General features: G+C 44.2%; 2 protein-coding genes across 4 annotated transcripts in view; one reads left to right on the top strand and one right to left on the bottom strand.

Moving 5' to 3' along the window:
• Positions 1–11,829: 11,829 nt before the first annotated feature.
• On the bottom strand, positions 11,830–31,497 carry aqp4 (aquaporin 4). 3 transcript variants are annotated; one of them, XM_029750644.1, is made up of 5 exons: positions 31,419–31,497; positions 17,061–17,541; positions 16,373–16,537; positions 12,997–13,077; positions 11,830–12,743 (listed from the first exon to the last, which is right to left on the bottom strand). In XM_029750644.1, the coding sequence occupies exons 1-5, from the start codon at positions 31,451–31,453 to the stop codon at positions 12,471–12,473; spliced, it is 1,035 nt and encodes a 344-aa protein (XP_029606504.1). In that variant the 5' UTR covers positions 31,454–31,497; the 3' UTR covers positions 11,830–12,470. The 3 variants fall into 3 exon arrangements, with proteins under 3 accessions (XP_029606504.1, XP_029606505.1, XP_029606506.1); XM_029750645.1 differs by lacking the exon at positions 31,419–31,497 and adding an exon at positions 18,587–18,647; XM_029750646.1 differs by lacking the exon at positions 31,419–31,497 and adding an exon at positions 17,771–18,007.
• A 38,558-nt stretch (positions 31,498–70,055) lies between these two features.
• The window catches only part of LOC115193019 (uncharacterized), a 33,091-nt gene continuing 31,057 nt past the window's right edge, over positions 70,056–72,089 (top strand). The window contains exon 1 of the mRNA XM_029752017.1: positions 70,056–70,243. Within this exon, the coding sequence (XP_029607877.1) occupies positions 70,056–70,243 (188 nt within the window). The remainder of the gene's footprint in view (positions 70,244–72,089) is intronic.

The following is a 72,089-nucleotide window of genomic DNA, read 5'->3' as shown; positions in this document are numbered from 1 at the left end:
GCTGTACGGTTTGAAGAATGCTCCATCAGTCTTCCAATCTTTTGTAGACGAGATTTTCAGGGACCTGCACGGGCAGGGTGTAGTGGTGTATATCGATGACATTCTGATTTACTCCGCTACACATGCCAAGCATGTGTCCCTGGTGCGCAAATTGCTTGGTCGCCTGTTGGAGCATGACCTGTATGTCAAGGCTGAGAAATGCCTGTTCTTTCAACAGTCCGTGTCCTTCTTAGGATATCGCCTATCCACGTCAGGAGTGGAGATGGAGAGTGACCACATTGCAGCCGTGCGTAATTGGCCGACTCCCACCACGGTGAAGGAGGTGCAGCGATTTTTAGGGTTTGCCAATTACTACCGGAGGTTTATCCGGTGTTTTGGTCAGGTAGCTGCTCCCATTACCTCACTGCTGAAGGGGGGTCCAGTGCGCTTGCAGTGGTCGACTGGGGCGGACAGGTCTTTTAGGAAACTGAAGGCTCTGTTTACCTCGGTTCCTGTGTTGGCTCATCCGGATCCGTCTTTGCAATTCATAGTGGAGGTGGACGCGTCTGAGGCTGGGATAGGAGCTGTGCTCTCTCAGCGCTCGGGTACGCCACCAAAGCTCCGCCCCTGTGCCTTCTTCTCTAAGAAGCTCAGCCCGGCGGAGCAAAACTATGATGTGGGGGGGCGGGAGCTGTTGGCTGTCGTCAAGGCTTTGAAGGTGTGGAGACATTGGCTTGAGGGGGCTAAACACCCCTTTCTCATCTGGACTGACCACCACAATCTGGAGTACATCTGGGAGGCGAGGAGACTGCATCCTCGCCAGGCAAGGTGGGCCATGTTTTTCACCCGTTTTGTGTTTACCCTCTCTTACAGACCAGGCTCCCAGAACGTTAAGGCAGATGCACTGTCCCGGCTGTATGACAGAGGAGTGGTCCATGGATCCCACTCCCATAATCCCAGCCTCTTGTTTGGTGGCACCGGTTGTGTGGGAGCTGGACGCGGACATTGAGCGGGCATCACGTGCAGATCCCGTTCCCCCTCAGTGTCCAGCTGGGCGTCTGTACATTCCGTCTGTTGTCCGCGACCAATTGATCTACCGGGCTCACACGTTACCCTCCTCTGGTCATCCTGGGATTGGTCGGACGATGCGCTGTCTTAGTGGGAGGTACTGATGGCCCACCTTAGCTAAGGACGTGAGGGTTTATGTTTCCTCCTGCTCGGTGTGCGCCCAGTGCAAGGCTCCTAGACACCTACCCAGAGGTAAGTTACAACCCTTACCCGTTCCATAACGGCCGTGGTCGCACTTGGCGGTGGATTTTATAACCGATCTTCCACCTTCACAAGGTAACATCACAATCCTGGTCGTTGTGGATCGTTTTTCTAAGTCCTGTCGTCTCCTCCCTTTGCCCGGTCTCCTTACGGCCCTACAAACTGCAGAGGCTCTGTTTACACACGTCTTTCAGCACTACGGGGTGCCTGAGGAAATAGTGTCTGATCGGGGTCCCCAGTTCACGTCAAGGGTCTGGAAGGCGTTCATGGAGCGTTTGGGGGTCTCGGTCAGCCTTGCTTCTGGTTTTCACCCTGAGAGTAACGGGCAGGTGGAGAGAGTTAACCAGGATGTGGGTAGGTTTCTGAGGTCTTATTGCCAGGACCGGCTGGGGGAGTGGGCAGTGTTCGTGCCCTGGGCAGAGATGGCTCAGAACTCGCTCCGCCACTCCTCCACTAACCTCTCTCCTTTTCAGTGCGTGTTGAGGTATCAGCCGGTTCTGGCCCCTTGGCATCAGAGTCAGACCGAGGCTCCTGCGGTGGACCACTGGTTCCGGCATGCGGAGGAGACCTGGGACGCCGCTCACGTCCACCTTCAGCGCGCCGTGCGATGCCAGAAAGTTGGCGCAGACTGTCACGGCAGTGTGTCCCCGTTGTTCGCCAGGGGGACAGGGTCTGGCTCTCGACCAGAAACCTGCCCCTCTGTCTGCCCTGCCGGAAGCTGAGTCCGCGGTTTGTGGGGCCATTTAAAGTCCTAAGGAGAGTGAACGAGGTATGTTATAGGTTAAAGCTTCCCCCAAATTACCGCATTAACCCCTCGTTCCATGTGTCTCTCCTCAGGCCGGTGGTGGCTGGCCCGCTCCAGGAGGATGTGTTAGATCCTTCCCTGCTGCGAGAGTTCCATCATCTCCATCCGGATCGCCCTGCACCTCGTCGGGGGGAGCCGCGCGTCGGTGGGGGGGGACTTCTGCCGAAGTCGATGCCCCTCCTTGTTCAGCTGGTGCTCGGCGGTCGACCTCACCGGTCTTCGAGCCATTTTTCATTTTCTATTGGTTTTGTCTTGTTTTCAATCCCATTCATTACATGTTGTGTATTTAACCCTCTGTTTTCCCTCATGTCCTTGTCCGAGATTGTTTGTTATTGATTTTGTATTTGGTGAGCTACGGGTATTTTTACCCATGTTATTTTTATGTACATTGGGTTTGGAGTTCGTGTTTGTTTATTATTTATTAAACAACTCCAGTTATCCCAAGTTGGTTTCTCCTGCGCCTGACTTCCTTGCCACCTACACACACATCGATGACAATTTGTGTCACCACTGCTGTAGGGGGTCCAGATTTGAGTTGCATCAGCTTCAAAATGTTCAGTAACACCTCCAGTAAGCCACGCCTCCAATATAATTTCCCAGTGTGCCTTGCCTTTTCGAGTGAATTGTAGAGTTACCACTCATGACTGTATTTGTAAGTGATATAGATATGGTTGTTGAATTTATTCATTTTCAGTCCTGTGGCCTTCACCAAGTGAGTTCCTTGGTGAATATTATCATTATAACTAAACTCTTTATGTCAATACATTACATATCTCATAAAGCCTTGTTCTGAGGACTAGCTTAATTCTAATACAGTGGCCTGAAACTCATGGTTTACAGGCCACATCAGGCTTACATGTAGAGTTACTAAATCCTGGCAACTTTCCCAAAATTCTGATTGGAGTATTTCCAGGAATCTTCCAACTGGGGTTTCTGGAAAACCTGGGAACTTTACCAGAATTTTTCAACCCTACCTGCAAGTAACATTATGCTGGCTTGCAAAGTGATGCGTAATTACTATTGGAATCCATCCAGAGTTAGGATATCCAGTTGCCATCCTCTCCTGATCCTTTTGGAGGTTACCTTGTTCATTCTAGTGTTCCCTCTTCTGCGTCCCGACAGGTTACCATGCCGACGATGTACCACAGGTGGTCCAATTGCTGTTTTTTCCCACCCAGAAGGATATGGTCCCTATTGACCAAATGGATAGTGTTGACTTTGTGATACCATAGCAGTGTTGTGGTGATGTGTTGAATATTGTGCCACAGACAGTCAGGGAGACAGATGGCATGTGGGCAGAGCCACCCTTCAGGCATGTCTCCTTTGATTGGTCTCCTGTGATAACCACCATGGTGGTTAATATTAAACACAAGTCAGTCAGACATCTTTTAATATTTAAATTGTCTACTTCCTCACTGGAAGAACAATGGCTGCACATGGCTGGCTGTGTGTGTGTGTGTGTGTGTGTGTGTGTGTGTGTGTGTGTGTGTGTGTGTGTGTGTGTGTGTGTGTGTGTGTGTGTGTGTGTGTGTGTGTGTGTGTGTGTGTGTGTGTGTGTGTGTGTGTGTGTGTGTGTGTGTGTGTGTGTGTGTGTGTGTGTGTGTGCGCGCGCGAGCTCAGTGTTTTGTTTAGCCTGTAACTAAGTGAGTTTTAATCTCATTTTTAGGTAATCATCCTCCTGCCCTCTTTCATTCTCCTTCAGTCTTGTCATATGGTGCCTCCCATTCACTGTACAAGGAGGCTGTATGATTTCAGACACAACTCCCAATATCTCCATTGCCAGAATTTCCAGCAAAATAACAATGTATTGACATAGAGACAGGGACACACAGAAAGGGCTATGTCCTCGTGGTATTTATGTGCAACTACAGTATGTCTGTGTCTTGCTTCTCTGGTCATTTAACTTTTAATGAGAATGTGTTTTTTCTCCCTCCAATTAATTTAAATGGAGCAATTATATAAACACATTTAATAAATAGAAATTGCCACATGATAGAACACAGCTCTGTGAGGAGAGAGGGGCTTCACTGTACCAACAGCACAGTTTACTAAGCACTTTCCTGGGAATGGCCTACTGTACACACACACATGCACGCACAAGACATGGTCTAACCCCTTATAGAAAAAAACACATTTTCACTCGATCACATATGATTTAGGTGGGGGCAAAATACAGGTGGGTTCATCGTAAGGTGTAATAAATATGTAAATTAATCATGTAACAATTAACTCATTAGTAATTTGTGGCACCATGGAAAAAGTTTGTTTAAAAGAGTTAACGTTTCCCGAATTAACTCAAGAATATATCAGAATATATCGTTATCATACCAGTCATCCATTAATAATTTCCTCATATCAGTCTCATTCTGAACGTCACTGACCTCGTAAATCGCACAAACCCTAGCCTAAAAATGATGATCCAGCAATACACAAATTGTCTTAATCATTGGGGGGCTATCTGTTTGCCCTGTGCCAAGTTGATCTGGTGCCTATGATCCTCACCCAAGAGAGAGAGTCATGACAATGGTTATGCTGATGCAAGTTGAGCACCTTCTTCAACACTGTCTGTTCTGCAAACTTTGTAAAAGCAAGTGTCACTAATGAGCTGCAATGTAAAAAGGTTATTGTGCATTTTCCAGTAATTTAACTTGAAACCATTTGTCAGTAAATTATTGTAAAACTCACAATAACACACACCAGTATCCTACTGTGCCTTAACTGACTCTTCTGTTGATAAACATTACTTGCTAATTGGCAGCATACTGTAGCAATGGCAGCCTCTCAGAATATTGCAGGTGTGGCTTATTGGAGGCACCTTGCAATTAGCTCTTTTTGGTCTCCCATGAGAGGTAATGTCATCCCAATTAATTAGCTCTGTTGAATTCTGTACTGAGACGATAAGCTTGAAAATGTTCCGTTTTCCAGCCTTGTGAATACCTGGCATAAGTGCACGTGATACAGGTCATTGTAATGCTAACTTTCCTGCCATACCATCAAGTCAGTGAGTGTGGCACATAAGCTACACTAAGTTCCTTTGATATGTACAGTAACTGACTTGCAGCTAGTTGTCAGTGACTTATTGAAAGTTTAAAATTAACTTTATGAAACAGCTGTCATTAAACTGCTGGAAAATGCACAGTAATTTCGTCACAGTGCAGCTCTTGATTGCCACAAGATCTTACCAAGATCACAGAACTGACAGTGTCAGAAAAGGTGCTCAACCTTCAACATAATGATAAACCACTTTAACTCTGTCACGGTCGTCGTATAAAGGAGACCAAGGCGCAGTGTGCGTATCGCTCCACATCTTTATTCATATGTGAATCTATGCAAGACAACTATAAACAAAAAAACGCGATGAAGAGGTGCAACATGCATAAACCCAAAATAATCTCCCACAAACACTAGTGGGAAAAACAACAACTTAAATATGATCCCCAATTAGAGACAACGATGACCAGCTGCCTCTAATTGGGAATCATACAAAAACCCCAACATAGAAAAAAGAACCTAGAACACATAGAAAATGTAAACTAGACAAAAATTCCAACATAGAAAAAATAAACTAGAACCAAACACAGAAATAAATAAACTAGACAAAACCCCCCAGTCACGCCCTGACCTACTCTGCCATAGAAAAATACGAGCTCTCTATGGTCAGGGCGTGACAAACTCGTACAACATTTCTATTGACAGTTGGCACAAATACAACATGAGCCCGAGCCAGCACATTGCCACCAGTTACATTTCAAAGTGTGTTAATGAGTGTACCTTATATTGAATACATTGTGTACAAAAATGTACCATTGTACTAGATAATCCACACATGTCACCTAAAAGGTATCGACCAGTACCATATGAATTCCTATGTGTATCTCTGAATGTACCGTATGTGTACATTTGGCCTTTTTTTAAACCAGGGAAAAACATTGTACCGTAACCATACTCTTATTTTTGAGAGTGTGTGGATATATGTTTTGACACTGCCACCAGTGCTGAGACATTAATAAAATGGTGGATTTAAAGTTAGTGGTACACAGTTCAGCATAAGTATAAGCATAAGTATAAGTATAAGCCACCTGTGGTTTGAACTCACAACCTCTGGATTGGAGGTGCACTAATCTTTCTGCTGCGCCACAAAATCTCGTGTTCTTACACACATTCATTACCTATAATACATCTCTGCACTCAGTGAAAGAGAGCCATCTCCACTGCTATTTTAGTCATCAGTTAATCTTGACTATTCTCTTATCATTGATTTAATTGACTTAGTTCAGCAATTTGAGGGTTTTCTGTATAGTTGTCTAATGTTGGTGGGATGTATTTTATTCTGTTTTAATGTTACTCCTGAATCACTGTGATATGAGTATATTTTTAACAAAGCTGAGATTCACTGTGTAAGTGTAAAAATACAGGTGAAATCAGTTATTAACACAGGTGTGGTGGTGTAGCAGAAAGATTGGAATACTGCCATTCTAAGGTCTTCGAAAGCCAAGTCAACAAACAGATTACCGACCATTTCGATTCCCACCGCACCTTCTCCGCTATGCAATCTGGTTTCAGAACTGGTCATGGGTGCACCTCAGCCACGCACAAGGTCCTAAACGATATCTTAACCGCCATCGATAAGAAACAATACTGTTCAGCCGTATTCATTGACCTGGCCAAGGCTTTTGACTCTGTCAATCACCACATCCTCATCGGCAGACTCAACAGCCTTGTTTCTCAAATGATTGTCTCGCCTGGTTATCCAACTACTTCTCTGATAGAGTTCAGTGTGTCAAATCGGAGGGCCTGTTGTCCGGACCTCTGGCAGTCTCTATGGGGGTGCCACAGGGTTCAATTCCTGGTCCAACTCTCTTGGTCCGACTCTCTGTATACATCAATGATGTCGCTCAGGCTGCTGGTGAGTCTCTGATCCACCTCTTCGCAGACGACACCATTCTGTATACTTCTGGCCCCTCTTTGGACACTGTGTTAACAACCCTCCAGACGAGCTTCAATGCCATACAACTCTCCTTCCGTGGCCTCCAACTGCTCTTAAATACAAGTTAAACTAAATGCATGCTCTTCAACCGATTGCTGCCTGCACCTGCCCGCCCGTCCAGCATCACTGCTCTGGACGGTTCTGAATATGTGGACAACTACAAACACCTAGGTGTCTGGTTAGACTGTAAACTCTCCTTCCAGACTCACATCAAACATCTCCAATCCAAAGTTAAATCTAGAATTGACTTCCTATTTCGCAACAAAGCATCCTTCACTCATGCTGCTAAACATACCCCCGTAAAACTGACCATCCTACCGATCCTCGACTTCGGTGATGTAATTTACAAAATAACCTCCAACACTCTACTCAATAAATTGGATGCACAGTGCCATCCGTTTTGTCACCAAAGCCCCATATACTACCCACCACTACGACCTGTACGCTCTCGTTGGCTGGCCCTCGCTTCATACTCGTCGCCAAACCCACTGCCTCCAGGTCATCTACAAGACCCTGCTAGATAAAGTCCCCCCTTATCTCAGCTCGCTGGTCACCATCGCAGCACCCACCTGTAGCATGCGCTCCAGCAGGTATATCTCACTGGTCACCCCCAAAGCCAATTCCTCCTTTGGCCGCCTTTCCTTCCAGTTCTCTGCTGCCAATGACTGGAACGAACTACAAAAATCTCTGAAAATGGAAACACTTATCTCCCTCACTAGTTTTAAGCACCAGCTGTCAGAGCAGCTCACATACTACTGCACCTGTACACAGCCCACCTATAATTTAGCCCAAACAACTACCTCTTCCCCTACCGTATTTATTTACTTTGCTCCTTTGCACCCCAGTATTTCTATATCTACTTTGCACTTTCTTCCACTGCAAATCTACCATTCCAGTGTTTTACTTGCTATATTGTATGTACTTCGCCACCATGGCCTTTTTTTTACCTTTACCTCCCTTATCTCACCTCATTTGCTCATTGTATATAGACTTATTTTTCTACTGTATTATTGACTGTATGTTTGTTTTACTCCATGTGTAACTCTGTGTTGTTGTATGTGTCAAACTGCTTTGCTTTATCTTGGCCAGGTCGCAATTGTAAATGAGAACTTGTTCTCAACTTGCCTACCTGGTTAAATAAAGGTCAAATAAATAAAAAATAAATAAATAAAAAACTGGGAACTAAGAGATTGTGAGTTCAATAGTCCTGAATGATTAATTATTTTTGAGGTCAGTTCCGTTTCGGTTCGATTATAAAAACGTTATGTTTTTTTCCATTTTAGTTTTCGATTATTATATACATTTTTTTACATCAAATCAAATTGTATTTGTCACAGACGCCGATACAACAGTTATAGACCTTACCGTGAAATACTTACTTACAAACCCTTAACCAACAATGCAGTTTTAAGAAAACAGAGTTAAGAAAATATTGACTAAATAAACTAAAGTAAAAAAAGTAACACAATAAAATAAAATGCACTATGCATTATGCAGATTGAATGTTATAACAACACACAATAAAATCATGAATAAAAGTCCAATGATGATAGTGACTGCCCATTACTGCTTATTTGTCATTAACCATAATTTATTCACATGACTTTACTTTAATAAAATACATAATTTGTGTATATTACATTTGTTTTATTTGATAACTATTATTTAATTCAAAGTCATCATCTCATCTATATAGAGCTACTTCCTATGCTGCCTGACAAAATCCCTATTTAATTAGTTTTGCTGAATATCAACTATCAATCAATATTTTCAGGTAGAGGTACCTCACGACTGCTCTCTATCCCTCTAGAGATCATGCATTCTTCTCTCTCGTCTCTCTCTCCGTGTCTGGCCCACACTAACCTGAGGTAGCATATACGAAACACACAGACCGTACAAGTAGGTGTGTAACGGATTATGGTCATTGTAGTTAATTACAATGTTTTCTGCGCTGAACTATGTAGCATATTGTTGGAAACTAAATATCCCTACTACATCGCACAGTTCTGGCTTGATCTGCTTTATCTCTAGAGAAAATGTTCAATGTGTGCATTGAGTTCACAAAAAAAAAGAATAATAATAAACGGAATTCAAATAAATTAACCAAAGTCGGTCAATTAGTTGTCACAAAAAAATCCACACTTTTTGGTTAATGGCTCAGCACTAGAGTTCAAATCCCATGTGCTTTTCATGTTGTTTTTCGGTAAGGGGCACATACCTATGCGCTCACAAACGAACATCACACAGATACTGCCTTTCCTGAAGTCGTTAGTGCCCTCTGCTGTTAGACAGCGGTAAATACACCAGTTTAACTTTGGGGAAAGCGGATACAAGTAATTTGTACAACTGAATGCATTCAACTGAAATGTGTCTTCCGCATTTAACTCAACCCCTCTGAATCAGAGAGCTGCGGGGGGCTTCCATAATCGACATCCACGTCTTCAGCCCCCGGGGAACTGTGGGTTAACTGCCTTGCTTAGGGGCAGAACAACCGATTTTTACATTCTCAGCTCGGGGGTTTAATCCAGCAACCTTTCGGTTACTGGCCCAACGCTTTAACCATTTCTAGCCTCAAACATGCAGGGGATTTGTTTTGGAAAACATTGTATCCCATAGTGCTGGGAAATGCAAAAAATGCTCTACATCATAAATCATGTTGCTAAATCAACCAGTCAATTAATCAATCAATTTATCAACCAATCCATCGGCCAGTTAACTTTATTAGTTATGAGGTACCTCAGTATACTGCAGCACAGCTCAAGGGTGAGACAATTGATATTCAATTTAAGAGATATGTCCAACATATTAACAGTAGAAAAACAACATGAAACAGCTACATTATCTGCTTTTTATGCAATCACTCTATAGATTATAGTACTTACCTAAAACAGAGGAAGACCAGTCTGAGAGTGTATGTAAGTGTGTGTGTCTGTGATTAAGGGCTTGAATTCTTCATATCGCTGAAGCTATAGTGTGATTGCAATTTAAAGGTAATTTCCGATCGAGCTCAGTTATGCAGTCTCCACTAACGTGGGGGAATTGCCTTTAAATTCCTATGCCCTGTAGCGCAGCTCTTCGCGCTACGGATTGAATCGAGCCCAAAATATGAGAGGGATAGGAGGGGAGGACATATTAACAAAAGCAAAAATCATAAGGAAGGGAGACAGTAAAAGAGTAAAAATGAATACAGTATATAGAATAAATCTCTCCAACCCACCTCCAATAATCTTTATTCATGAACATTGTTCATCCCTGCCACATCTTCTATACACATGTAAGCAGTGTGAATTGGCTAGCTAGTTAGCGGTGCGCGTTAGTGGCATTTCAATCGATGACATCACTTGCTCTGAGACCTTGAAGTAGTTGTTCCCCTTGCTCTGCAAGGACTGTGGCTTTTGTGGAGTGATACAGTTAAAGTCAGAAGTTTACATACACCTTAGCCAAATACATTTAAACTCAGTTTTTCACAATTCCTGACATTTAATCCTAGTTAAAAGTCCCTCTCTTAGGTCAGTTAGGATAACCACTTTATTTTAAGAATGTGAAATGTCAGAATAATAGTAGAGAGAATGATTTATTTCAGCTTTTATTTCTTTCATCACATTCCCAGTGGGTCAGAAGTTTACATACACTCAATTAGTATTTGGTAGCATTGCCTTTAAATTGTTTAACTTGGGTCAAACGTTTCGGGTAGCCTTCCACAAGCTTCCCACAATAAGTTGGGTGAATTTTGGCCCGTTCCTCATGGCAGAGCTGGTGTAACTGAGTCAGGTTTGTAGGCCTCCTTACTCGCACACGCTTTTTCAGTTCTGCCCACAAATTTTCTGTAAGATTGAGGTCAGGACTTTGTGAAGGCCACTCAAATACCTTGACTTTGTTGTCCTTAGGTCATTTTGACACAACTTTAGAAGTATGCTTGGGGTCATTGTCCATTTGGAAGACCCATTTGCGACCAAGCTTTAACTTCCTGACTAATGTCTTGAGATGTTGCTTCAATATATCCACATAATTTTCCTCCTTCATGATGCCATCTATTTTGTGAAGTGCACCAGACCCTCCTGCAGCAAAGCACCCCCACAACATGATGCTGCCACCCCCGTGCATCACGGTTGGGGTGGTGTTCTACGGCTTGCAAGCCTCCTCCTTTTTCCTCCAAACATAACGATGGTCATTATGGCCAAACAGTTCTATTTTTGTTTCATCAGACCAGAGGGCATTTCTCCAAAAAGTACAATATTTGTCACCATGTGCAGTTGCAAACCGTAGTTTGGCTTTTTTTATGGCGGGTTTGGAGCAGTGGCTTCTTTCTTGCTGAGCAGCCTTTGAGGTTATGTCGATATAGGACTCGATTTACTGTGGATAAAGATACTTTTGTACCTGTTTCCTCCAGCATCTTCACAAGGTCCTTTGCAGTTGTTCTGTGATTGATTTGCACTTTTTGCACCAAAGTACGTTCATCTCTAGGAGACAGAACGCGTCTCGTTCCTAAGCGGTATGAGGGCTGCGTGGTCCCATGGTGTTTATACTTGCGTACTATTGCTTGTACAGATTAACGTGGTACCTTCAGGCGTTTGGAGGTCTACAATCTTTTTTCTGAGGTCTTGGCTGATTTCTTTTGATATTCCCATGATGTCAAGCAAAGAGGCACTGAGTTTGAAGGTAGGCCTTGAAATAACATTCACAGGTACACCTCCAATTGACTCAAATGATGTCAATTAGCCTATCAGAAGCTTCTAAAGCCATGACAACATTTTCTGGAATTTTCCAAGTTGTTTAAAGGCACAGTCAACTTAGTGTATGTAAACTTCTGACCCACTGGAATTGTGATACAGTGAATTATAAGTGAAATAATCTTCAATGTGTACAGAGAGTCCATGGTTCAAGCTCAGGTTGGGGTGAGGAGAGGGATGAAAGCAACACTGTTACATACATATGAACTCATAAAACTCATAGTAAATCAATATCTTTTAGCTATTGGAGAAACATCTCATATAGATCATTCAGGCCATAAAGGATAAGAAGAGAAAGAGAGGAGCACCCAGTAGAAAGGGTGGAGATTTGAACACGTGCACTGAGAAAGGAGGACCGCTGCTGTATGTTATCTAGGGGTTGGTCTGTGTTTGTGCCTATATTGCAAGTGCCTACATACAAAGTATGCTGTATGTGTTAAGTCTGTCTGTATCTCTACAGAAGGCAAGTCTATTGTTGTGTCTATAGTCAGTCTGCAGTATTTGACTGTCAGTTTGCGTAGCAAGTCAGTCTCTCTAAGAGGTCAGGTCAGTCATAAGAGAAAGTCTTTAGGTCGGTCAGTATTTAAGACGTCAGTCCATCAGAGATCAGTCTCTATAAGAGGTCAGTCTCTTTGAGGGAAGGGTATAGGTTAGGGGACTGTACAGTGGTCTGGTCTTCTCTCCCAGTGCACCTCACTAGTCATACAGAGGAGAGCACCTCCCCTGACGTCTCCCTCTCCCTCTCCTTCTGTTCGGCTCTCTCCACATCCATCACGGTGAAGGGGTGTTCTTTCGCCAGTTGGTCACGGTCTGCCCTTAAGCTGCTCTGGACCTCACGATATTTGGTGGAGGTGAAGCCAGTCTTGGAAAGGACCTCAGTATAACGTCTCTTCAGCTCAGGGTCGGGACAGAACAAGTACTCATACAGAGTTGCAGCTGTCACACCGCCCAGCACTGGGCCTACCCAGTACACCTGAGATGAGACAGAGGGAGAACTATTAGTATACTGTATTTACCCATGTGGGTATGTATGTGTCCATGTGTGTGTCTATGGGTACGTCATTGTGAGAGCATTGTGATGTATATGATGTATATAAGTTAAGTTGTGAGAGAGGATGTATTTGGCTTTGTTTGAGGGATTGCACGTGGTTGTATATTATTGTGTGTAGTTTGTATATGGTTGCATGTGGTTGTATGTGCATTGTGTATCATTTCTTCTCTCTTACCCAGTGGTTCTCCCAGCTCCAGGTGACCATGGCAGGTCCAAATGATCGAGCAGGGTTCATACTGGCACCAGTGAAGGGGATCTAAACAGAAGAGTATAGAGATACTACTTAGTGTAGTTTCCCTGGTTAATTTGGCCCCATGTAGCAACATGGCCAGTTTGGCAACCCATCATGGATATAGGATGACCAGACTCCTACACTGGCTATGGCTAGGGTTGCAATGGAACATTCAGTAATTTTGGTAATTAACAGGTCATCTATGGCAATCTATGGTAACTTTCATAATTTATATTTGAACAACTTGTGTTATTCAAAATGTTTTCATATATACAGTAATATTCCGGTTTTATATCTGTGTCCATATCGTCCATGAGTTTCTAGTGGATGGATAGACCATATAGTTCAAGAGGAAATCGCCATAGCAGGGCTCTAAAGTGCGACAAAATATTTTGATGTGCGACCAGAAGTTTTATTTTGGGAGCACTGGGACTATGAAAAAATAACCAAGATAATAGTTATTGTAATCATCAGGCTACCCTGTACCATTATTTCTGAGTGCTTTAGAGAAACAAGCGAGTGCAGATTTGTTTGTGTGAATGTTGCATCATTACTACAGTGAAAACGGCTTGCTTCTAGCCCAACCAGGTCAAAAGATCTGACCCATTTAACAGGTGTTGTGCCGAAAATCTCACCCCTGCCAGAATCCCCCCCTTCTAATTTCCTTAATTTTGTGGCTAGAGTCAAATACTTTCTGTGACACACATCAGAATCAAATACTTTTTATAGAACAAACTTCACGTCAGGATAGGCAACCAAAATGAATAATTAATGTATGTGTGTTATATTAAATAGAGGAGGGAGTAAAATTTTGGCAAGCAATAAAGATTTCAGAACAACTATGGCTGAATTATTATCCTTACCCCTTCAAAAATGCTAGTCGAATAAGACATGGGAGAGATGACAAATTTTAGCAAAGAGATTTATTTATAGACTAATGCAAAATCAGTTGCGGATTTAGGTACGGGCGACATGGCCAGCCGTGGGGGCGGGCGCTGAATAGGGGGTTCGCCCAGGGCGCCACATCCACTTGAAACAAATAGCCAAACCGAAAACTGCAGACAAAAATGCTTTCTGCTACTAAGATCAGTGAAATGTAGGCTAAACTGACAACGGGGTGAAGAGCAGAAATCTCAACTAGCAAGCAAGTCGCAGCAAAGAAGAACGCGAAGGGGGGGGGGAATTCTGGCAGGGGGGAGATTTTCGGCACAACACCGGCGCGACATTTCTATCTTGCTATCGCAGGGACCACATTTTACGCTAAAAACCATGTCCCAGTCTGTTCTAAAACTACTCGCGTGTCGAAGTTGTTAACCATTTGTTTATACTTTGTTCAGTCATGTTACCTCATTGGCTAGCTAGCTCACAACCTGGTAACTTTAACCAGTATATTTAAACATTTGGGGGCACAGAAATAAAGGAAAAGGAGATCAAAAAAGGGGTCATCACTAGTTACCACAGCCACAAAGTCATAATTATACCTAAACCTGTCAATTTCTGCTATTTCTCTTCTTAAGATCCGGTGTTAAATTTAACCATCAATGTAACCCTAACCTTAACCACACTGCTAACCGTATACCTAACCCTAACCTTAAATTAATACCAAAAAGCGTTTGTTTTCATGCATTTTTATAATATAGCAATTTTTGAATTTGTGGCTGTGGTAACTAGTGACAACAATATAGAAACCTAATACTCCACAAATGAATTTGTAATTTCAATAAAAAATATTCCTATCAACATTTTAGCTTTTATAATTAACAGTGTTACATATTAGTTTCCATGACACAACATGTGCTTCAAAAATAGCTAGAAACTTTCCTTGAGCTCCAGAATATCATGTGGTGCTCAAAACTTTTTGAATTTGGGAGCTCCAGTGCTACCAATTAAAAAAAAAACATTTAGAGCCCTGGCCATACATCAGACCTACCTCTTCAAAGAGCATATTTAATAATCCTACAGTACCCACTGTCACATCTGCTCTTGCCACACCCCCTAGTGGACATCCGGTGTCTCCTTGACCTGCAGCCATTCCCCTAGTTCTCTCTCTCTCTCTCTCTGTATGGTTGGAGACAGGTGTGCTGGAGTAAGAGCAGTTCCCCACCAGCTGCAACCCATTCCCATAATCAAGACCTCAACAAATACTCAGTCCTGCCACTTCCACTCTGCCAGATTATAATCTCTGTTCAGTCAGTCATGCTGCTAGCTATTTGTTATTTAAGATCCTGTATCCTGCTGTGCCTTTTTCCTTGCCTGACGCTGTTTCTCCTCTCACTACAGTTTTGCCGCTCTGACTCTAGTTCCTGTCTCATGTTCAACATCTCATCACCCTGCTACCCTGTTCTGGATTCAACTCACCATCACTTCCTTGGATTACCCTACGGACCTGTTTACCCTGTCCCAACGCAGCTCACTCCAACCTCAGTCTCCACATCTGATTTCCTACAACTCATCCGAACTTCCCTGGATCTGCACTTCATCTCTCCCTTACAATAAATATCTTGGGTAATTCATCCCTGTTTTCTGGTCTGAGTCTGCTCTTGGGTTCCCCTGTGCTGCTCCGCCTAACACCCACACCCAAAAATAAAAATAACTCCCTTGCCATCTGTGAACTAACACTTACACTTGACTTTTTCCTACTACCACTGCCTTTGCTGATAGCTAATTTATTTTGGAAAAATGTATAACTGAGATGTGTCTCACCTAGGCATCTTAAAATGAATGCACTAACTGTAAGTCACTCAGGATAAGAGTGTCTGCTAAATTACAAAAAAATGTAATTTAAAATGTAGCCTAATGAGAAAACACTCCAACTACTGTCTGTTTTGGTGCCAAAACATTTACCACAAAGACAAATTGACATAGTAAAATAAATACAAGTGTGTAAAAAATATATATAACATATTTCAAGCTGAAACACTCATGAATGGTATTCATTAAGTTGATGTTTTATACTTATGATTTACAGCTTTGTCATTACATGTTTTAATCATACTTGATGATTTTATATATTTTACATGTAATAAGGCCACACAGAGGGCCAGAGATAGACGCTTGTGATAATCTGAAGTAGCTACCCAAAATGGCCACTAGATGTCATGCGATAAAATTCCCCTAAACCTTGAAAATTACCTAAATTCTGATAGTTTACAGGTAAACTTTAACCCTCCCTTTGCAACACTAGCTATGGCTGAAAACAGGTTAGGGTTGAGAGTAGGGCTAGAGTTAGGTTTAGGGGTAGGGGTAGTGTTAGGGTTAGTGTTCCTTGTTGACTGATGAAGTGTTGCTAACTATTTTGGCTACCTGAGGTACTACTCACAGCAAACAGGTGTCCAATGCAGACAGAGAAGCCGATGGCCAGGGCAGCCGAGCCCTTCAGGTCGCTGCGTTTGGAGTCACAGGTGGCGAACACGGTGAAGACGAGCTCAAAGGTGATGAAGAATTCTACCACCAGAGCGTGGCCCACGGAGATACTGGTGTTCACCTGAGTAGAGTCACATGACCTTGGTTAGCCAACAGGACAGGATGTAAACCCATGCAGAAGACATGAGGACAAGGTCTGACTCTCAAATGGCATCCTATTTCCTAAACTTTCTGTGGAAAGGGTTCTACATGGAACCAAAAAGGGTTCAAGGATTCCCACTGTGCACACACTAGTTGAATCAACGTTGTTTCCAGGTAATTTCAATGAAACTACGTTGCACCAACGTGAAATAGACGTTGAATTGACGTCTGTGCCAACTGGGTTAGCTTATGGGGCCAGCCAAATAACATATTTAAGCTCTAGATATAGCACCTTTTAATTCTAAGTGTGTAGTTTCTCTTCAATGATGATGAAAACAGCTAACATACCCTATAATCAGTTTAAATAAGTCAACAGAATTGGCTTTCAGACAAAAGACTCCACGCACTCAACTTATATTAATTCTACACTTAAGACAACTATTTCAGTCACATCCAGATTATCAATGTTAAAGTCCAGAGTCAGTCTCCCCCCTCCTCCTTACTGATGTGACGCCCATCTCGCCCCTGACGGAGCCTGGAGTAACCCCGTAGAGCACAGCCGCCCCCACCACGGCCCCCAGACACTGGGCCAGGAGGTAAAACACAGCCTTTGCCAGGCTGAGTCTCCGGGTCACCACCATGGCAGTGGTCACCGCAGGGTTAATATGGGCACCGCTGATGTGTCCGAAGCACTGGACCAGGGTGGCGATACTGAGTCCGAAGCAAAGGGAGATGAGGACCAGGTCAGGGTGGGGTGGATGCTCCTCCTCAACCGCCCAGTTGATGGTGGAACCCAGGCTGAGGAGCACGAAGATCATCATTGCCAGGAACTCTGCCCCGACGCAACGCCAAAACTCCTGCGTCCAGATCCCCTTGAAGGCAGCCATGATCCTGTCACTAGTGCAACACGCAGGCCAGGAAGGAGAAGAGATGGGTAGGCACTGTTCGGCACAGAAAGGAATCACACACCGGGACCAACACGTCCTGCAGAGAGGGAGAGAGAGAGAGGAAAGAGGATGAGGGAGATAATGAAAAAGAGGAGTGAGAGAGGGTAAGGTGGAGGAGAGAGAGAGAGAGGGAGAGAGAGAGAGAGAGAGAGAGCGAGAGAGAGAGAGAGAGAGAGAGAGAGAGAGAAGGAAGGAAGGAAGGGTAGAACAAAAACAGTGTGAGAAAAGAGACAAGGGGAAATCAGGTGCCCTCCTGCTTCACTCACTTGGAGCTTAAAAATATCCATCAACATCCCCTCACTGCGGATATAGGCTGCACTGCTCAGTTTGGATAGGGAACAGACAGATCATCGCTGTCCATCATGAAGTCTTTCGAGTTCCTCTGCCATTCTAGCTCTAATTAGCGCGTAATTCCTATCGAAATGTGTTCCATTTGAGTGGCTCGCTCTGCGCACTCAACATTCCGGGAAGCAAAAGATGGGAGAGAAGCAAGGGGGCAGAAGAGAGACGATGGGACAACAGAGATCGTAAACAACCACCACACCGAATAAGAATGAGAGGTGCAGACCAAAGCCTACCAAAATGGGCAGGACAGAGAACACAACAGAAAAAACAACTAAATAATACAATGCCATTTTCGTTATAAAAATAACCAAGGTTATATATTAGGCTGCAGAAGGGACACGTGTTCTTTTATATTCATGCATGTGGTGAGAATAACTAACAATGCAGGTAGGCTGAAAATACATCCATATCACCAAGGAATAAATAGGTTAACCTATCATACAAAATTAACGGAAAATATATCAATAAACCAATAGTACAGGCCATGAAAGACAAACTAACCGACAACTTTCACTCCTTACATTTTCTGAAATATTAACGCGGGTATAATCTCCACTCAAACGTAAGCCTATTTGTGATGGCATATTACCCACGAACTATAAACTAGGCTACATATAAAAACAAGTACATCTAAAACTTTAACATTCCAAAGCACTCATGAACCTGCCACAGACGCAAGTCGGAGACATAACTATTGTAATCAAGACAGTCATTGTACTCCCTTTGTAACTACTTACGTGGGAATGGTCTGTCTGGAGCTGTGGAGAAGTGCGTGTGAGTGAGTTTGGAAAGTTTGGAAGCGACCTTGAAGGCAGTGGTGGAAAAAGTACCCAATTGTCATACTTGAGTAAAAGTAAATATATCTTAATAGAAAATGATTCAATTGAAAGGCAAAGGAGTAAAATTCTACTTGAGTAAAAGTAAACAAATATTTGGTTTTAAATATACTTAAGTATCACAAGTAAATGTAATTGCTCAAATATACTTAAGTATCAAAAGAAAAAAGTAAAAATCAAAATAATTTCAAATTCCTTATATTAATCAAACCAGATGTCACGAATTGTATTTATTGTATTTACTGTTAGCCAGGGGCACACTCCAACACTCAGACATAATTTACAATGAAGCGTTTGTGTTTAGTGAGTCAGCCAGATCAGAGGGAGTAGGTATGACCAGGGATGTTCTCCTGATAAGTGTGCGAATTTGGCAATTTTCCTGTCCTGTTAAGCATTCAAAAGGTAACACGTACTTTTGGGTGTCCGAGAAAATGTATGGAGTAAAAAGTACATTCTTTTCTTTTGTAATGTAGCGGAGTAAAAGTAAAAGTTGTTAAAAAATATATAAATAAAAAAGTAAAGTACAGATACCCACAAAAACTACTTAAATAGTATTTTTACTTAAGTACTTTACACAACTGCTTTAAGTATTTCAATAAAGGTCTAACCACACATTTCCAACCCAGTCAGCCCTCGAGGTAGCCCTTGATCATGACTCTGTTCCATTACATTACACACGAAGGCATCTTCTATACAGGGGAGTTATGTTACGAGCCCAGACGCTAGGTCTGAACAACCGCCTAGAGTCGATTGATGCACTTATACGTCATAAGGTAAATTGATTTCTAATATTGAATAGCTCCCTCTGTGTTTACGCTAGAGACTTACCGTTTCTTACCCTTTGCTCCTATTCCATATCATGGGGCTTGAGAAAGCCTTTTTCTACACGAGAGCATCCGGACAAGACAATTATAACGAAATAGTCTGTAAGTTGTTCTGCTCTACAATGCACACAAGCTTCTGAAGGTAACCTAGTACCAGGCTGTAACGTTTGCTAAAAGTCCATTGGGGGTCAAATGTGTCATGAATAAGGTGACCAAACATGGGTTTAAAAATATATATATTCCTCCTGTTTTCTTATATCTCTCAGATACACTACAAAACCTTGTTCAATATGATTTGTTTTTTGACTGTCTGTGTACAAATGTGTTATTCATTGTATTTTTATGGGTTATAGCATTTGAGGCCAAATTCTATGTTTCATCAAATAATTATTTCAAATATTGTTTTTATACCTAACTAAATTTATGCAAATGTTTTAGTTTTAGAGTTCATTTCGTGCAAGTACATTAATTTTGCCATGGGGAAGGTAGGAAAATTAGCAGTTTTACAGCTAATTTCCTGCAGTTCTACACATTTTGCCATAGGGTGGAAAGAAATGTTTGCAGTTTTTTGTATGATATCTGAGTGAGACTAACTAACAAAATCAGTGGACTTGATTACTACAAGTTTAGATAGCTGGCTGGTAGACTAACTTACCAACCTAAAACATTTTAGCTGGCATGGGCTAATTGTGTGACTATCAGTGAATTGACACAACAAGAGAAAACCTATTGATGCACAATAGTATTCTACTGTTCGACCTCGTAAGTTGAGACCCCGACAAAACAAAGTATTTTAAATTGGTCCGAGGGCCTTCAAAAGCTGGTCCATGGGCCATCGTTTGCCCATCCCTGGCTTAGACCTACTGTACAGGGGTTTAACACGCATCCCTTGCAGGACGGTTTTGGAAGCATTAGGACTTTATCTTTCATATCAGCGAGAAACCATTTTCAAAGAACAAAACGTTAAATTGATACACACCTTTATGGGGTCAGGGTTAGTGTTACCACACGGCCATATCTCCTTGTTAAAGCGCATGTTTACAGAAGACAGAGGGAAGACAGAGGGACCACCTGTGCTATTAGCTATCTAGCATGCTCCCAACACCTGTGTGTAATGACAGAAGGCCCCCAGAAATGTGTTGTCGCAGAAAAATACTGTTGGCTGCAACTGTGATAAAACATACACAGTATGTGCAAATGAGGTAGGATAAGGGAGGTAAGGCAATAAATAGGCCATGGTGGCGAAGTAATTACAATATAGCAATTAAACACTGGAATGGTAGATGTGCAGAAGATGAATGTGCAAGTAGAGATACTGGGGTGCAAAGGAGCAAGATAAATAAATAAATACAGTATTGGGATGAGGTAGTTGGATGGGCTATTTACAGATGGGCTATGTACAGGTGCAGTGATCTATGAGCTGCTCTGACAGCTGGTGCTTAAAGCTAGTGAGGGAGATATGAGTCTCCTGCTTCAGTGATTTTTGAAGTTCGTTCCAGTCATTGGCAGCAGAGAACTGGAAGGAAAGGCGGCCAAAGGAAAAAATGGCTTTGGGGGTGACCAGTGAGATATACCTGCTGGAGCGCGTGCTACGGGTGGATGCTGCTATGGTGATCAGTGAGCTGAGATAAGGCGGGACTTTACCTAGCAGAGACTTGTAGATGACCTGGAGCCAGTGGGTTTGGCGACGAGTATGAAGCGAGGGCCAGCCAACGAGAGCGTACAGGTCGCAGTGGTGGGTAGTATATGGGGCTTTGGTGACAAAACGGATGGCACTGTGATAGATTGCATCCAATTTGTTGAGTAGAGTGTTGGAGGCTATTTTGTAAACGACATCGCCGAAGTCAAGGATCGGTAGGATAGTCAGTTTTACGAGGGTATGTTTGGCAGCATGAGTGAAGGATGCTTTGTTGCGAAATAGGAAGTCAATTCTAGGTTTAATTTTGGATTGGAGATGCTTAATGTGAGTCTGGAAGGAGAGTTTACAGTCTAACCAGACACCTAGGTATTTGTAGTTGTCCACATATTCTAAGTCAGAACTGTCCAGAGTAGTGATGCTGGACGGGCAGGCAGGTGCGGGCAGTGATTGGTTGAGGAGCATGCATTTAGTTTTACTTGCAATTAAGAGCAGTTGGAGGCCACGAGTTGTATGAGTTGTATGGCATTGAAGCTCGTCTGGAGGTTAGTTAACATAGTGTCCAAAGAGGGGCCAGAGGTATACAGAATGGTGTCTGCGTAGAGGTGGATCAGAGAATCACCAGCAGCAAGAGCGACATCATTGATGTATACAGAGAAGAGAGTCGGCCCGAGAATTGAACACTGTGGCACCCCCATTTGGCACCCCCACCCCCATTTTACAGTGTCCCAGAACTTTTTGGAGTTTGTGCTACAGGATGCAAATTTCTGCTTGAAAAAGCTAACCTTAGCTTTCCTAACTGCTTGTCTATATTGGTTCCTAACTTCCCTGAAAAGTTGCATATCACGGGGGCTATTCGATGCTAATGCAAAACGCCACAGAATGTTTTTGTGCTGGTCAAGGGTAGTCAGATTTGGAGAGAACCAAGGGCTATATCTGTTCCTGGTTCTACATTTTTTTGAATGGGGCATGCTTATTTTAGATGATGAGGCAGGCACTTTTAAAGAATAACCAGGCATCCTCTACTGACGGGATGAGGTCAATATCCTTCCAGGATACCTGGGCCAGGTCGATTATAAAGGCCTGCTCTCTGAAGTGTTTTAGGAAGCGTTTGACAGTGATGAGGGGTGGTCGTTTGACCGCAGACCCATTACGGATGCAGGCAGCGAGGCAGTGATCGCTGAGATCTTGGTTGAAAACAGCAGAGGTGTATTTGGAGGGCAAGTTGGTTAGGATGATATCTATGAGGGTGCCCATGATTACGGATTTGGGGTTGTACCTTGTGGGTTCATTGATCATTTGTGTGAGATTGAGGGCATCAAGCTTAGATTGTAGGATGGCCGGGGTGTTAAGCATGTCCCAGTTTAGGTCACCTAGCAGCACGAGCTCTGAAGATAGATGGCGGGCAATCAATTCACATATGGTGTCCAGGGCACAGCTAGGGCAGAGGGTGGTCTATAACTAAAGAAACAACCGGCCTAATTAAACAACAGTGACAACCATACAATACACCAATTGTTTCTAAACACTTACATTTGGGTCATTTAGCAGATGCTCTTATCCAGAGTAACTTACAGTAGTGAGTAACTTACAGTATTTTCATACTGTAAGTTCCCTGTAGGAATTGAACCCACAGCCCTAAGTTCCCTGGTTCCCTGTAGGAATTGAACCCACAGCCCTGGTGTTGCCAGTGGCATGCTCTTTTAACTGAGCTAAACAGGACTAGAATGTTTGTAAACTAATTCGACTGTCTTTACACACGCAGCTCAATTCTGATATTTTTTTAAACACTAATTGGTCTTAATAAAAACATTTATTTAACTAGGCAAGTAAGTTAAGAACAAATTCTTATTTACAATGACAGCCTACCAAAAGGCAAAAGGCTTCCTGCGCGTATGTGGGCTGGGATTAACTATCTTAATAAATTAAATAAACATATAAGACAAAACACACATCATGACAAGAGAGACAGCACAACAATACATAAAGAGAGACCTAAGACAACAACATAGCATGGCAGTAACACAGCATGGTAGCAACACAACATGACAACAACATGGTAGCAACACAACATGGCAGCAGCACAACATGGTAGCAGCATAAAACAGGGTACGAACATTATTGGGCACAGAAAACAGCACAAAGGGCAAGAAGGTAGAGACAACAATACAACACGCAAAGCAGACACAACTGTCAGTAAGAGTGTCCATGATTGAGTCTTTTAATTAAGCTGTCCAGTTTGAGTGTTTGTTGCAGCTCGTTCCAGTCGCTAGCTGCAGCGAACTGAAAAGACGAGCGACCCAGGGATGTGTGTGCTTTGGGGACCTTAAACAGAATGTGACTGGCAGAACGGTGTTGTATGTGGAGGATGAGGGCTGCAGTAAATATCTCAGATAGGGGGGAATGAGGCCTAAGAGGGTTTAATAAATAAGCATCAATCAGTGGGTCTTGCGATGGGTATACAGAGATGACCAGTTCACATGGGAGTATAGAGTGCAGTGATGTGTCCTATAAGGAGCATTGGTGGCTAATCTGATGGCCTAATTGCAAAGAACATCTCGCCGCTCGAGAGCACCCTTACCTGCCGATCTATAAATTACGTCTCCGAAATCTAGCATGGGTAGGATGGTCATCTGACTCAGTATAGTTTGGCAGCTGGGGTGAAAGAGGAGCGATTACGATAAAGTAAACCAAGTCCAGATTTAACTTTAGCCTGCAGCTTTGATATGTGCTGAGAGAAGGACAGTCTAGCCATACTCCCAAGTACTTGTATGAGGTGACTACTTCAAGCTCTAAACCCTCAGAGGTAGTAATCAAACCTGTGGGGAGAGGGGCATTCTTCTTACCAAACGACATGACCTTTGTTTTGGAGGTGTTCAGAACAACGTTAAGGGCAGAGAAAGATTTCTTGTAGAGCATTTAACACAACATCTGGGGAGGGGCCACCTGAGTATAAGACTGTATCATCTGCATATAAATGGATGAGAGAGCTTCCTACTGCCTGAGCTATGTTGTTGATGTAAATTGAGAAGAGCGTGGGGCCTAGGATTGAGCGTTGGGGTACACCCTTGGTGACAGGCAGTGGCTGAGACAGCAGATGTTCTGACTTTATACACCGCACTCTTTGAGAGAGGTAGTTAGCAAATCAGGCCAAAGACCCTTCAGAGACACCGATACTCCTTAGCCGGTCCACAAGAATGGAATGGTCTACCATATCAAAAGCTTTGTCCAAGCCGATAAAAATAGCAGCACAACATTGCTTAGATTCAAGGGCAAAGATGATTACATTGAGGACCTTTAAGGTTGCAGTGACACAGCCATAACATGAGCAGAAACCAGATTGCATATCAGAGAGAATACTATAGATATCAAGAAAGCCAGTCAGTTTATTATTGACAAGTTTTTCCAACACTTTTGATAAACAGGGCAAAATAGAAATATGTCTATAACAGTTAGGATGAGCTTGATCTCCCCCTTTAAAGAAAGGACGAACCGTGGCTGCCTTCCAAGCAATAGGAACCTCCCCAGAGAGGAGAGACAGGTTAAAAAGGTCTGAGATAGGCTTGGCGATGATAGGGGCAGCAAATTTGAAGAAGGAAGGGTCTAAACCATCTGATCCAGATGTTTTTGGGGGTCAAGTTTAAGGAGCTCCTTTTGCACCTCGGAGTCAGTGACTGCCTGCAGGGAGAAACTTTGTAGCGGGGTAGGGGAAAAACAGGGAGAAGCATCGAGGCTAGTCGCATTAGCAGGGTTGGGAGATGAGGAAATGTTGGACGGGCAAGCAGGCATGGCTGAGTCAAATAGGAATCCAACTTTATGAAGTGGTGATTAAAGAGCTCAGCCATGTGCTTCTTGTCAGTAACAACCCCATCATCAACTTTAAAGAACATGTGCAGCTGTGAGGAGGAGGGTTTATTCTCCAGGTCTTTAACCGTTTTCCAGAACTTTTTGGGGTTAGACCCAGAGAGCGAGAGCTGCTCCTTAAAGTAACTAACTTTGGCCTTCTGGATAGCTTGAGCGCACTAATTTGTCATTTGCATGAACGAGAGCCAGCCAGCCTGAGTATGCGTGTGCCGAGCCTTTCGCCGAATGCAATTCTTGAGGTGGAGTAACTCTGCAAGATCACGGTCAAACCTGTGGCTGAACCTGTTTTTAATTCTCATTTTCTTTATGTGGGCGTGTTTGTTAACAATATTACTGAAAATTTTAAAAAGAAGGTCCAAGCGTCTTCGTCAGAGGGGTCAAGCTGATTCTATACCAATTCATAGAGGTCAGGTCATGAAGGAAGGCTTGCTCATGAACGTTTTTTCCCAAGCGTCAATGACAAATCAGGACAGGTCATTTCACTGAGCAGCCATTACAAACACAAGCTGTAAAACAGTGATCATTAAGGTAATTACAGAAAACACCAGACTGATACCTATGAGGATTATTTGTTATCAGATTAGCCCTGTAAAAAAGCTGATGTGAAAAGATTTGATGTGATTGTTCAAAAGACCAATTAGTGGAAACAATGTTAGAATTGGGCTGCCTGTGTAAACGCAGGCAAATGGTTGCCATTTGTGATGCAAGGTAACAACCTAAAACCACCACAATAAGCCTAATGAAACAACAAATAAAGGTGACAATTATAGGGTAGGCTAATTAGGGTTGCCATTGCTATGGCAGCAGGATGGCAGCAGGTAAAGGATAACTCGAAGTGATAGGGCTACATTAGGCTACATGTCATAAAGATTGCGATAGGTGGCATATTTGTCCATATTCAATATGTACTCATATATTGTTTTTTTTAAATAATTAACCCTAACCATAAATCCTTCAATCAAATTAATATAATTAATGTTGATTTTTAATTGCAAGACACTATTTCGATTGAGGGACACATAGGCTTCTTCTCAAGAAATGTGCATTGTACCAAGAGATCAGAATTGTACATAATTGACTAACATTGAGCAACCATACATTGTCCTTTGTAGTAACTTGACAAGGAATGCCCACACGCATTTCGATATTACTTTCCTTTACTTTCAACCCAAACCTAAAGGTGTATTGCCAGGTACAAACAGTACAAATATAGCAGAACTATATAGCCCACTCAACCGGTGGTAGAATCACATTGCAGAGAATTCACTCTTAGTGATGACATCAACAAAAGGGAAAGGTCACGGTCAATACCAATAATAACCATGTCATTATTTATATAGTGTCCACACTATAATACTTCTCCCCCCTCAATTTAAATCCCCCCTGTAAGGAAAACATAAGGTTAACAAGTAAACCACATCAGTGTTTTCTTTTCTTTACTACACCACACTTTAGAACTTCTGCTGGTGTTACCGTAAATGTAAACAAAACAACAACAACAAAATGACAGTCCTTATTTCTTTTCAACTAGGTCTGCTGCTCCAAACAAACACTAACACCACGAGTCTCTCAGTCTCAACTACAGAGTTAGTCTTTCAGGAGGCTTGTGACTACGCTGTGATCTGCGCAGTACTCCTGGTGTGCTACGAGACACAGGTAAGGCGTGTCCCAGTGGAGCTGGGTCTGTGGGCACAGGAGCGGGTTGGGTGTTTGTGAGAGAATGTCCATCACCCTCTGCTAGAACCACTGAATGCCCCTGTTCCTCAGATGCTGTTTCCTGTGGGATTTGAACTTGTATACTACCACCCACAGCTGTTCCGTCTGAAAACATGGTCTTGTCTTTGTCATAGCGCAGGCGGAGATGGTCCTGGTGTCTGCGCATGACTCGCCCATCAGTCAGTTTGACCACAAAGGAGACGGGACCACTCTGACTCAGAATGATACCTGGCAACCAGCGTTGGCTGCTTGTGAAGTTGCGGATGTAGACAGTGTCATTGGGTTTTAACTGTCTCTCCCTTGCGTGGTGGTCATGTCTCTCTTTTTGTTTCTCCTGCTTCCGTTCCACTCGTGCTCTGATGTTCGGACGCAGTAGATCCAGGTGAGCTTTTGGCTTTCTGCCCATTAACATCACCGCTGGAGCCTGTCCTGTTGTTGTTTGTGGCGTGATGCGGTACTGGAACAAGAACCGAGAGAGCTTAGTTGTGATGGTTCCCCCAGTCATCCTTTTGAGCCCCTCTTTCAGTGTCTGCACAGCCCGCTCCGCTAAGCCGTTTGAGGCCGGTGAAACGAGGCGCTGCGGATATGGCGGATCCCGTTTCTCCGCATGAATTCTTGGAACAAGTCACAGGTAAATGTTGTTGCGTTGTCGGACACCAGAGAGTCCGGCAGACCATGGGTTGAAAACACCTGCCGAAGCTTTTCGATGGTTGTGGTCGCTGTGATGTTGCTCATGATGTGCGCCTCCAGCCACTTGGAGTGTGCGTCTACCATGACAAGGAACATGTGACCAATGAAAGGGCCTGCAAAATCTATATGCAGCCTGGACCATGGGCGGTCAGGCCACTCCCACAGATGTAGTGGCGTGGGCGGCGCCATCTTCTGGTTGATCTGGCACTCAGAACATGATTTAACTTTGTCTTCTACCTCCTGATCCATGTTAGGCCACCAGATGTAAGATATGGCTAAACTTTTCATCCGGGAGGCACCCGGGTGAGCCTCATGGACCTCATCCATGACTTGTGCACGGCCAGGGGGTGGAACAATCACTCTGGACCCCCAGAGTATGCAGCCATCCTGCACACTCAGCTCAGTTTTGCGCTTTGCATAAGGTCTTAGTCGATCATCCTCTATGACAGGAGGCCAACCCTGCATCAGGAATCTTTTCACTTGGGACAGGATAGGATCCCGGTCTGTCCACTGTTTGACCTGTTTGGCATTCACAGGTGAGTTTGACAATCTCTCCATTAGGAAAATTGTCTCGGGAGGCACCACATTTGTGGCAGGCATCTCTGGTAGCGGGAGACGGCTGAGCGCATCTGCATTTGCATTGTCCTCCCCCGCTCTATACACTATCGTGTACTGGTAAGCTGACAGTGTCAGGGCCCAGCGCTGTAACCTTGCTGAAGCCATGGGCGGAATGCATCTTGATTCACTAAAAAGGCTCATCAGTGGTTTGTGGTCAGTGCATATGGTGAAATGACGACCGTAGAGGTACTGATGGAAGCATTTCACAGCAAAGACTATGGCCAGACCTTCCTTGTCTAACTGTGAATAACCCTTCTCAGCACTCGTCAGCGTACGTGATGCGAATCCAATGGGTCTCTCTGACCCGTCCTCCATCTGATGAGAGAGTACTGCCCCGACGCCATAGGGTGAGGCATCACATGACAGGATGATCTCTTTGTCTTGGTCAAAATGAACCAGAAGTTGTGCTGATTGTAGTAGTGCTTTCACTTCCTTGAAAGCTATCTCTTGTGCTGGCCCCCACTTCCATTTACAGTCTTTGTGGAGCAACTGATAAAGTGGAGCCAACACTGTTGACAGCTCTGGGAGGAACTTACCATAGTAGTTCACCATGCCCAGGAACGACCTGAGCTCTGACCCATTCTTGGGGTTTGGAGCATCCTTGATTGCCCTGACTTTGTCCTCCACAGGACAAAGACCCTGCGCTGTGATCTTGTGACCTAGGTATGTCACACTCTGTGCTTGGAATGTGCACTTGCTACGCTTCAGGCGCAGCCCTGCCTCAGAGAATCTCTTTAACACCTGGTCCAGATGGTGGAGGTGCTCCTCCTCCGTCTCCCCTGTAACCAGGATGTCATCCAGGTACACTGCTACATGAGGGATCCCCTGCAGCAGATTGTCCATTGTCCTCTGGAAAATGGCTGGGCTGGACGCCACTCCGAAAACCAAGCGGTTGTACCTGAACAAGCCTTTGTGCGTGTTCACTGTAACATACTCTTTTGAGTCCTCGTCCAGGAGGAGCTTTTTGGTAGGCGTGACTCATGTCAAGCTTTGAGAACGTCTTGCCTCCTGCCAGTGTCGCGAACAAGTCCTCCACCCGTGGCAGCGGGTAAGCGTCTAGCTTAGAGGCCCTGTTGATGGTGAGTTTGTAGTCCCCACATATACGCACCGTGCCGTCACTTTTCAGAACGGGAACGATAGGAGCTGCCCAGCGGGAGAACTGAACGGGAGTAATGACGTTTGCGTCCTGCAGCCGCTCCAACTCATCTTCCACTTTCTTTTTCATGGCGTAAGGCACTGTCCTGGGCTTGAAAAAGCGAGGCTTGGCCTGAGGATCCACGAACAGCTTAACTGCAGTGCCCTGCAGTGTGCCCAGTTCATCTTTGAAAATCTCTGGGTACTTTTGAATGACATCCTCAGTCACTCGGGTGTGTTTTATCTCACCCCAGCTCAGTTGTATTTTGTTTAGCCAGTCACGCCCTAGTAAACTAGGCCCATTCCCTTTCACCCCCAGGAGCCGTGCTCTCGCTTCCTGGCTGTTGTATGCAATGTCCACCTCTAGAGCCCCCAGCAATGGTATGGTCTCCCCGGTGTACGTACGCAGTCTGATCCCTGCCGGTGTGAGGGCAGAAACCTGTCTTGAGCCCCATTTTTGTTTGTAGGTCTCCTCACTTATGACAGAGGCAGAGGCCCCCGTGTCAACCTCCATCCTCATCTGCTTTCCATCTACCTCCACTGTAGCATAGATAGGCTCTCCGCGCGGCTCCCTCACATTAAACATGTTGTAGGAACAATGCTCTTCCTCCTCCTCTGTGCTCTCTAGGTGGTGCGCTGCTGACTGAGGCTTTGGTGCTGTGAACTTGCCCAGCCCAGTCCGCCCACCCTCTGGCTTGCTCCTAGGACCCCTGCATTTTTTTGCTAAATGTCCCTTTTTGCTGCAATTGTGACAGACAGTCTCCATGAACTTACAGTTGTTACTATAATGTGTCCCTCCACATCTGAAACATTCCACTGCTTTTCCCCTTTTTCCTGCCACCTCTTTTGTCACCTGATGCACTGCACAACTTTCACTGTTGGCCTTTTGAATATTTTTCACATTACTAGCGGCCATCTCCATCCCTTGAGATAGTTCCAATGCTCTCTTGAAAGTCAGTGTGGCTTCCCCCAGCAACCGGCGCTGTATGATGTCCTCATTAATGCCACAGACTAATCTGTCATGGGGCATGTCCTTTAACATAGCCCCAAACTCACAATGTTCAGAGAGTTCACGTAATTCAGCAACAAAGTTAGCAACAGACTGACCTGTTTTCCGAAAATGGCAGTTAAACTTGAACCTCTGGACAATCACTGACGGCTTTGGATTGTGGTGAGTCTGAATGAGAGCAACTAGATTCCCAAAAGGAATTTCTCCCGGTCTCCGTGGTGTAGCCAAATTCCTCATTAGCTTGTAGGTTTTAGCCCCACACACGCTCAAGAGAATAGAGCAATGTTTAGCCTCATCTATGATTCCATTTGCCAAGAAAAAGTGTCCTAACCTTTCCACATATTCCGTCCAGTCCTCGTTCTCTTCCACAAACTCAGTGATAGTTCCAAACATTGCCATTATAACGCCAACTTGTCCTTGATCCTTGTTAGCGATTTTCACTTGCTGCTGATTGTCCCCGTTGACGTTTCCGTCCAGCGGCACCTGCTCTCTGTCGCTCATTAAGCTAGCTAGCTAACTGACTACCTCCACTGTTTCTTAGCTAGCTAGCACCTCGCCCTGTACAAGTTGATAAAATTTTATCCTCGTCGCCAAAAAGGTGTAGTAACTTGACAAGGAATGCCCACACGCATTTCGATATTACTTTCCTTTACTTTCAACCCAAACCTAAAGGTGTATTGCCAGGTACAAACGGTACAAATATAGCAGAACTATATAGCCCACTCAACCGGTGGTAGAATCACATTGCAGAGAACTCACTCTTAGTGATGACATCATCAAAAGGGAAAGGTCACGGTCAATACCAATAATAACCATGTCATTATTTATATAGTGTCCACACTATAACATCCTTCAAATGTATAACAAAATTATGTTTTCACCAAAAGCAAATACAATTTTTATTGGAATGTAGCCTATTCTAACGGGTGTAAAAATAAATACAAATAAAAACGTTCCAAGGAACACACTGTCAAATTCCTCTGACTCGTGATACAAAGTTGCAATCAAAGCCTCACAAACACTGTATAGGCCTTTATCTCAGACAGACCAATCATCAAACACACCAGACAAGCCCACTTATATAATTATATCTATTTTTTATCTGAAATGCACCATATAAAAAAGTATCCAGATAATCAACCCAAGGCGATGAATGGAAGCGTCATATATAAACTTGTTAACCTGTAAAAACCCGTTCCCAAACACTAACTATCCCAAGACGCATCCTTCCGCCCTACTCACCTCAGGCGTTCTGCTGCCCTGCTCTCAGTTGTCATACCTTGCGATGCAGCCAACCCCGATTGTGTGTGTGTGTGTGACTTTATAGGTTGGTCTATGTTGTGTGTTCTCCCCATCCCTTTGGTTCCTCTCATCTTTCCCACCTCCCTCATCTCTCCCCTCCCCCTGCTCCCGTCACCGTGCAGCTGCACCCCTCTAGAGGAGCCATGGACACAAACAAAGAAAGTTTGAGAAGAACCAACTTTGACAAGACAGAGAATGAGGGTGAGAAGGGAGAGTGATGGAGGGAGAGAGATACAAGGGGTGTAAAGAGGGAGAAATAGAGAGAGCAATAAAGAGAGAGAGGTGGAGAAGGGGACAGAGAGAGTGTGAGGGAGAAATCGGGAGGGGGAGAGAGAAGGAGGGAGAGAGACCAATAGAGAACAGTACTGGGGAGAGGGAAGAGATTTTCCAGGTTTAGTCTGCTTTTCTCTTCTCTAATACACATAGATGCTGTCCTTTATGACAGAAGAGTTTATCTTATTCTCTACTTATCCATTCATTCTAGTTTCAGGGCTATCTTTGTGTGTTTGAGGAGTTCAATATGTGTTAGAGTGTGTGTTTTAGGAGTATTTTCAGTTCAAAGTGGGGTTCACAGTGTACATGGCTTGTTGAGTGTGTGTCTGATTGGTGTGTGTGTATGAAGACTGAGGCAGCAAAGACACATTTCTCATTCATGCCTGCTGCAGATTCCTGAAAGAGTGAAACCCCACAGAATGAAACACTGGCTGGTCCAGTCAGCCAAATCAATAGTTCTGAATAGAGGGGAGAGAAGAGAGAGGAGAGGACTGAAAAGGGTTCTCTTACACCCCTCTCTAGTCCCATCAAACCCCTTACCTCCTCCCTCTTTCCCTCCCCTCCCCTTCTCTCCCAACCTCAACCCCTTACAGAGCCCCACTGTTTCATACTGCAGAGAAGCTTGGCAATAGCAGTTGCCCTAGTGTACACCTCAGATAGCGAGAGAGGGGAGAGAGAAGACATAAGAAAAAGAGTAAAAGGGATAATTCATCACACCTTTTTCTTGTTCAAGAAATCAAGAAAGTCAAAACCTTTCAGCCTTTATCTGAACTGACAGCCTGGTCTCATAGACTAGACGTAACATAGTAAATGTAAATCCGGGACACTCAAATTAGGGAAAGGGGAATATCTAGTCAGTTGTACAACTGAATGCCTTCATCTGAAATGTGTCTTCCGCATTTCACAGTCTTCCCATCCACCCCGGCCAACCACCCTACTTTAATTTTTTGTCCTAAATAACCATCTGTCTTATGTAACCCTACAAAATGTAACCTATCATACTAACCTCAGGGGCGGAATGACACATTTAAACCTTGTCAGCTCGGGGATTCGATCCAGCAACCTTTCGGTTAATATGATAAGTTATGTTTTGTAGGGTTACATAAGACAGATGGTTACTTAAGACAAAAAGCGAAAGTAGGGTGGTTGGCGGGGGTGGATGGGTAGGCGTATAATGTGAACGTCTAGCAACCCAAAGGTTACGAGTTCGAATTTCATCACAGACAACTTTAGTATATTCAACTACTAACTAGTTTTTAGCTACTTTGCAACTACTTAGCATGTTAGCTAAACCTTCCCCTAACCCTAACCTTAACCCTTTTAGCTAACAATTCCCCTAACCTTAACCCTTTAAACTAACTCCTAAACTTAACCCTAACCTTATCCCTAACCGATAACCCTAACCCCTTGCCTAGCTAACGTTAGCCAGATAGATAACATTAGCCACCTAGCCACCTAGCTACAATCCGTAACATACTGTATCGTTCATTTGGCAAATTTGTAACATATGGCAAGTTTTGTAAATTCATAACACATTGTAGTTTTTGCAAATTCGTAACATGTAATACGAATTGTAATTCATAACATATCATATGTAATGGGTGATGGCCATCCACAAATTAATACATTCCATACGAAGCGTAACATACTAAATTGAGTGTCTCGGATTGCGTACAGAATACTACGAAATGCTCTGAGGTTGTTGGAGTCCACCTTGACCCGAAAAAGAGTCATATAGCCACAGAGAGCCATAGAGAGAAAGAGTCCTATGAGTTCACTGCCTTTGACCCTGCAGTTAGGTAGTCTATGCCTGTTCAGACATCATCAATGGCCTTTCATCATTACATAGATTATGGTCTTCAAATACTCAGTGATTGCAGGAATCCACCATACTGAGTTTGATTTATCTGTCCTGATGGTGCAGGAAGTGTCTGAGCGTTAACTCATTATCAAACCACACACGGTCTCTCTCTCCCTGCACCCCTACAGAGAAGCTAATCTGGGGCTGACTCTGGGCCAGAAGACACATACACATGCAAAAACATACACACACACAGAAACAGGCACGAAGAAACGCATGCACACAGACATGTACACACATTAGGGGTACGTGTTTAAACAGTTGGGTTGGCTGAGAGAAGGGTGAGGGTTGGAGGAGAGGAGTTGGAGGTACATTGGTTCCAAGCAAACACAATGGAGTGTAAGATTTTGCACACACACACACAACAACAAAAAAACACTCATACACGCACCATAATGGGGACATTGTCGGGTCATATCCCCACTTTCCCGATATGCACAGAGATGTCCACGTTATTAGTGTGAAGAGTTTTACATTTATTTGAATAGTATTCTCATGGTGTTGTGGTTGAATTTCAAGGGATATATGGCTCTCTATGGCATTCTGTATTTATCAGTATAAAAGAACACTAGCGACAGACGATCACATTACATCAGGGATCGTCAACTAGACTCAGCCGCGGGCAGATATTTTCTTAAGCGGATGGTCGGGGGGCCAGAACATAATTACAAATAATTTGTAGACTGCAAACTGACCACAAGCCTCCCAAAGAGATATAATATTTGACTAAAACATAATAATTTCAAACCTTGCTTACTTTTGTAACAAAAATATGAACACAATGTGCAACAATTTAATTTATTTTACTGCGTTACAGTTCATATAAGGAAATCAGTCAATTGAAATAAATGCATCAGGCCCTAATCTATGGACTTCACATGACTGGGCAGGGGAGCAGACATGGGTGGGCTTGGGAGGGCATAGGCCCACCCACTGGGGAGCAAGATTCAGGCCGATCAGAATCAGTTTTTCCCCACAAAAGGGCTTTATTACAGACAGAAATACTCCTCAGTTTCATCAGCTGTCCTGGTGGCTGGTCTCAGATTATCCCACAAGTGAAGAAGCCAGATGTGGAGGTCCTGGGCTGGCGTGGTGACATGAGGTCTGCGGTTGTTCGGTTGGACGTACTGCCAAATTCTCTAAAACAACGTTGGAGGTGGCTTATAGTTGAGAAATGAACATTCAATTCTCTGGCAACAGCTCTGGTGGACATTCCTGGAGTCAGCATGCCAATTGCAGACTCCCTCAAAAGTTGAGACATCTGTGTCATTGTGTTGTGTAACAAAACTGCACATTTTTGAATTACCTTTTAATGTCCCCATCACAAGGCTGCACCTGTGTAATGATCATGCTGTTTAATCAGCCTCTTGATATGCCACACCTGTCAGGTGGATGGATTATTTTGGCAAAGGACAAATGCTCACTAACAGGGATATAAACAAATTTGAGCACAACATTTCACAGAAATAAGCTTAGGGAACATTTCTGGGATCTTTTATTTTTACATGTTGCATTTATATTTTTGTTCAGTGTATATGATCACATGTCTCTATTATGCATGATAATACTTTGGAACAAAGTTCCAAAATTAAAATCAATTGGAGTTGATTTCCTGGCGTTTTTATAGTCTTTTATGTCCAACAATTAAATTTTTTTTTTAGCTCAGAAAACTTGGGGGCCAAATAAAACCATTTGGCCCACGGGTCGCCAGTTGGGGACCTCTACGTTACATGAAAGAGTTTGACTAAGAGCTATACCTATAGAGGGCAGCAGAGTTCTTTAGAAAGTACATTCACCGAACAAACTCACTGTGGTGGTAAAGTGATTACAATCTCTCTCACTCTCTTTCTCTCTCTCATTCTCTCTCACGACTCCCTCCTCTCCCTTATCCCTCTCTCTCTCTGGCTATAAAGAATGTTCTACTCGTCAGGGACTGGCTAATTGATCCTGACATTTCCACAGCCTGATCATTGATAATTTCCTCCTGTCCTGAATATAAATGTGTGTAAATGTCTTTCTGAGTTTGCATGTGACTGAGTAGGAGTGTGGTGCATAGTGTGTGCCAGTGGAGGCTGCTGAGGGGAGAACTCATAATAATGGCTGGAACGGAGCGAATGAAATGGCATCAAACAGTGTTTGATACCATTCCACCTATTCCGCTCAGAATTTAATTGAGAATGACACATACCTTCCAATTCAACACTTGAATTTGAATTTAAGTAGTAAACAGGATACATGATTGCAATTCAAATTTGAAGTGAAATTCAATGAAATTCAAACGCCTCTCATGTTCTATATTAGGTGAAGCTTATGCACATATATGGTACATCTCGTACATAAAACATCAAACACATCATTATATACTGGCTGGGATTAAAAACAAAAATATAGGACAAAACACACATCCCGACAAGAGAGACACCACAACACTACATAAAGAGAGACCTAACAGCATAGCATGGCAGCAACACATGACAACACAGCATGGTATCAACACCACATAACAACATGGTAGCAAAACAACATGGTAGAAACACAAAACATGGTACGAACATTATTGGGCACAGACAACAGTACAAAGTCAAGAAGGTAGAAACAACAAAACATCACACAATGCAGCCACAACTGTCAGTAAGAGTGTCCATGATTGAGTCTTTGAATGAAGAGATGGAGATAAAACTGTCCAGTTTGAGTGTTTTTTGCAGCTCATTCCAGTCGCTAGCTGCAGCGAACTGAAAAGAGGAGTGACCCAGTGATGTGTGTGCTTTGGGAACCCTTAACAGAGTGTGACTGGCAGAACGGCTGTTGTATGTGGAGGATGAGGGCTGCAGTAGGTAATACTTAAGGGTAATAGTGAGTCGTTTTTTATTATTTTGTTTTAAGACTTAAGACTTGTTTCAAACTGTTAACCTTTGAATTGTTTCTTTAACCACGCAAAATGAATGGGTCAAAAATAAATGTTAATCCGTAATATGTTGAATTTTGAAGATCTGGTTGTGATCTTGTTGCCGCTGGGAGCTGGGACTGAGTCAGTGCTTTGAGTTGGTTGTTTATACAACGTTGGATAGGCAGAGTAGCGTAAAATCAAGATTACAACTTCAGCACTGTGATTGGCATAAATGCAGTTGAGGACTGATGGGAGATGTGCTAAAATAATCCAAATAAAATCATTGGGTTATGAATTAGTAACGAAGACGTTTGAGAGTGTGTGTATGTGTGTGTGTGTGGGGGTGCGTGCATGTGTGCGTGTAACTACCTGCTCCAGTCTCAAATTGGGCCAGGGTGTCACCACAGTGTCTAATGCAGACTGGGTCCTGCCTCCAGCCATACATAATAGAACAGGACAGGTCAATAGAGACTAGAGTTGGTGCTACAGTGTGGACTACTGTACTCTGTGTGTGTGTGTACTGGTAGTATACAGACTACTTTAACTGCTATAGTAAGGACTACTTTACTCTCTTTGTAGCTGAAAGTGGTATGGACTACTTGGCCATTCAGATCCCTCGGCAACATTAGTCTCCTGATGATTGACTGAGAACGTCTGCTTCTGTAAGAGATCTATACCCTCATACAGTAGGTGCAGGGACATCAAATCTATAAAATTCACAACCACATGAAATTTGCCTGATCTCTGGGGGCACTGAAAAGAGGGCAATCTCAGCCACTCAGAATGACCTTTTATGTCATCCATTTTCTTAATTGCGATGGGACTTCAGCTTTAAAAGCATTGGCTTATACTGTATTTCATGAAAAGCATTAGCTGGTGCACACACAGAGAAAATTATTTAGAGTACAGGTGCTGACTAACGGCAAATAAACTGTAAGCTATGAAAATAAATAAATAGAGTTGCACACAGTGCATTCGGAAAGTATTCAGAACCCTTGACTTTTTCTACATTTTGTTATGTTACAGCCTTATTCAAAAATGTATTAGAAAAAACACAATACCACATAATGACAAAGCAAAAATATGTTTTTTCTTTTTTAGCACATTTATTAAAAATAAAATACGGAAATATGAAAGGATCTCGATGTTACCTCCTCTCCTTAGTAGAGTAACATGCTGAATGCCTGTGTATTTGAGGGAGGAGATTTAAATATATATTTATATATTTCACCTTTATTTAACAAGGTAGGCTAGTTGAGAACAAGTTCTCATTTACAACTGCGACCTGGCCAAGATAAAGCACAGCAGTTTGACACATACAACAACACAGAGTTACACATGGAATAAACAAAGATACAGTCAATAATACAGTAAAAAAAAGAAAAGTCTATATGCAGTGAGTGCAAATGAGGTAAGATAAGGGAGGTAAGGCAACATATAGGCCATGGTGGCGAACTAATTACAGTATAGCAATTAGACACTGGAATGGTAGATATGCAGAAGATTAGTGTGCAAGTAGAGATACTGGGGTGCAAAGGAGCAAGATAAATAAATAAATACAGTATGGGGATGAGGTATTTGGATGAGCTGTTTACAGATGAGCTATGTACAGGTGCAGTGATCTGTGAGCTGCTCTGACAGCTGGTGCTTAAAGCTAGTAAGGGAGATATAAGACTCCAGCTTCATTGATTTTTGCAGTTAATTTCAGTCATTGGCAGCAGAGAACTGGAAGGAAAGGCAGCGAAAGGAGGAATTGGCTTTGGGGGTGACCAGTGAGATATACCTGCTGAAGTGCGTGCTATGGGTGGGTGCTGCTATGGTGACCAGTAAGCTGAGATAAGGCAGGGCTTTACCTAGCAGAGACTTGTAGATGACCTGGAGCCAGTGGGTTTGGCGACGAATATGAAGCGATGGCCAGCCAACGAGAGCATACAGGTCACAGTGGTGGGTAGTATATGGGGCTTTGGTGACAAAACGGATGGCACTGTGATAAACTGCATCTAATTTGTTGAGTAGAGTGTTGGAGGCTGTTTTATAGATGACATCGCCGAAGTCGAGGATCGGTAGGATAGTCAGTTTTACGAGGATATGTTTGGCAGCATGAGTGAAGGATGCTTTGTTGCGAAATAGGAAGCCGATTCTAGATTTAATTTTGGATTGGAGATGCTTAATGTGAGTCTGGATGGAGAGTTTACAGTCTAGCCAGAAACCTAGGTATTTGTCCACATATTCTAAGTCAGAACCGTCCAGAGTAGTGACGCTGGATGGGCGGGCAGGTGCGGGCAGTGATCGGTTGAAGAGCATGCACTTAGTTTTACTTGCATTTAAGAGCAGTTGGAGGCCACGGAAGGCGAGTTGTATGGCATTGAAGCTCGTCTGGAGGTTAGTTAACAGTGTCCAAAGAAGGGCCAGAAGTATACAGAATGGTGTCGTCTAAGTAGAGGTGGGTCAGAGAATCACCAGCAGCGAGAGCGACATCATTGATGTATAAAGAGAAGAGAGTCGGCCCGAGAATTGAACCCTGTGGCACCCCATAGAGACTGCAAGAGGTCCGGACAACAGGCCCTTCAATTTAACACACTGAACTCTATCAGAAAAGTAGTTGGTGAACCAGGTGAGGCAATCATTTGAGAAACCAAGGCTGTTGAAGCTGCCAATAAGAATGTGGTGATTGACAGTTGAAAGCCTTGGCCAGGTCGATGAATACGGCTGAACAGTAATGTCTCTTATCGATGGCGGTTATGATATCGTTTAGGACCTTGAGCGTGGCTGAGGTGCACCCATGACCAGCTTGGAAACCAGATTGCATAGTGGAGAAGGTACGGTGGGATTCAAAATGGTCGGTAATCTGTTTGTTGACTTGAGTTTCGAAGACCTTAGAAAGGCAGGGTAGGGTAGATATAGGTCTGTAGCAATTTGGGTCTAGAGTGTCTTCCCCTTTGAAGAGGGGGATGACCGCGGCAGCATTCCAATCTTTGGGAATCTCAGATGATACGAAAGAGAGGTTGAACAGGCTAGTAATAGGGGTTGCAACAATTTCTGCAGAAATTTTTTAAAAGAGAGGGTCAAGATTGTCTAGCCTGGCTGATTTGTAGGGGTCCAGGTTTTGCAGTTCTCTAAGAACATCAGCTATCTGGATTTGGATGAAGGAGAAATGGGGGAGGCTTGGGCGAGTTGCTGTGGGGAGTGCAGGGCTGTTGACCGGGGTAGGGGTAGCCAGGTGGAAAGCATGGCCAGCCGTAGAAAAATGCTTATTGAAATTCTCAATTATAGTGGATTTATCAGTGGTGACAGTGTTTCCTAGCCTCAGTGCAGTGGGCAGCTGGGAGGAGGTGCTCTTATTCTCCATGGACTTTACAGTGTACCAGAACTTTTTTGAGTTTATGCTACAGGATGCAAATTTCTGCTTGAAAAAGCTAGCCTTAGCTTTCCTAACTGCCTGTGTATATTTGTTCCTGACTTCCCTGAAAAGTTGCATATCACGGGGGCTATTCGATGCTAATGCAGAACGCCACAGGATGTTTTTGTGCTGGTCAAGGGCAGTCAGGTCTGGAGAGAACCAAGGGCTATATCTGTTCCTGGTTCTAGATTTTTTGAAAGGGGCATGCTTATTTAAGATGGCGAGGAAGGCACTTTTAAAGAATGACCAGGCATCCTCTACTGACGGGATGAGGTCAATATCCTTCCAGGATACCCGGGCCAGGTTGATTAGGAAGGCCTACACGCTGAAGTGTTTTAGGGAGCGTTTGATAGTGATGAGGGGTGGTCGTTTGACTGCAGACCCGTTACGGATGCAGGCAATGAGGCAGTGATCGCTGAGATCTTGGTTGAAAACAGCAGAGGTGTATTTGGAGGGCAAGTTGGTTAGGATGATATCTATTAGATGTCGACCGATTATGATATTTCAACGCCGATACCGATTATTGGATGGCCAAAAAAGGCGGTACCGATTAATCAGCCGATTTTTATTTATTTATTTGTAATAATGACAATTACAACAATACTGAATGAACACTTATTTTAACTTAATACAATACATCAATAAAATCAATTTAGCCTCAAATAAATAATGAAACATGTTCAATTTGGTTTAAATAATGCAAAAACAAAGTGTTGGAGAAGAAAGTAAAAGTGCAATATGTGCCATATAAAAAAGCTAACATTTAAGTTACTTGCTCAGAACATGAGAACATATGAAAGCTGGTGGTTCCTTTTAACATGAGGCTTCAATATTCCCAGGTAAGAAGTTTTAGGTTGTAGTTATTATAGGAATTATAGGACTATTTCTCTCTATACGATTTGTATTTCATATACCTTTGACTATTGGATGTTCTTATAGGCACTTTAGTATTGCCAGTGTAACAGTATAGCTTCCGTCCCTCTCCTCGCTCTTACCTTGGCTCGAATCAGGAACACATCGATAACAGCCACCCTCGAAGCAGCGTTGCCCATGCAGAGCAAGGGGAACAACTACTCCAAGTCTTAGAGCGAGTGACGTTTGAAACGCTATTTGCGCGCACCCCGCTAACTAGCTAGCCATTTCACATCGGTTACACCAGCCTAATCTCGGGAGTTGATAGGCTTGAAGTCATAAACAGCACAATGCTTGAAGCATTGAGAAGAGCTGCTGGCAAACGCACGAAAGTGCTGTTTGAATGAATGCTTACGAACCTGCTGGTGCCTACCATCGCTCAGTCAGACTGCTCTATCAAATCATAGACTTAATTATAACATAATAACACACAGAAATACGAGCCTTTGGTCATTAAAATGGTCGATTCCGGAAACTATCATTTCGAAAACAAAACGTTTATTTTTTCAGTGAAATACGGAACCGTTCCGTATTTTATCTAACGGATGGCATCCCTAAGTCTAAATATTGCTGTTACATTTTACAACCTTCAATGTTATGCCATAATTATGTACAATTCTGGCAAATGAATTATGGCCTTTGTTAGGAATAAATGGACTTCACACAGTTCGCAATGAGCCAGGCAGACGAAACTGCTGCGTATACCTGGACTGCTTGCACGGAACGCAAGAGAAGTGACACAATTTCCCTAGTTCTAAGAAATTCATGTTAGCAGGCAATATTAACTAAATATGCAGGTTTAAAAATATATACTTATGTATTGATTTTAAAGAAAGGCATTGATGTTTATGGTTAGGTATATTGGTGCAACGACAGTGCTTTTTTTGCAAATGCGCTTGTTAAATCATCACCCGTTTGTCGAAGTAGGCTGTGATTCAATGAGAAATTAACAGGCACCGCATCGATTACATGCAACGCAGGACACGTTAGATAAACTAGTAATATCATCAACCATGTGTAGTTAACTAGTGATTATGTTAAGATTGATTGTTTTTCATAAGATAAGTTTAACGCTAGCTAGCAACTTACCTTGGCTTCTTGCTGCCCTCGCGTAACAGGTAGTCAGCCTGCCACGCAGGCTCCTCATGGAGTGCAATGTAAGGCAGGTGGTAAGAGCGTTGGACTAGGAACTGAAAGGTTGCAAAAACGAATCCCTGAGCTGACAAGGTAAAAATCTGTCATTCTGCCCCTGAACAAGGCAGTTAACCCACCGTTCCTAGGCCGTCATTGAAAATAAGAATGTGTTCTTTACTGACTTGCCTAGTTAAAAAAATTATAATAATAATTTAAAAAATAATAAAAATTAAAAAAAAATATCTGCAAGTCGGTGTCCAAAAATACCGACTTCCTTCCTAGAGCACAAAGATGTTGTCACAAATCCCACCGAAGGTGGCTCCCCTGCCTGCTCGGGCGGCGCTCGGCGGTCGTCGTCACCGACCTACTAGCCGCCGCTGATCCCTTTTTCCTTTTTGTTTGGTATGTCTTATTGTTTGCACCTGTTCCTCATTTGGCCTTTTGATTTTGGTTATTTAAGCCTGGTTAGCCCGCCCAGTGTTGTGCGGGATTATTTTAGCATCAGGTTGTGTTTTTGTAGTTGGATGTGCTGGCGATTAATTACTTAATATTCTATGCATGCTGTGCACCTGTTTTGGGCACTTGGCATTTTTTCCACGCCGTTTGTGTTGGCGTTGATCGTGTTGTGTTTTTGTTTAAATAAACACAAAGTTGCGTACCTCTGCTCTCTGCGCCTGACTCCTACCACCACACCTAGCAACCGTCTGACAGATGTACTGTATCTCCACCATGTAAAATGTTAAAAAACTGTTGGATTTGAAAATGAAAACAAAGAAGTGAAACTACCAAGGGGCACTGTTCTGATGTTATTTAGAAAATTGCCACCGTGTTTTACTGGTATTGCTGGAAAAATAACCTTTTCGAATTATTTTGTAATTTGTATTTTTGCTAAACACAGCACAATGCTAAAATAAAAGTGTGTGCGTTGATGTATGTATGTGCATGACTGTTCATATATGTGTGTTCGTGTGTGTATGTGCACATGTGTGTGTGTGGCATGCTTAAGCGTGTGTACTGATGTGTGTGTTTATGTGTATAGGCCCTGTAAGCCTCTGCTATACAAATATTACTGAAAAAGATGAATGAGATCAAATAGGCAGTTGGTAAAGAGAGTGCTAACAGTGGAATGACCTTTTGTAGGTGCATAAGCTCTCCCTCTGCTCGGTGCAACATGAAACGCCAACCTCTTCACAGCAGGATCTCTTCATAGAAACAAGGTGGCCCTGTGACGGTGACTGTGTTAACTGGAAACCTCAAGTGGAGAGGTTTCATAACATAATTTCATTAGCACAGCATGGAGGAGAATAATAAAGAGATGACAGTTAATACAAATTATATCAATTGAAATGTGAAATAAGGGTGAAATAATATTAGTTTTTTGTCTCCCATAGTAATTATTTATCTCTGTAGCTAGGTTTCTATCAAACTGACTTGATAAAAAGGCTGTGAGTGATGACGTAGTGTACATAAAAATGCATTTTGCAGGTAAATTCCCATGTATCAAATAAACCATAGAAGTTAAATGGGTTTCCATCACATTTTCACAAAAAATGGCAGTGTCCCCTTATGGCGTTATATAGAGAGTGAATCCTTGGAGCGTGCGCTCTAGCCAACAGCACTATTTGCGCGCTGTTGGCTAGAGAGCATGTACAGCCTACATGACAATATTATGGACAAAAGAGCAAGATTAGACACCAGACTCTCACAATATTCACTACCCTGTGAAGTTCATCATAACTTTTTTTCATCTGTAGTCTAATAAACTGAATGCTTTCCCGACATATCATTGCTTGACTCCAAGTTTACTTTGATATAATTAAGCAATAAGACCAGAGGAGATGTGCTATATGGCCAATATACCATGGCTAATGGTTGTTCTTATACACGACTGCCTGGACACAGCACTTGGCTGTGGTATATTGGCCGTATATCACAAACCCCAAACCCCTTAACCGCCTTATTGATATTATAAACTGGTTAACAACGTAATTAGAGCAGAAGAAATAAACATTTTGTCATACCAGTCTGCTATACCACGGCTATCAGCCAATCAGCATTCAGGGCTCGAACCACCCAGTTTATAATGGTTATAATATCAATATTTGCACATAAAGGCGCTTCCACCACCATTTCTTGCACACAAAATTTTACTGACACAAAAAGATCCCACGATGTCAAATGAACAAATTATCTGCCGGCATTTAGAAAATTGTACTGAAACATCCTGTTTCCATCACAGCTGTCATGATTTTTTAGTTTTATAGGGTATGACTTTACTCGCATAACTGTGGATGAAAACGTGGTTTGTGACTGATTCACTGTTTGTGACTGATGTCTGACTATATGGATGATTCTACAGAAGTGATGTAAATTGCTGTCCCACCCCCCCAAAAAACAATAAAAAAACAGTTAAGTCTCCATACCTAAGACATGTTTTTTACATCATGATATGTTCTTAAACATTCCAAGGCAATAACAAACACATTGTTAAATTAATATAGTACAAATTCATTGTTTAACTATTCCTAATGAGAGGTGGTTGTCCCATTACCTGACTCCTAAACTCCATGTTTGAAAATAAAGCAATTCATGATTTTAGTAAAAAGAAAATTGCACTGTTATATCAACTGAACATCTTGACTTGAAAGATACTGATCTAATTAGTAGTTTTGTTTATTTAAAAACATATTTCTCAAACAAATTCTGTCCCACTTTCTGATGTCACTACTAAAACACACACATTAAAAGACTGTAAAATGAATGTGCCCTAAGCCACAACCCTACAAATACCACCAGGTGATGGGATTAAACCCCTCTCCAGCATGGCCACATGTTGAGTAGTTTGTCTGCAAGCATTCTGGAGAACATTTGTGAGTTTGTTAGTAAATCTTCATGTATTTTTAAGAAGTGTCACTACCGAACATCTAATATTTCAAGAAATATGTAAAGTACAGTTTTTGAACTCAAATATACCTTTGCTAGGATGTACATTGTCCGAATGAAAGCTAGCCAGCTATATGCTAACTATATGGATTCATTCAAGTAAGTCTATAAGTCTAAATGGTTTTAACCGAAACGGTCACAACCGAAACAATTGACACCATATAGATAGTAGGAAGACTTATCTTTTGCATCTGTGCCATTATGGCATCTCCATTAGTTGCAATTGCCATGCTCTACCAACTGAGCTACAGAGGATCCTCACCAACACCATAGTGCCCTCAAAGCTCATCACTAAGCTAAGGACCCTGGGACTAAACACCCCCCTCTGCAACTGGATCCTGGACTTTCTGACGGTGACCCCCAAGGTTGGAAGGGGAGGTAACAACACATCCGCCACGCTGATCCTCAACACGGGGGCCCCTCAGGGGTGCATGCTCAGTCCCCTCCTGTACTCCCTGTTCACTCATGACTGGCCAGGCATGACTCCAACACAATCATTACGTTTGGAGATGACACAACAGTGGTAGGCCTGATCACCGACAACGATGAGACAGCCTATAGGGAGGAGGTCAGAGACCTGGCCGTGTGGTGCCAGGACAACAATCTCTCCCTCAACGTGATCAAGACAAAGGAGATGATTGTGGACTACAGGAAAAGGATGACCGAGCACTCTCATCGACAGGGCTGTAGTGGAGCAGGTTGAGAGCTTCAAGTTCCTTGCTGTCCACATCACTAACAAACTAACACGGTCCAAACACCCCAAGACAGTCGTGAAGAGGGCACACCAAAATGTATTCCCCCTCAGGAGACTGAAAAGATTTGGCATGGGTCCTCAGATCCTCAAAAGGTTCTACAGCTGCATCATCAAGAGCATCCTGACTGGTTGCATCACTGCCTGGTATGGTAACTGCTCGGCCTCCGACCGCAAGGCACTACAGAGGGTAGTGCGTACGGCCCAGTACATCATTGGGGCCAAGCTTCCTGCCATCCAGGACCTCAATACCAGGAGGTGTCAGAGGAAGGCCCTAAAAATTGTCAACGACTCCAGCCACCCTAGTCATAGACTGTTCTCTCTGCTACTGCACGGCAAGCGGTACTGGGGCGCCAAGTCTAGGTCCAAGAGGCTCCTAAACAGCTTCGACCCCCATCTAATCAAATGGCTACCAATATCACGTTTCAGGTAAGACCCAAATGCAGACTGTGTTGAAGTAACAATGTTTTTACAGCAACAGGGGCAGGCAAACGACAGATCAAGGCAGGCAGGGGTAAGAAAATCAGAGGATGGAGGAGGGCGAGAAAAAGAGAGACTGGAAAAAGCAGGAGCTGACCTGGTTGACTTGACAAACAAGACAAACTGGCAACAGACAAACAGAGAACACAGGTATAAGTACCCAGGGGATAATGGGGAAACAGGAGACAAGGGGCAGTAAGACATGGTTTTAACTCTAGACACAGAAAAGGTAGGAAAAATACAGAGGGTACGGGGCGGTAAGTGGGGTTCCCGGGAAGCCGGGCTTACGGCTCTGTTACCAGCCGGGTTACTGAGGGGTTGAGAGGTTACCATCATGGTAGGCTGCCTAGTAGGCAACCCACTTGCTCCCGCAAAATGTCCAATGTTTGGTCGTGATGTTCGGCCGTGACCTGGAACCCCTTCATCAGACCGCAAAGCAACTCCTCGTGCCTACCAATTGTGTCTCCTTAGGAGGAGATGGCATAGCGGAGCTGGTTCCAGTCTACTGGGCCAGTCATGGCCAGTTCGTACTATCACGTTTCAGTTAAGACCCAAATGTAGACTGTGTTGAAGTAACAATGTTTATTACAGCAACAGGGACAGGCAAACGACAGGTCAAGGCAGGCAGGGGTCAGAAAACCAGAGGTGGGGTAACAGTACCGGACGGCGAGCAGGCTCAGGGTCAGGGTAGGGAGAGGTCAAATAATCCAGAGGTGGGGCAAAGGTACAGGTCGGCAGGCAGGCTCAGGAGCAGGCAGAGTGGTCAGACAGTCTGACTCAGAGTCAGGACAGGCAAGGGTCAAAACCAGGAGGGCGAAAAAAAGAGAGACTGGAAAAAGCAGGAGCTGAGACACAAAACGCTGGTTAACTTGACAAACAAGACGAACTTGCAACAGACAAACAGAGAACATAGTACCCAGGGGATAATGGGGATAATGGGGAAAATGGGCAACACCTGGAGGGGGGGGTCGAGACAAGGACAAGGACTGGTGAAACAGATCAAGGCATGACAACCAAGGCTATTTGCATTGCCCCCTCCCCCCTTTTCCGTGACTAACCGGTGCCCCCGCACATTGACTCTGTACCGGTACCCCCTGTATATAGCCTCGCTATTGTTATTTTACTGCTGCTCTTTATTTATTTGTTATTTTTATTTCTTATTTTTTGTGGTATTGTTCTTCAAACTGCATTGTTGGGTAAGGGCTTGTAAGTAACCATTTCACTGTAAGGTCTATACCTGTTGTATTTGGCGCATGTGACAAAGTAAATTTGATTTGATGTGGGTAGTGGACAAATGCACACTTCAGAAGAAAAGTGAAGAGTATTGCGATGCATAGTCAGCACGGTGCTCCAACCGTCCAAGAGCTCAAACATTGAAGTTTATAATGTGCTGCACTTTACTGTGCTGCACTGATATAAATGTGTTTCCCACCCCCAATTACCCATATAGAGAAGATTTAACCCTTGTGTTGTCTTAAGGGGTCAAAAATGACCCGCCACTATGTTTAACAGCAAAGAAAACCCCCTAATTGATATTTTTCAACTTGAAATTTGATGAGTTTTCCTAGAGTGACCCCAACATTAGAAAAAGTGAAACATTGCCTTTGTTCATATTTCCATGAAAGCTGTACACCACCAGGGTACAAAGGTTGTCTTAGGGTCATTTTTGTCCCATCGTGTATTGAAATCATTACACACCACAAAAACCACAAAGACACACACACACAATGAGAAATTGAGATTGTGTGCTACTGATTGAACTCAGACAAAACTAAAACTTTCTTGTGCACATCTTTCCTCCATGACCCCAGACAGACAAAATAAACAACATTTCAGACAAAATAAACATTTCTTGAAAGCATTGTTTACTAATAGGGAATGCAGTCAGAGGCTATAAAGGTGCTGCAGATAACAGTCCCCCTTGTTTTCTCTTTGCTGAAGCCCTGAGTGCACGTTTCACTGCCCAACAGGTCGTAGATCTGATTTATTCAGATGTCCAGGGGGAACAAGAGAACAATGATTTAGAAGAGGAGGAGGTATCTGAAGAAGAAGATGGGGAAGAATACAACCCAGAGCACGATGCATCATCTTCAGATGAAGAAGAAATCCCCAAGCTGAAAGAGAGACATTTTTGTCAAAGAACAGCAAAATAACATGGTCCTTGTCACCATATGACAACCAAGGCAGGATGGCAGCACAAAATGGGATGACCCCAGGGCCCACAAGACATGCAGTTGCCCATGCCCAGGACATCGCCTCAACATTCTACATGTTCATCACACCAGCCATCGAAAAAATAATCCTGGAGATGTCAAATTTGGAGGGTTTCCGTAAATATGGAGACAACTGGAAAAGGATGGATGAGATTGATCTGCGTGCCTATATAGGGCTGCTAATCTTAGCGGGTGTGTATAGGTCCCGAGGCATTGCTACATGTAGTCTCTGGGATGCAGAGAGTGGAAGGGTGATTTTCCATGCCACGATGCCACTTAAAGTCTTTCACACTTTCTCAAGACTGCTACGATTTGATAACCGTGAGTCAAGACCTGCAAGACATGTGAGAGACAAACTGGTGGCCATAAGAGAGGTCTGGGAGAAGTGGGTGGAGCGTCTGCTATACCTCTACAACCCTGGGCCTGAAGTAACAGTGGATGAGCAACTGGTTTCATTCAGAGGCACATTTTTATTTTCATATCTGTAATGTAAGTGATTTTCACTGTTAATTTAATTATGTATTGCTGTAATATCATTGATTTATGTGATTGTTTTCTGTGACACTGATACTGATAGTAATCTCTTTTGTCAAAAGGTCACTGTCCTTTCCGGGGCTATATGCCCAGCAAGCCAGCAACGTATGGCATCAAGATATGGGTGGCCTGTGATGCACAATCCAGCTACGCTTGGAAGATGTAAGTCTTCACAGGGAAGCCAACCAGTGGAGTCTCGGAGAAGAACCAGGGGATGCGGGTTGTACTTGATGTGACAGATGAACTGAGGGGGCACAATGTCAAGTGTGACAATTTCTTCACCTCTTATGAACTCAGCCAGCAGCTCCTGAAGAGGAAGATCACCATGGTTGGCACAGTTAGAAAGAACAAGCATGAGTTCCCCCCTGCACTCCTCGCAACAAGGGGGAGAGAGGCCTTCTCATCAATGTTTGCCTTCACCCCCACTACCACTCTAGTTTCTTACCTCACAAAGAGGAACAATAATGTGGTCCTTCTGAGCACACTGCACAAAGCATCTGAGATCAGTGATCGTGAGGACAGGAAGCCAGCCGTCATTCTGGACTACAACTACAACAAAGGAGGCGTGGATAACCTGGCCAAGGTGATTGGAATTTACAGCTGCAGGAGAATGACTGCTCGCTGACCCCTTGTCATCTTCCATAACATCATTGATGTGTCCTCATACAATGCCTTTGTGATATGGAACAAGATCAACCCTACCTGGATGCCTGATAAGCAGAACAAGAGGAGGGTGTTCATGGAGCAGCTGGGAAAGGCACTTTTAACCCCACACATTCAAAGAAGGGAGCGCGTCCCCCGCACAGCAGCCTCTGCAGCGCTTGTGAAAGCTGTTCAGGGGGCTGAATCTTATCCTGATCCATCTGAGGCTGCAGCTGGGGCAGGCAAGAGGAGGAGATACCAATTCTGCCCCCCAAAGAAGGACTGTAAAACAAATACTATGTGCTGCACATGTGAGAAATACATCTGCAAAGTCCATGCACACACACTTGCATACTGTCCTACATCTGTTAGAGTTGGTTGATTTATGTTCTTCTCATTTTTGTTTTGTATCTATTATCTTATTTTATTATTATTTATTGTTGTAGTTTATACACCTTGTGGGGGAGCAAAACATTTTGAGAAGGCTTGTATTTTTTTAGTTGAATTCCTCATTGTACAGTATATAAGTGTACTGCCAAAAAAGTTCAAGAATGTTATTGTTTCCCTTCCATAAAATGCATTCAAAACTACTTTCTGTACATTTTTGCTACTTTCTTAGGCTATAGAAGTGCTATCTCTTGCTAAAAAATGTATGGTTTACACCTATGCAGAACCTTTAGCAATAATAATAATAACAATAATAAACCTCTACTTTAGTAGAGAAAAAAATTATGACAGGTGTGTTGTAATAAAAAATGAGTGGTGTCCACTGATTAAAAGCAGTCTTTCTGCATTATGAAGAGGGAAAACCCAGATATTCACAAAGTTTGTGATGAATGACAGGTTGTTTCTTCATGCAAAATAGATTTGGGGTTTAAAATTAAATTAAACAGATTTATTTTAGAGGGTTTAGTGAAGGCGGGTCATTTTTTACCCTTAGGACAAAGGGAGTATACAGAATGTTAAGACTACACAAGGGTTAAGCTACCAGTTCCCAACAGACAACTAGACAGACCAGATAGACACTAGAGGAAACCCAGATAACTTGGCTGCTTTAGAGAATGATGAAGGAAAAAAGGAAAAAGAACAGAGAGAGAGAGAGAGACATAGAGAGAGAGAGAGAGAGGGAGAGAAAGGGAGAGAGAATAAATAAATATATTAATGTTGATTTATTTTCCCTTTGTACTTTAACTATTTGCTCATCGTTACAACACTGTATATAAACTAATGTTTTTATTATTTTGGAACTTTTGGGAGTGTAATGTTTACTGTTAATTTTTTTAATTGATTATTTCACTTTAGTTTATTCTCTATTGCACTTGCTTTGGCAATATAAACATATGTTTCCCAGGCCAATAAAGCCCTTTGAATTGAATTGATAGAGGGAGGGGGGAAACAAGAGAAAGAGAAGAGAGAGGGGGAGAGAGAGCGAGAGTGAGATGTCCGTGGTGATCTAGCCAGTATAGTCTATGTTCAGACGTTTGTAATCCAGTATTCATAAACTGGGCTGTGAAGGTGAGCTGGATTCTGAAATAATTTTCTGTTTTCATTTGAAATGGGTTAAAGGGTTAGACTGGAGGGGAAACAGAAAAATACATGTTTATTGATAACGCTGTGTGTGCCTCTCTGTGTGAGACAGTCATGACTGAATGTTGTGTGAGGTTTGTCATGTTTTTTTGTTGGTTTGTGTATATGTGGCTGTTAGTTTAGTTAAGCATTTCCATTATAAAAATGATATATAGCATGCTATCTCAGAAAAATATAGGGAGAAAGAGAGAGAGTAATGTAGAGAAAGACATTTAGGAAGGGTACGAGGGTGGAACTAAGAGTGATGAATAAAAATAGAAAGGGATAAATATAGCGAGAGAGGAAAGAAAAGGGAAAAAGGAGGGTGAGAGTGATGGATAAAGAACAGAGAGACCTGACTGTTGTGTCCATTCAAATTAAAAAGGGCTTGCTGTGCTGCAATTTGGTAATTGATTTTCACTGAATGAATACAGCAATCTAAGCAATGTCTCACCTTTAACACTCCAAATTTCTCATAAAGTTAATCATCTCTTTCCACATTGACACATTGTCTGAATCTCATATGACACCCGAATTGCGTTATAGTGCACTACTTTTGAACAGAGCCCATAGTATATAGGGAATAGAGGGTGCCTTCTGGGATGCACTGCACATTTGGGATGCACAACATTTTTCAACATTGAAACATAATCTCCCAATAAGCGGTTGCTGTTCTAAACCCCAATAGAGAAACTTCCACATACATTCATCCTATTTATATGTCTGTATATATTAGAGTAATTTATATCTAACAGGAGAGCTCACCTTCAAACCTCTCTCTATCTCTCTATCGCTCTCTCTGTCTCTCTGTCTGTCTTTGTCTGTCTCACCTTAGAGTGATTTATATAGTACCCCAGAGATCATCCCCTCCCTTTAGTAGATCACATTTGAAACAGTAACACAACATTCTGAAAACATTAACATGTAACAGGTGTCATGGAGTCCTGACAGGGTTTTGAGTTAATTGGGTCTCCAGTCCCACCGTGAGGTAATTAGTACTTACTGTAATGTAATTGATCTAACATGGTTCTTTCTGAGATGGATGGCTGTAATTGGCTGACAGCTCTTTCATTTCCTAACGTCAACCTCCTGCTATGCGTCTCCTTGGAGACCAGTCAGGAAACATGTCAGAAGTTTCTGCTATTTAATTGAAATCATCTTTAAAATTATAATTGGGAAAGGAAAGAAAAAGACACATGCACACGCGCACACACACACACACATCGGTTTTGTTCACTCAACTTTCTCTTTCTCAGTCTCTTTCTTGTCTTTCTTCTCTCTGTCGCTCTATCTGCACCCCTCCCCTATTCTTTGATGTTAGGTATTATTCATAATGTCCCAAATCCGAACCATCAACTTATTCATTTTAAGTTGTTGACAGACTATTGAAAACCAAAGAAACATTTTACCATGAAATTGGCCCCAACTCCCAACTGTTTACTGTGTCCTTTTAAATCAGGTAGGCATGTTTCTTCATATGATGTGGGAGTGCCCTGCAGTTAAATGCTACTGGGACAAAGTTACAAAATGTACATTAAAGAGCATGAATGGAAATATTCAATGCTTCGCACCTACATGTAACTTAACAATGATTGCTCCTTGAATCTCTCAATCAATTTTATTTATTTATTTTATTTCCAAAGGGAGTCATGCTGAGACCAAAGACTATTTTACAGATGAGCCATGCATACACATCAATACACACATCAATACACAAGAAGCAAAACATAATCATAGAAAACAAACACATTATTCAGTAAAAAGGTCTTCAATCAGCCTTTGATATGTAAACATTAAGTGGCTAAGATACTGTAGAATAGTATAGAATACAGCAGAGGTTCCCAAACGGTTTATAGTCCCGTACCCCTTCAAACATTCAACCTCCAGCTGCATACCCTATCTAGCACCAGGGTCAGCACACTCGCAAATGTTGTTTTTTGCCATCATTGTAAGCCTGCCACACACACACACTATACGATACATTTATTAAACATAAGAATGAGTGTGAGTTTGTCACAACCTGGCTCGTGGGAAGTGACAAAGAGCTCTTATAGGACCAGGGCACAAATAATAATACAATAATAATCAATAATTTTGCTCTTTATATAGCCATCTTACATATAAAACCTTATTTGTTCATCAAATTGTGAATAACTCACCACAGGTTAATGAGAATGGTGTGCTCTAAAGGATGCACATAACTCTGCAATGTTGGGTTGTATTGGAGAGAGTCTCAGTCTTAAATCATTTCCCACACACAGTCTGTGCCTGTATTTAGTTTTCATGCTAGTGAGGGCCGAGAATCCACTCTCACATAGGCACGTGGTTGCAAAGGGCATCAGTGTCTTAACAGTGCGATTTGCCAAGACAAGAAACGCTGAGTGCAGCCATATCCAGAAATCTGGCAGTGGCTTCTGATTAAATTCAATTTTCACAGCGGTGGCATGTTGCAATTTTGATGAGGCTCTCTTGTTCAGATATCGGAAAGTGGACTGGAGGCAGGGCATGAAAGGGATAACGAATCCAGTTGTTTGTGTTGTCCGTTTCAGGAAAGTACCTGGGTAATTGCGCACCCAGCTCACGCAGTTGCTTCGCTATATCACATTTGACATTGTCTGTAAGCTTGAGTTCATTTGCACACAAAAAATCATACATTGATGGAAAGACCTGTGTGTTGTCCTTGTTAATGCAGACAACAAAAGAGCTCCAACTTCTTAATGTCACGACTGTGACGGATGGTGGCGCCCCTCCTCGGCCGGGCGGGGCTCGGCGGTCGTCGTCGCCGAACTACTAGCTGCCATCGATCCCTGTTTTGTTTCACTTTCGTTTGGTTAGGTCTAGGTAGGCACGCACCTGTTTTGGGTTAGTCATTAGAAAGGGGGGGTTATTTAGGTTAGCGTAGGATGTATGGTTTTTGTACGTGATTGTGTTTCTCTGTTTGCTTTGCTTGGTGACACTCTGATTTTGTATTTTGCAGTAGTGCGTGTGTTTGCACCAACAGTGTTTTGTCCCCTGTGTTTGGGGCACCTTGTTTTGTTGTGCGCTTTGATCGCTGTTTTGGGAAGGCTTGTGTTTTTGCCGTTGTGCTTATTAAAGCCACTACCCTGTATCGCAGCTTCCTGCATTTGATTCCTCACCCACTACACCCAAGCCTGACAGAAATCACGTACCCTAACGTAATGGAGTCAGCAGGAGCTTCAGCGCCAGCCATGTCCATGGAGGAAACCGTGGACCAACACTCTACCCTGCTCCACCGGCTGGGTAACGCCATGGATCAGGTGTTGGCGCGCCTGGAGAGCTGGGACCGACGCGCTCTCGGCCCCCCGATCGCGGCAGTCCAACAGCCTGCGCCCCCCCCAGCACCCACAGCTCCCAGTACCAGTGGGGTGAAGCTCGCCCCCCCCCCCAGGGAGTACGATGGAACGGCCGCTGGGTGTAAGGGCTTCTTACTCCAGTTGGAGTTATACCTGGCGACCGTTCGTCCCCCTCCCTCGGGGGAGGAGAGCGTCAGCGTCCTCGTCTCCTGTCTCACGGGTAAGGCCCTGGAATGGGCAAACGCCGTGTGGGACAGTCCGGACTCAGCCAGGGACAACTACCCAGAGTTCACCCGCCGCTTTCGGGCAGTATTCGATCATCCCCCGGAGGGGAGAGCGGCGGGTGAGCGGCTGTTTCACCTGAGGCAGGAGACGAGGAGCGAGCAGGATTTCGCTCTCGAGTTCCGGACCCTGGCCGCGGGAGCAGGGTGGAATGAGAGGGCCCTTATAGACCACTACCGTTGTAGTTTGAGGGAGGACGTCCGCCGGGAATTATCCTGTCGGGACACGACTCACACACTGGACCAACTGGTGGATCTGTCCATCCGACTGGACAATCTGCTGGCCGCCCGCGGACGTCCGACCCGGGCCCTGCTCATTCCACCCTCCAGCCCTCCTGCTCCCACGCCTATGGAGATAGGGGGGGCAGCAGCCAGGAAGACTGGAGGGGGGGGGGTCGCTCCTGCACCTCATGTGGTCGCAGAGTGCACACTGTGGACCGGTGCTGGGGAGACTCCCCTAGGAGTCCAGACGGCAGGCAGAGCGCTCCTTTGACACCTCAGGTGAGTCAGCACCAGCCTCACCCAGAGCCCCCTGTACGTCACATGTATGTGTCAGTGTCTTTCCCTTGTTTCTCCCCTCACTCCCGGTTTAAGGCGCTAGTCGATTCAGGCGCAGCAGGGAGTTTTATGGACCGTGGGGTCACGGCTAAGTTAGGGATTCCCCTGGTCCAGTTGGACCAACCCTTCCCCATACACGCCCTAGACAGTCGACCACTAGGGTCGGGGCTGGTCAGGGAGGTCACTGTACCTCTGGTCATGGTAATGCGGGGGGGTCATGAGGAGCGGATTAGTCTTTTCCTCATCGATTCCCCAGCGTTTCCAGTGGTTCTAGGGATTCCCTGGCTAGCCACTCACAACCCTAAGATTTCGTGGGGACAGAGGGCTCTTAAGGGGTGGTCAAATGAGTGCTCGGGCAGGTGCATAGGAGTTTCCATCGGTGCGACTACGGTGGAGAGTCCAGACCAAGTCTCCACCGTGCACATTCCCTCAGAATATGCCGATTTGGCTATCGCCTTCAGTAAAACGAAGGCGACCCAATTACCACCTCATCGACGAGGAGACTGTGCGATAAACCTCCTGGTGGGCGCTGCCCTTCCTCGTAGTCACGTTTATCCCCTGTCTCAGGAGGAGACAGCGGCTATGGAGACATACGTCACTGAATCCTTGAGGCAGGGATACATTCGGCCATCTCACTCACCCGTCTCCTCGAGCTCCTTTTTCGTGAAGAAGAAGGAGGGAGGTCTGCGCCCGTGCATTGACTATAGAGGTCTAAATGCCATCACAGTGGGTTTCAGTTACCCACTACCTCTCATCGCCTCGGCGATGGAGTCATTTCACGGGGCGCACTTCTTCACGAAATTGGATCTCAGGAGCGCATATAATCTGGTGCGTATCCGAGGAGGGGACGAGTGGAAAACTGCATTTAGTACCACATCTGGCCATTATGAGTACCTCGTCATGCCGTATGGGTTAAAGAATGCTCCCGCAGTCTTTCAATCCTTTGTGGACGAGATTCTCCTGGACCTGCTCGGTCAGGGTGTAGTGGTGTACATCGATGACATTCTGGTCTACTCCGCTACACGTGCCGAGCATGTGTCTCTGGTGCGTAAAGTGCTTGGGCAACTGGTGGAGCATGACCTATACGTCAAGGCTGAGAAATGTGAGTTTTCCAAACCAGCCGTCTCTTTCTTGGGGTATCGCATTTCCTCATCAGGGGTAGTGATGGAATGTGACCGCGTCTCAGCCGTGCGTAATTGGCCGACTCCCACCACGGTGAAGGAGGTGCAGCGGTTTTTGGGATTTGCCAATTACTACCGGAGGTTTATCCGGGGCTTTGGGCAGGTGGCGGCTCCCATTACCTCACTGTTGAAGGGGGGCCCGGTGCGGTTGCAGTGGTCCGCGGAGGCGGACAGGGCCTTTAGTCGTCTGAAGGTTTTGTTCACCGACGCCCCGGTGCTGGCGCACCCGGACCCCTCTTTGCCCTTCATAGTGGAGGTGGACGCGTCCGAGGCTGGGGTAGGAGCCGTGCTGTCCCAGCGCTCGGGCGCCCCCCCCAAGCTCCGCCCCTGCGCCTTCTTCTCTAGGAAGTTGAGTCCGGCGGAGCGTAACTATGATGTGGGGGACAGGGAGCTGTTGGCTGTGGTCAGAGCCCTGAAGGTGTGGAGACATTGGCTTGAGGGGGCGCGCCACCCTTTTCTCATCTGGACTGACCACCGCAATCTGGAGTACATCCGGGCGGCGAGGAGACTGAACCCGCGTCAAGCCAGGTGGGCGATGTTCTTTACGAGATTTCGGTTTAACATCTCGTATATCCCAGGTTCCCGGAACACTAAGGCCGACGCACTGTCTCGTCTCCATGACGCCGAGGAACGGTCCACCGAGCCCACGCCCATCCTTCCAGCCTCCTGCCTGGTGGCACCGGTGGTCTGGGAGGTGGACGCGGACATCGAGCGGGCGTTACGGACGGAGCCTACTCCTCCGCAGTGTCCAGTGGGTCGTAAGTACGTTCCGCTCGGTGTTCGCGATCGGCTGAGTCGGTGGGCTCACACGCTTCCCTCCTCGGGTCACCCAGGGGTTGAGCGGACGGTGCGTGGTCTTAGTGGGAGATACTGGTGGCCCACCTTGGTGAAGGACGTGAGGCACTATGTCTCCTCCTGTTCGGTGTGCGCTCAGAGTAAGGCTCCCAGGCACCTGCCTAGAGGGAAATTACAACCCCTCCCGGTTCCACAACGACCATGGTCCCACCTGGCGGTGGATTTCTTGACCGATCTCCCGCCGTCTCAGGGCAACACTACGATCCTGGTCGTTGTGGACCGGTTTTCTAAGTCCTGCCGTCTGATTCCGTTACCCGGTCTTCCTACGGCCCTGCAGACCGCGGAAGCCTTATTCACCCACGTCTTCCGGCACTACGGGGTGCCCGAGGATATCGTCTCAGATCGAGGCCCCCAGTTCACGTCCCGAGTGTGGCGGGCGTTTATGGAGCGGCTGGGGGTTTCAGTCAGTCTGACCTCGGGGTTTCACCCCGAAAGTAATGGGCAGGTGGAAAGGGTAAACCAGGAGGTGGGCAGGTTCCTGCGGTCCTATTGCCAGGACCGGCCAGGGGAGTGGGCAAGGTTCGTGCCATGGGCCGAAATGGCTCAGAACTCTTTGCGCCACTCCTCCACCAACATGTCACCATTCCAATGTGTGTTGGGTTATCAGCCGGTCCTGGGGCCATGGCATCAAAGCCAGACGGAGGCCCCTGCGGTGGAGGAATGGGTGGAGCGCTCAAGGGAGACCTGGAACGCTGTGCAGGAATCCCTGGAACGAGCCAGGGAGCGACAGAAAGCGAGCGCTGACCGGCACCGCAGCGAGGCCCCCGTGTTCACCCCAGGGGAGAGAGTCTGGCTCTCGACCCGGAACCTGCCCCTCCGCCTGCCCTGCCGGAAGCTGGGTCCGCGGTTTGTGGGGCCATTTAAAGTCCTGAGGAGAATAAACGAGGTGTGTTAGAGATTACAACTTCCTTCTTATTATCGTATTAACCCCTCGTTTCATGTGTCTCTCCTCAGGCCGGTGGTAGCTGGTCCACTGCAGGAAAATGAGGTACGGGAGGTCCCTCCACCCCCCCTGGACATCGGGGGGGCCCCGGCGTACACAGTCTGATCCATCTTGGACTCCAGACGCCGGGCGAGGGGCCTGCAGTACCTCGTGGACTGGGAGGGGTACGGCCCGGAGGAGAGGTGCTGGGTACCGGTGGAGGACATACTGGACCCAGCGCTCACCCGGGAGTTCCACAGCCTCCATCCGGATCGCCCTGCGCCTCGCTCTCCGGGGCGTCCTCGAGGTCGGCGACGGCGCGCTGCGGGAGCCGCGTGTCAGGGGGGGAGTACTGTCACGACTGTGACGGATGGTGGCGCCCCTCCTCGGCCGGGCGGGGCTCGGCGGTCATCGTCGCCGAACTACTAGCTGCCATCGATCCCTGTTTTGTTTCACTTTCGTTTGGTTAGGTCTAGGTAGGCACGCACCTGTTTTGGGTTAGTCATTAGAAAGGGGGGGTTATTTAGGTTAGCGTAGGATGTATGGTTTTTGTACGTGATTGTGTTTCTCTGCTTGCTTTGCTTGGTGACACTCTGATTTTGTATTTTGCAGTAGTGCGTGTGTTTGCACCAACAGTGTTTTGTCCCCTGTGTTTGGGTCACCTTGTTTTGTTGTGCGCTTTGATCGCTGTTTTGGGAAGGCTTGTGTTTTTGCCGTTGTGCTTATTAAAGCCACTACCCTGTATCGCAGCTTCCTGCATTTGATTCCTCACCCACTACACCCAAGCCTGACACTTAATTATATTCAATTTTGTCCCGCACATTGAATATAGTTGCAGAGAGTCCCTGTAAACCTAGATTTAGATCATTCAGGCGAGAAAAAACATCACCCAGATAGGCCAGTCGTGTGAGAAACTTGTCATCATGCAAGCGGTCAGACAAGTGAAAATGATGGTCAGTAAAGAAATCTTTAAGCTCGTTTCTCAATTTAAAAAAATGTGGCAATACTTTTCCTCTTGATAACCAGCACACATCTGTATGTTGTAAAAGCGTTACATAATGCAAAAAATACATGAGTGTCACAGGCGTCGTATTGAAGAGAACAAGACGCAGCGTGTTGAGTGCTCATCTTTTACTTTTAATTAAAGCACTTCAAAGAAAAAAACAAAACGACAGCCAAACAGTTCTGTCAGGTATACTAACAAACTAAACAGAAACCACCCACAAAACCCGAAGGAAAACAGGCTGCCTAAGTATGGCTTCCAATCAGAGACAACGAAAGACACCTGCCTCTGATTGGAAACCATACTCGGCCAAACATGGAAAACAAAACATAGAAATAGAAAACTAGAACAAATTCCCCTACAACCAAAAAACCCCAAAACACACAAAACAACCCCCTGCCATGCCCTGGCCATTCTACTATGGCAAATGGCCCTTTTCACTGGTCAGGACATGATAATGAGGGTTCAGGGGCCTTGCTTTAACAAAGTGAACCATTTTCACTGTAGTATCCAAAACGTCTTTCAAGCTGTCAGGCATTTCCTTGTCAGCAAGAGCCTCTCGGTGGATGCTGCAGTGTACCCAAGTGGCGTTGGGAGCAACTGCTTGCATGCATGTTACCACTCCACTGTGTCTCCCTGTCATGGCTTTTGCGCCATCAGTACAGATACCAACACATCCTGACCACCAAAGTCCATTTGATGGCACAATGCTGTCCAGTACTTTAAAAATATCCTCTCACATTGTCCTGATTTCCAGTGGTTTTCAGAAGAGGATGTCTTCCTTAACTGACCCCCCCCCCCATAAACGTAATGGACATATACCAGGAGCTGTGTCAGTCCCACCACATCTGTTGACTCATCCAGCTGTAACGTATATTATTCACTGGCTTGTATGCAAAGCAGTAAATGTTTCAAAACATCTCCTGCCATGTCGCTGATGCATGGTGAAACAGTGTTGTTTGATGAAGACATTGTCTGTATAGTTTTTTGGGCCTTTTGCCCCAGCCTTGTCCAAGCCATATCCACGGCAGCAGGAAGAATTAGAAAGAATAGTATGGGGCTTGCCTGTCCTAGCCACTTGGTAGCTTACCATATAAGACACTTCTGGACCCTTCTTATTAATGGTATCTGTTGCTTTTATACGTCTTACTACTCGAAAGTCGTCTTTATTCTCGCTCAAAAAACATGGCTTATTTTCAAATTGTCATGTTTCGTTTCTAAATGTCTGCACAAGAGTGAAGGTTTCCCTTGAGAGAGTAACGGTTAATGTGATTGGATGTTCATTATTTGACTAGGCTACCTGTATTTGACATTGTTGTTATTTCGCTGAACACTAGATGGTTTAATTGTATTTTTGGCAGTGAAACGAGGCTACTCAGGCGAGAAAAAAAACCTCACCCAAATGTAAAATATAAATGTACTGTTTGAAAATGTGAACATTTTTGTATTTTTTGTTATTGTATATACACTTTAAAAAAATGTGAATAACTTAACATACCACCAACGGCATTGCACGGCCTCTGGGGGTACGCGTATCCATGTTTGGGAATACCTGGAATACAGCATATACATATGAGATGAGTAATGCAAGATATGTAAACATTATTAAGTGACTAAGATACCGGAGAATAGTATAGAATACAGTATATACATTTGAGATGAGTAATGCCAGATATGTAAACATTATTAAAGTGACTAGTGTTACATTTATTAAAGTGGCCAGTGATTTCAAGTCCATGTCCATGCTGTTGCGCCTTCACCACACTGTCTGGCTGGGTGGACCATTTCAGTTTGTCAGTGAGGTGTACGCAGAGGAACTTGAAGCTTTCCACTTTCTCCACTGCGGTCCCATCGATGTGGATAGGGGGGTGCTCCCTCTGCTGTTTCCTTAAGTGGCCAGTGATTTCTGGTCTATGCCTATAGGCAGCAGCCTCTAATGTGCTAGTGATGGCTGTTTAACAGTCTGATGGCCTTGAGATAGAAGCTGTTTTTCAGTCTCTCGGTCCCAGCCTTGATGCACCTGTACTGACCTCGCCTTCTGGATGATAGCGGGGTGAACAGGCAGTGGCTCGGGCGGTTGATGTCCTTCATTATCTTTTTGGCCTACCTGTGACATCGGGTGCTGTAGGTGTCCTGGAGGGTGGGTAGTTTGCCCCCGGTAATGCGTTGGGCAGACCGCACCACCCTCTGGAGAGCCTTGCGGTTGCGGGCGGTGCAGTTGCCGTACCAGGCGGTGATACAGCCCGACAGGATGTTTTCAATTGTGCATCTGTAAAGGTTTGTGAGGGTTTTAGGTGACAAGCCAAATTTCTTTAGCATCCTAAGGTTGAAGAGGTGCTGTTGAGCCTTCACCACACTGTCTGTGGGTGGTCAATTTCAGTTTGATTGGGTCTAACGCATTATGAAGGAAATAAATTCCACAAATTAACTTTTAACAAGGCACACCTGTTGATTGAAATGCATTCCAGGTGACTACCCCATGAAGCTGGTTGAGAGAATGCCAAGAATGTGGAAATCTGTCATCAAGGCAAAGGATGGCTACTTTGAATAATCTCAAATATAACATATATTTTGATTGGTTTAACACTTTGTTGGGTACTACATAATTCCATATGTGTTATTTCATAGTTTTGATGACTTCACTATTATTCCACAATGTAGAAAATAGTAAAAATAAAGAAAAACCCTTGAATGAGTAGGTGTGTCCAAACTTTTGACAGGTGCTGTGTGTGTGTGTTTTCTTTTCAGACTCCTCCTCAATGGGTCCAGAGCTGACAGCCAGTCAGGCAGAGGGGTCAAAGTACACAGTGAGGGAACTGTCAAGGTTCCTGAATGAGACTAAAGGGAAAAAGGTTAATCATGAAGCTTTTTTTGAAAAATGAGGGGCATGGTGTCCTCTCACCCAGGAAACGTTTTAGGTTGAGGAAGTGGGTCACAACTGTGCGTAAGGGTCTACCTTCAGAGGCTGTTTAGATGAATAGTTATTTTTTGCACTGGGGCTTTTTGAGCTTTGATATTGGTATCTTTCTATGCTGGCCTTTCTCCCACTTCTTATGGACCAGCTGGCTGGTGTGTTTACGGACATATTCAATCTCTCCCTATCCCAGTCTGTTGTCCCCACATGCTTCAAGATGGCCACCATTATTCCTGTACCCAAGAAAGCAAAGGTAACTTAACCAAATGACTGTCGCCCTGTAGCACTCACTTCTGTCATCATGAAGTGCTTTGAGAGACTAGTCAAGGATCATATCACCTCTACCTTATCTGTCACCCTAGATCCACTTCAATTTGCTTACTGCACCAATAGGTCCACAGACGATGCAATCGCCATCTCACTGCACACCGCCCTTTCCCATCTGGACAAGAGGAATACCTACAGTTGAAGTCGGAAGTTTACATACACCTTAGCCAATTACATTTAAACTCAGTTTTTCACAATTCCTGACATTTAATCCTAGTAAAAATACCCTGTCTTAGGTCAGTTAGGATAACCACTTTATTTTAAGAATGTGAAATGTCAGAGTAAAAGTAGAGAGAATGATTTATTTCAGCTTTTATTTCTTTCATCACATTCCCAGTGGGTCAGAAGTTTACATACACTCAATTAGTATTTGCTAGAAATGCCTTTACATTGTTTAACTTGGGTAAAGTGTTTCGGTTAGGAAGCACACCGAAAATTTCACGACAAAAAGTTATATTTACGTTCGTTGAAACATGTCAAACGTTGTAAAACATCAATCTTTAGGGCCTTTTTAACCGGACGATTCCAATGTCTTGAAAAACGTTATGGAACACAAAACACAGCTACCTCCTCACGTGAACGCGCGTAACTGTGACCTGTCATTCTCTCAGTCAGACTCCAGGAGGTCTTGTTCGCTCTCTGTTGACTGCAAAAGCCTGAAACACGTTCTAAAGACTGTTGACATCTAGTGGAAGACTTAGGAAGTGCAAATTGAACCCAAAGTCACTGTATACTGAATCGGCCCAGTCTTGAAAAACTACAATCCACTTCCTGGTTGGATTTTTTCTCAGGTGTTTTCTATCCAAATCTACTAATAATATGCATATTTTAGTTTCTGAGCCAGAGTAGTAACCTGTTTAAATTGGGTACATTTTTCATCCGGCCGTGAAAATACTGCCCCCTAGCCCAGACAGGTTAAGCCATTTTGCCACAACTTTGGAGGTATGCTTGGGGTCATTGTCCATTTGGAAGACCCATTTGTGACCAAGCTTTAACTTCCTGACTGATGTCTTGAGATGTTGCTTCAATATATGCACATCATTTTCCAGCCCCATGATGCCATCTATTTGTGAAGTGCACCAGTCCCTCCTGCAGAAAAGCACTCCCACAACATGATGCTGCTACCCCCGTGCTTCACGGTTGGGATGGTGTTCTTCGGCTTGCAAGCCTCCCCCTTTTTCCTCCAAACACAATGATGGTCGTTATGGCCAAACAGTTCTATTTTTGTTTAATCAGATCAGAGGACATTTCCCAAAAAGTACAATCTTTGTCCCCAAGTGCAGTTGCAAACCATAGTCTGGCTTTTTTAGGGCAGTTTTGGAGCAGTGGCTTCTTCCTTGCTGAGCAGCCGTTCAGGTTATGTTGATATAGGACTCGTTTTACTGTGGATATACATACTTTTGTACCTGTTTGCTCCAGCATCTTCACAGGGTCCTTTGCTGTTGTTCTGGGATTGATTTGCACTTTTCGCACCAATGCACGTTCATCTCTAGGAGACAGAACGTGTCTCCTTCCTGAGTGGTATGATGGCTGTGTGGTCCCATGGTGTTTATACTTGCGTACTATTGTTTGTACAGATGAACGTGGTACCTTCAGGCGATTGGAAATTGCTCCCAAGGATGAACCAGATTTGCGGAGGCCTACAATTTTCTGAGGTCTTGGCTGATTTCTTTTGATTTTGCCATGATGTCAATCAAAGAGGCCCAGAGTTTGAAGGTAGGCCTTGAAATACATCCACGGGTACACCTCCAATTGACTCAAATGATGTCAAATTAGCCTATCAGAAGCTTCTAAAGCCATGATGTCATTTTCTGGAATTTTCCAAGCTGTTCACTGGACACAGCCAGTGAAATATCAGGGCAGCAAATTCAAAAACAACAAAATGTCATAATTCAACTTTCTCAAACATACACTTCTCCTTGATGTAACCACATTGTCTGATTTCAAAAAGGCTTTACAATGAAAGCAAAACATTTAGATTATGTTAGGAGAGTACATAGACAAAAATAATGACACAGCCATTTTCCAAGCAAGGACATGTGTCAATAAAACCCAAAACACAGCTAAATGAAGCACTAACCTTTGACGATATTCAGATGACACTCCTAGGACATTATGTTACACAATACATGTATGTTTTGTTCGATAAAGTTGATATTTATATCCAAAAACAGCATTTTACATTGGCGTGTGGTGTTCAGAAAATGTATTCCCACCAAAACTTCCTGTGAATGTGCACATCAATTTACAAAAATACACATCATAAACGCTGACAAAATATATAACAATTTTTTAAAGAATTATAGATAGCGGTTGCATCCAGGAGTAGTCTTTGTCAGATTTTAAAATAGATTTACAGAGAAAGCACATTTTTCAATATTCTGAGTACATAGCTCAGCCATCACAGAGAGCTATACAGACACCCGCCAAGTTCGGGGCAACCTAAACTCAGAATTAGTATTAGAAATATTCTCTTACCTTTGCTGATCTTTGTCAGAATGCACTCCCAGGACTGCTACTTCCAAAATAAATGTTGTTTTTGTTCGAAATAATCCATATTTATGTACAAATACCTCCGTTTTGTTTGTGCGTACAGATCACTTATCCAAAGGCATAACGCGCAAGCGTGGAACCAGAGACGAAAAGTCAAAATGTTCCATTACCGTACTTAGAAGCATGTCAAACGGTGTTTAATATCGATCTTTATGGTATTTTTTACGTAAAATTGCGATAATATTCCAACCAGACAATAGCATATTCATTCAAGAAGAAAAAGAAGGAACGGTGTGCTCGCGTGACTATGCATATCCAACTCCTCCAATCCCTTTGTTGCCAGGCAGACCACTCACTAACTGAAGCTCCTATACTCTGCCCAGTGACAGGAGAATGCTCAAACCACTTTCTGAAGGCTTTTGACAGCCAATGGAAGCCTTAGGAAGTGCAACGTAATCCCACAGATACTGTTGTTTCGAAAGGGACTAGAAGGAAGAACTACAATTCTCAGATCCTCCACTTCCTGGTTGACTTTTTATCAGGTTTTTGCCTGCCATATGAGTTCTGTTATACTCACAGACACCATTCAAACAGTTTTAGAAACGTCAGTGTTTGTTCTATCCAAATCTACTAATAATATGCATATTCTAGTTTCTGGGCCAGAGTAGTAACCTGTTTAAATTGGGTACGTTTTTCATCCGGCCGTGAAAATACTGCCCCCTAGCCCAGACAGGTTAAAGGCACAGTCAACTTAGTGTATGTAAACTTCTGACCCACTGGAATTGTGATACAGTGAATAATAAAGTGAAATAATCTGTCTGTAAACAATTGTTGGAAAAATTGCTTGTCTCATGCACACAGTAGATGTCCTAACCTACTTGCCAAAACTATAGTTTTGTGGAGTGGTTGAAAAATGAGTTTTAATGACTCCAATCTAAGTGTATGTAAACTTCCGACTTTAACTCTATAAGAATGCTGCTCATTGACTACAGTATAGGTCAGCATTTAACACCATAGTACCCTCCAAGCTCATCATTAAGCTCTAGGCCCTGGGTCCGAACCCCGCCCTGTGCAACTGGGTCCTGGACTTCCTGACGGGCCGCCCCAAGGTAGTGAAGGTAGGAAACAACACCTCCACTTTGCTGATCCTAAACACTGGGGCCCCACAAGGGTGCGTGCTCAGCCCCTTCCTGTACACCCATGACTGCGTGGCCAAGCACACCTCCAACTCAATCAAGTTTGCAGATGACAACAGTAGTAGACTTGATTACCAACAATGACAAGACAGCCTACAGGGAGGAGGTGAGGGCTCTAGGAGTTTGGTGCCAGGAAAATTACAGTGCCTTGCGAAAGTATTCGGCCCCCTTGAACTTTGACCTTTTGCCACATTTCAGGCTTCAAACATAAAGATATAAAACTGTAATTTTTTGTGAAGAATCAACAACAAGTGGGACACAATTATGAAGTGGAACGAAATTTATTGGATATTTCAAACTTTAAAAAATAAAAAACTGAAAAATTGTCCGTGCAAAATTATTCAGCTCCATTACTTTCAGTGCAGCAAACTCTCTCCAGAAGTTCAGTGAGGATCTCTGAATGATCCAATGTTGACCTAAATGACTAATGATGATAAATAGAATCCACCTGTGTGTAATCAAGTCTCCGTATAAATGCACCTGCTCTGTGATAGTCTCAGAGGTCCGTTTAAAGTGCAGAGAGCATCATGAAGAACAAGGAACACACCAGGCAGGTCCGAGATACTGTTGTGGAGAAGTTTAAAGCCGGATTTGGATACAAAAAGATTTCCCAAGCTTTAAACATCCCAAGGAGCACTGTGCAAGCGATAATATTGAAATGGAAGGAGTATCAGACCACTGCAAATCTACGAAGACCCGGCCGTCCCTCTAAACTTTCAGCTCATACAAGGAGAAGACTGATCAGAGATGCAGCCAAGAGGCCCATGATCACTCTGGATGAACTGCAGAGATCTACAGCTGAGGTGGGAGACTCTGTCCATAGGACAACAAGCAGTCGTATACTGCACAAATCTGGCCTTTATGGAAGAGTGGCAAGAAGAAAGCCATTTCTTAAAGATATCCATAAAAAGTGTCGTTTAAAGTTTGCCACTAGCCACCTGGGAGACACACCAAACATGTGGAAGAAGGTACTCTGGTCAGATGAAACCAAAATCGAACTTTTTGGCAACAATGCAAAACGTTATGTTTGGCATAAAAGCAACACAGCTCATCACCCTGAACCCACCATCCCCACTGTCAAACATGGTGGTGGCAGCATCATGGTTTGGGCCTGCTTTTCTTCAGCAGGGGCAGGGAAGATGGTTAAAATTGATGGGAAGATGGATGGAGCCAAATACAGGACCATGCTGGAAGAAAACCTGATGGAGTCTGCAAAAGACCTGAGACTGGGACGGAGATTTGTCTTCCAACAAGACAATGATCCAAAACAAAGCAAAATCTACAATGGAATGGTTCACAAATAAACATATCCAGGTGTTAGAATGGCCAAGTCAAAGTCCAGACCTGAATCCAATCGAGAATCTGTGGAAAGAACTGAAAACTGCTGTTCACAAACGCTCTCCATCCAACCTCACTGAGCTCGAGCTGTTTTGCAAGGAGGAATGGGCAAAAATGTCAGTCTCTCGATGTGCAAAACTGATAGAGACATACCCCAAGCGACTTACAGCTGTAATCGCAGCAAAAGGTGGCGCTACAAAGTATTAACTTAAGGGGGCTGAATAATTTTGCACGCCCAATTTTTCAGTTTTCTATTTGTTAAAAAAGTTTGAAATATCCAATAAATATCATTCCACTTCATGATTGTGTCCCACTTGTTGTTGATTCTTCACAAAAAAATGACAGTTTTATATCTTTATGTTTGAAGCCTGAAATGTGGCAAAAGGTCGAAAAGTTCAAGGGGGCCGAATACTTTCGCAAGGCACTGTACCTCTCACTCAATGTCAACAAAACAAAGGAGATGATCATGGACTTCAGGAAACTGCAGAGGGAGAACCCCCCTATACATATCGACGGGACAGTAGTGGAGAAGGTGGAAAGCTTCAAGTTCCTCGGCGTACACATCACTGACAAACTGAAATCGTCCACACACACAGACAGTGTGGTGAAGGCGTAAAAGCTCCTTTACATAGACTTAAAATCACTGGCCACTTTAATAAATGTAACACTAGTCACTTTAATAATGTTTACATATCTGGCATTACTCATCTCATATGTATATACTGTATTCTATACTATATCTTAGTATATGCCTCTCTGACATTGCTCATCCATATATTTATATATTCTTAATTCCATTCCTTTACTTAGATTTGTGTGTATTAGGTATATGTTGTGAAATTGTTAGATATCACTTGTTAGATATTACTGCGCTGCCAAAGTTAGAAACACAAGCATTTTGCTACACCCGCAATAACATCTGCTAAACACGTGTATGTGACCAATAATATTGAATTGTATTTCAGTTTATTTGTACTATCAGTGAAGTGGAGATAGAGCTGCTGGGCCAAGGCAATGTAGGCCTCCATGCTAATTTAGCTGAATTACGTAGGGACCTGGACCGTTTTCCAGATTAAAGCGAAAGGAGCAATTGTAAGAGCTAGGTTCTACATGCTCAAGGAGATGGATGCTCCCAGCTCCTCCTTCTTTGGTATGGAAAGACAGAGCAGTGAAGCCAAGGGTAGGCATTGTCTGCGGCTGTCGGGATGGGCGGGTGACCTCTGTGGTGGGGGAGATGCGGAAGTGGACTGTGTTTTTTACTGAGTTGTACAGGGCAGAACTGTGTGATCCTATTTGTGCTCAGATTTTGTTTGCAGAACTCCCTAAGCTCTCTCTGGCACAGAGGGATGAAATGGACAATCCCCCGTTGTCCCATGAACTGGCAGAGGCCATAACCCAGATGTCCCTCAGCCGTGCACCAGGGGTCTAGGGATTCCCAGTGGAGTTTTATAAAAAATTCTGCGGAATAATTGGACTGGACTTCTTTTGCGTGTTGCATGAGTTCGTCGGGGTAGGAGAGTTGCCGATGAGCTGCCTTTGGCGGCTCTGACTCTCCTGCCCAAAAAAGGGGACTTGTTTGAACTTAAGAACTGGCCTGTTGCATTGCTCTGTGCGGACTACAAGATATTTACCAAAGTCCTCGCTAACAGACTGAAGTCCCATCTGGACTCTATAGTACACAAGGACCAGACATAGTGTACACTGGGATGCTTAATCATGGACAACATGTTCTTAATAAGGGACACGTTGGACTTGTTGAGAGCTTCTAATATTAACTTTGGACTGGTCTCTTTAGACCAAGAGAAGGTTTTTGATAGAGTGTACCATGAGTTTCTGTTCAATGTGATGTCTGTGTTTGGTTTTGGGGAAAGGTTTTTGGCTTGTGTGAAGATGTATGCTGGGGTGTCATGTATGGTCAAGGTGGGAGGGGGGCTCAGTAGGCCAGTCTGAGTGAGGGGGGCACTAGACAAGGATACCCTCTATCGGGGCAGTTATATATACTAGCCATTGAGCCTTTGTTGGGCCTCCTACGCAGGAGACTGCAGGGAGTGTGCTGGACAGGCATGAGTGTGTTGACAGACATAGCCGTGTCGGCGTATGCAGATTACATTTCTGTGATGGTTAGGGATAGGCAGGATATGCAGGCACTAGAGACTAGTCTGAAGGTGTACGAGGGAGCTTCATCAGCTAAGGTGAACTGGGGCATGGAGGGATAGGGGGGCATGGAGGGATAGGGCCCCTCTGCTTCCAAGGGATTTGCAGTTGGGTTGCGAAGTGCTGAACATTTTGGGAGTGTACCTGGGCTGGGAGAGGTGGGTCAGGAAGAACTGGGAGGGGCTGTCACAGGCAGTGGTGTCAAGACTGGCCAGGAGGAGGTGGCTCTGATCCCAAGTGTCATATAGAGGCAGGGGGCTTCCTTGTGGCATAAACTGGCTGCACTCAACAACCCCCCCGACTGTAGCTGTACCATACTGATGTCGGCTGGAGGGAACCAGCATGCACGCTGCTGAGGAGAGCTGGTTGATTAGGGTTGAACCGGCAGCTGTTCCTCATGAGGCTGGAGAGGTTGAGTACAGCAGGTCTCTCTGATTTTTACTCTATGGTGCTGAGGGCCTGGTGGCTGCTAAGGCCCACACAAGAAGGGGGTGTGCAGCCTGGGCTGTGGGAGGAGCCTATCTTCCACAATCCAGCCGTCCATTTGAGATCGGTTCAATCGACCAGCCTGCAGAAGCGACTGATGGCAGCGGGTTTACTAAGGCTGGGTGACCTGCGGCTGCTGCGGAGGAGGTGTGGAAAACCTCTAAAGTTCTGCCACAACTAACAGGACTAACATATCTTAGGCTGCTGGAGAAATTCCTGGGGGGGGGGGGGTCCAGGAAGCACTGTCTGAGCTGGTTAGGGGGGTGTTAGAGCGGCCAAAGGTTGGAGGGGCCACCAATGTTTCCACCACTGCAGGTGATGGCAGAGACTGGGGACTGGCAACGGGGTATGGAGGACTTGTTTGAGTTTAACACTCCGAGCCTGGGGGAGTTTGAGGGGGTGGGAGGTAAAGCCCTCTACAACCTCTGCATTAAAGTGAGGAACATTAGGAACATAACAGGAGTGAAGGCACATCAGTGGCAGGGGGCATGTGGGGTGGAGAGTATGGTGGGTTTTAGATGGAGGGGGCTCTACAAACTTCCAGTGCTAAAGAGGTCAAGGGACCTCCAGTGGAGGGTTCTACATGGAGCCCTGGCCACCAATAGCTGGTTGGCACAGGTCGACCCAGGAGTTGGACAGGGGTGTCCTTTCTGTGTCATGAGTGAAACTGTGCATCATGTGTTTTCTGTGTGTGCCAGGTTAATGCCATTAATGTCTCTTTTGGAATGTCTGTATGAGAGGTTGGGGGTGGAGTTTACTGTCGGGATGTTTATAATGGGGTACAGGTATTCGAATAAGGAAAAGGCCAAATGTGTGTTGTTGAATTTTCTGTTTGCTCAGGCAAAGTTGGCTATTTGGCTAACAAGGAGGAACAGGGTCAAAGGTGGGGGGATAATAGACCCTTTACTATTTAAACAATTCCCTGAATTTCCTCACAAATGAAAACAACATATTTCAAACACACATTCAGACAGATAGAGAGAGCGAGAGAGAGCAGAGAGAGCAGGAGTGAGAGAGAGACACACACCTCAGTGCAAGACAACGTGTATGTGGGAGATAAACAGATCAACATCACTGCTGAGTTCCATCCATTAAAACATCAACAAAATAAACTGAGTCTAAAGAGGTCATTCGGACCGACAACCTCTCTCTGTCCTTGAGCTAGCCCACACTATTCTCTCTGCTGTCTCCAGACTGTGTGTGTGCATGTGGGTGTGTGTATGTTTGTCAGAAGATGAGACTGCATGCGTGCGGTGTGTGTAATGTGCATTTGTCTGACTGAGTGTCGTGCGGCACATTCACTCTTAGACTACACCTCTTGTTTACGAAGCATGTGACAAGTAAAATTATTAGATTTTACACACCACTTCAAGAATGCACTTTAAAAAAATCAAGTCATACACACACACACACATACACGATGCACCATGAAGGCACTTCACACAGCCAGGCAGACACGCATTATATCAGCTCTCTGCAAACACCTATACATACCTACACACCATGAGACCACATCACACACTTTACATGAAGCGTTTGGTATTATTGCCTCTGCTCCAACAGGTTGGCTAGATCACATCTTACTTGAAAATAATCAACGTTAGTCAGAGAATCCCAAAGCCAGTATGTGACATCATCCTGATCACATTAGTAATTTAGGACATCTTTTAGAAGGCCCCACAAAAACCCATAATTAGACATCTATTCATGTCATATTCATGCAGCTCCCAGCAATAAGGGGATTCAGACTGTCTATTTAGAGGTTAAAGTATTTAGCAATGACTGCTCTAATGAGTTGGTCTAATGGTGTATTCCCTGCGAAGAGAAACTACTTCTCAAGGATGCTTCCCTCATTTTCTCTGAGTTTTACAGAATTCTGAAAGTAATCTTTCTTCTTTTACCGATAAGGAAAATGTAGTGGCGGCGGCTAATTCTAATATTTTTGTGCAACCATGAGTGCGAGGTTCATTCCAGTTTAACTAATTTATTGTTT

The sequence above is a fragment of the Salmo trutta genome, chromosome 4 (assembly GCF_901001165.1).
Source record: "Salmo trutta chromosome 4, fSalTru1.1, whole genome shotgun sequence".
NCBI lineage: Eukaryota > Metazoa > Chordata > Actinopteri > Salmoniformes > Salmonidae > Salmo > Salmo trutta.
The sequence above is the reverse complement of the archived record's forward strand: the minus strand, read 5'-3'. Positions and strand labels throughout refer to the sequence as shown.

What these genes read in the sequence shown, in the direction of transcription:
- aqp4 (XM_029750644.1), bottom strand. Translation starts at nt 31,453, where the DNA reads ATGACAACTGAGAGCAGGGCAGCAGAACGCCTGAG. An exon ending in AGGGCAGCAGAACGCCTGAG is followed by an intron (nt 17,542 to 31,418) that starts GTGAGTAGGGCG and finishes CCCTCTCTGCAG; the next exon opens with GACGTGTTGGTCCCGGTGTG. An exon ending in GGAGCTGGGAGAACCACTGG is followed by an intron (nt 12,744 to 12,996) that starts GTAAGAGAGAAG and finishes GTCTCATCTCAG; the next exon opens with GTGTACTGGGTAGGCCCAGT.